The sequence below is a fragment of the Pyrus communis genome, chromosome 16, assembly GCF_041283825.1.
Source record: "Pyrus communis isolate YQ-2024b chromosome 16, ASM4128382v1, whole genome shotgun sequence".
Classification (NCBI taxonomy): Eukaryota; Viridiplantae; Streptophyta; class Magnoliopsida; order Rosales; family Rosaceae; genus Pyrus; species Pyrus communis.
Window position 1 is genome coordinate 3,268,520 of NC_142580.1, and position 60,948 is coordinate 3,329,467.

A 60,948-nucleotide genomic window follows, 5' to 3' on the forward strand; every position below is an offset into this window, starting at 1 on the left:
ACAAACCCCCGGAAACTACGACCCGTGAGCTATAAATTGTGGTGGCGGTTCGTCTGTGACGCTCCATACCTCACGGTTGGTGTAACTTAACAAAACGTTTTAATTTATTTATTATCTAGTTTTTTTTTAAATTTTTTTTTTTCGCCGTTTTCGCCGTTTTCGACTTTTGGTGAATTGGTTTTCGCTCGTCCTTTTCGTGCCAAAACATTTTTGGTTTCAATTTTCAAAACCCTCTCCAAATATTTGACATCGGCAATCCTCCTTGAAAATCTTCCTCTGGAAGCTCTCTCTCTTCACTTCGTTGCCTGCTGTCGTCGTCTTCGTCTACGAAGAGCTAGGGTTTCCCCCTTTTCTTTTCCTTGAAAGGTAAGGTAACTAAGGTTTGATCTTCTGCGTATTTCTGAAATTTTCATTTCTCTATGATTATTACTTCAATTCATCTGTTTTGGTTGCGTTTACTGGTGGATTGATCGATTTCTGCTGATGGGTTTTATTCGATTGGCATCCGAGTGTTTTTAATTCAAGTTAGGGTTCAATCGGTATGCAATTCTCTTCGTCTGTCGTTAAATTGTTGAAATTTGATTTCTTTAGTTCACGTATTTGCTGGAATTTGATATTGCTGTTGTTTTTTTGATTGGGTTTTACGAGAATTCATTGAGTTTGACTGAAAACGAACAGGTTTTTAGGTGCAGGATTTGTGTATTTAGAAACCACGAGTTTAGCATGTGTGGGGTTTAAAGATGAATTCTATGTTTTTGTGACCGGATTCCGTTATAATTATGGGCACAAACACGAACTCACACTAGAAGAAGTTTGTTTCATGAGAATTGGTAATGGCAAAGTGGTCATCGGAGGCTGGTTGTATGTTGTTTGTCTTTAGCTAATTTTTGTTTTCCAACTAAATAAGGTGTAGGGTATGCCAATGATGATATCTAGATACTCTAAAGTAATATTGACATGCGAACGTCTACTCGGGTTATGCTTTTACAGTTCAAGTTCTGTTACAGACATGTATAAGCTGATATATATCTGTGATGACAACTCAACTCTCTGTTATTTTTTGCTCATGTATGCATTCATTTGATGCAGAAGTAGATGAGAAGGAGAGGGCCATCAAGAGAATTTTCTGAACTCAGAAGTTGTTCTGGGAAGAAAACTGTAGAAAGTTGCAGGAATAAAAGGGACGCTGATAAATTTGTGTTCATTGATCTCGAGTGTGAAGATGTCATCGACATCGATTATCTCGAGTCTTTACAGGCGAAGTCACGAGGTTCCAGTACATTGACAAAAGATAGAAAATTTAAGTCAAGTAGTTTCATAAATATAGATGACGATGACGATGGTGATAATGATGAAGATAATTGTGCAAGTCCTGTAATCACCGTTGAGGATGTTGGGGACCTCGATAGTGATGCGACCTCAAGCAAATGTTCTTTTCCTGCTTCTAGCAAGAATTCTGTAACCTCAGATGGTGGTGACTGTCAGGGTGTCCGGGAAAAGGGTTATACGGTAAAAGGGTCAAAGTGCAAGCAAACCCACTCTGGTGAAGCTCCTAGCAGGAATTGTTATGGTTTCGGTTTTGAGTCTGAGAGTTGTTCATCTGATAGTGATTATTCTGATTGCGAGCTAATAGAAGGTTCTTATGGGAAGCTTCACCAATATTGGGAAAAAGTTTCCCAGAAGAGAAAACATGTTGTTCATAATGGCCAGTCTGGTTCAGAAGGTCAAGTAAGTGGTTCTGGATCTCATAGTGATACCCATGCTAATGCTGAAGTAGCAAATAGGACAGCACATGGAGATGTCCCTGTTTGTTCAAGTTCTAAAAATGGAAATTATGAAAAGGAAAACCTTCCAGACTTTACAGGTACTCGTGATGGCCACACTGAGGACAGTTCTTTGGATCCCCAAATGGATGGTTCTTTTGTTGAATCCAATCAGAACGTCACTAAAGAAGATCCTCTTATTTATGAGTGGCAGAGTTTCCAAACTAATGGCATGGCTGGTTTGTGGAATGAAGGAGAACAAAGTCCTGAAGAGCATCCCCTGTGGTCAGAACTAGGCGGTAGACAGTCTAAACATCCAGGGACTTGTTTTATGGATAATGGGCAAAATTTCAGGGATGAAACTAACAACGATCAAAGAAAAGCTACCGTTTTGAAAAAGGACGAATATTTCTGCAAGAATCAACATTCTGGTGAAGGGCCTAGTAACCGTGATAGAGTTGAACTAAGGTGTAAGGATGATGAGTTTCATGATGATCCATCTAGTTCCGAAGAAAAAGACAAAGCAGTTTCTGGTCAACCATTTGACGAAACACAGATGGAAAGTGGGTTTGCTCCTCCTGAAGACAAACTTGGCGCTGTTCATGAAAAAACTTTCTCCCAGGAAAAAGCGAGTGCAACCTTTGAGGAAGTGGCTTTGGGCAACACCTCATGTCATGAAACAAGTAGTAATCAGGGGGGATTTCATTCAGCAAGAGAGAAAGAATTATGTGATCTGAGGGATCAGTTACCTGCTGAAGATGGCTATGTGAGTCCAGTTCGAAGAGATATAGCCATTGTTGAAAGTGATATAATCATTGATCGAGAAAAGCACAAGGAGACTACTGAATACAAGCGAGCAATAGAAGAAGAAATGGCATCCAGGCAGCGAGTCTTACAAATTCAGGTTCTGAACATACCTACATTACCTTTTTTTGTTTTACATTTTTAACAAACTAAATGCTATATCCATTATTTATTTGTTTATTGTGGTCTACGGGAGGCATATTGGGACTATAGGCTACACAACAAGAGTCATCATTATCCCTTCTTCACCACCTGGCTTTTGTGCTATTTTTCTTTTATTTTGTATTTATTGTAGATCATAGTATGATTTGTTACAGGGGTTTTTGAGAAGTTCTGGTAAAAAAATTATATATCTGCCATAATGCAGTATATTTCTACATGTTCATTAATCTCAGTTTGGTGCCCTCCCTTTTATTTGTTTATACCCTTTCTTTCTGAAATTCATATATCTTTATTTCTAGTCCATACACTCTGAAACTTCGAGTCTTTTGTGCATTTCAGTAACTTGGTGTCAGTAGATATTGAACTTGAAAGGTGTTCTGTAGCTTATAGATGGCCACTTGACATGAAATTAGGTATACTTTAATTTTTGCCAGGCAGAAGAAGCACAAAGATTACGCAAGAGGAGAAAGGCGGAAAACATGCGTTTTTTGGATATGCAGAGAAGGCAAAAGCAACGTGTGGAAGAAGTAAGAGAGTCGCAAAAGAAGGTCCGGATTTCGAATATTGAATATTTATCACATTTTATTTTTTACTCCGCATGTTTCTTCTCTTCGTCTTTCGACTCCCCTTTCAAGTTTAAAGGAAACTCTGTCTGGTTTTAAGATCAAGTACAATTGATTGTATATCACTGACTTGTTAATTGTGTCATATACAGGATGAAGAAAATATAAATTTGAAAGACCAACTTCGTGCTGAAGTAAGGAAGGAGCTTAAAAGATTGGAATTGACATGCATAGATATGGCTTCTTTGCTTCGCGGCTTAGGAATACAAGTGGGCGCTGGTTTCCGTCCTTTGCCCAATGAGGTAAGTTAAAATAAGTTACTGAAGATGGTTTAGGATCTTTTGTAGTTTATGGTTTGATGGGTTTCTAATTTGATGCAACAATAACTAATGGAAATGGAAATGGAAATTTCAGGTGCACGCAGCGTATAAACGGGCATTGCTGAAATTTCACCCAGACCGGGCATCAAGAAGTGACATACGCCAGCAAGTTGAAGCCGAGGAAAAGTTTAAGCTTGTATCTCGCATGAAGGAAAAACTTCTACTGACTTCATGTTATTGAATACACAGATAAAAAATTTCATCAAAATTGATCAATTTTCCAATGGCAACAGATGAAGGTTTTTCTTTTGTTTGTTGATGCCTCCACAAAGCTTTCGATTCCTTATTTTGTATCCGTCGTCAATTTTTTCAACTGGATTTTAGTTGGTAACGAAGTTTTATGTTGTAAACCAGTTGTTTTTTAGTAGAAGGTGGCCAGAGAAATTATTGTTTCGAATGTGCAAATGATAACTTGCTTATTCTTCTTGCTCTTGTAATGCCATTTGGTCCTGAATTTTTTCCTTTCTTTGCCCAACCTACGTGAATGGTGAGAAGACGGTTGATTTTCACCTTTTTAATCAAATCGAAATAACAGATATGATTAGACATGAACATGTTGAAAGAGAAAAATAGCGTGTTTATCATTTTCCTACCGATAACTTTTTGAAGGGGCCAACGCCCCGTGGTGATGCGTATAAGCAATCTCTTTCCCATACAAGTCCACCTGGACCTTTTCCTTCCTAAGAATTCTTGGGAAATTGGCAAAACACGATATCATCAAATATCAAGTGTTACAATGATCAGTTTTGCGATATCTTGTTGATATTTGATTGTTATAATTGATGATATTTAGTTGGCGTGTACGATTTTTATTTTAAACTGTTCAATAATTGAAATTTGATTTCTAATCATTTTAGTCAATTATCATCTTCTCGATCCATACCACTTAACAGATTGCTGACTACACATCTCCCTATCACCATGCTCATCTTTCTTCCATCAAAGAATGCTACACGAGAAGCAACATGTGATGTGATATTGTGATTGTGAGATATGAGCAGAATTTTGGAAGGACACGGCTTTCTTTTGTTATTATTGGTGAAACAATGCGGGCTTTCTTAGGTCCCGGTTGGTATCCTTCTTAGATTCAATTTTTTGTTTTTTAAAGTCAACTACTAAGCAATTTTTAGTTAGGTAAGTTACATTTATTATTCATGTACAAATCATTTTCCTCCTTTTTTCTGAAGAAATATCAGCGGTATGAGGAGATTTTTATTAAAGCAAGAAAAGGAAAATTATACTTAGTCCTGACTCAGGGATTTAAATGGGAAATTTAGAAAAATAACCAAATTTTGGACCTTCTATTAAATTATGATCACATTTTTAAGTTTATAATAATTATGACCAATAGTTAATATGAAGTAACTCTTAAAATGAGGTTTTCTAAATAAACAAAAAACCAAAAACAAAATTAAAAGTCACCCGTGAAAATTAAACAAAAGAAAATTCAATATGTTTGGATGAAGTAAATTGACAGAATTTAAATTCACTTCAATTAAAATTCCATCAATTGCAAATTCCATTGTTTGGACATATGTACGTGAGATTATGTATAATATATGATCCAAAAGTAGGTGAAACGAAATAGAAATATGCAAAGCAAGTGGCCCTTAACCACAGTAGTGGAAATATGTTGAGTCTTTGCATGGGGCATGGGACATGGGTTCAAATCCCGTCAATAGCTAATTTAACATCCAATCTAACAAAATCTATCGTTTGACAAAAAAAAATGCAGAAAACTGATTATTTTTTTATTTTTTATTTTTTTTGAACGCCAACGAAAAGCATTACTAGAAGCCTACAGAGAGGCAAACACCAAGAGAACATACAAGTAGTGAAAAGGGTTAGGCCACAAAGACCCCTCCACCAAGTAGAAGTGTCACCCCAAACACCACCACACCCAACTTAATGTGGACATGGCAGACCATCATTATTCAAAACAAAGACCAACGAAGATGGGGGCCGATCGACCCAAACAACATCACTCATCTCCGAAAAACCAACCGACGCAATTTCATGCGCCGCACCATTAGCTGATCTGGGCACCCAAGACCAGCGGCAGAAAACTGATTAATTAAGTTGGACTTCTCATCATCAAGAAAAAAAAGCACTCACTCATTGCAAAGGAGAAGAATAATTGCAGAAAACCCAACAACCCTAACCCAGCTGCTCTTCTCTCTATTTCTCAGCCATGATTCTCCCCATCCATAGTACCCACAACCCCCACCCTGCAGCCCTGAATCTAAAAGCTAGAGGAGCTAAGATGTTGTAGAACATTGCCCCTAGGACCTCTCTAGTCATCAATTTGATTCTCAACTGTTACCATAATTTATTTCGGGTATATTAGTACTTTTCATATCAATTTTTTGTTATAATTGTCAATAATTTAAAATGGTAATTATAATTCTATTTAGCTCCAAAATTTGGTTATTTTTCTAATTTTCCGATATAAACCTTACCGCTCTTAATACAGAAAAGATAAAATACAGAAAATAAGATGGTCTTGAGTATTGAAACTGGGCTTCAAATTATTTTCAGATTGGAATACATAACAATTACAACTAGTCTTAAGTATTAATACTGAGCTTGAAATTAAGCATATTGAATTTTGGAATTTCACATGTTTATTCTTCCGTCTTTGCGCAATCTAAATTCTAAAACACACAATATTACAAGATCAAAGTGAGTGTAGTATAACTTGAACTCCATGCTGTGGGCTAACGGTTAGGCTGTTTATGGGTGAGTGCACATAGCCCGGGGAAAGAGTGAAGGAGTAGCGTTGTAGAATCATAGACAGAGCAATCTTTGCTTCGATGATTGCGAAGTTCATGCCCACACAAGTTCGAGGTCCCATTCCAAAGGGTATGAATGCGACCATGTTATTGTTAGTAGCCTTAGCGACACCTTCTGAGAATCTCTCTGGTTTGAAAAGTTGCGCGTCTTGTCCCCAGAATTCAGGCTCATGGTGAAATGCTAGATTTGGCACCCGCAATTGAACATTAGCGGGAACATTGAGCTGTCCCAGTCTAACTTCCTTTTCCGTTTCCCGTACGAGGTGAATGACAGGAGGATATAACCTTAAAGACTCATTGACGATCATACCCATCTGCAATCATCAAAATGAAGATAAAAATTAAGAAAACTAAAGAAAAAAACTTGAAAACTTTGCGTTTCACCGATAAGGACAAAATGAAGGGTAAAGTGAATAGTACCAGGTTTGATTTTTTAGTGTAAAAATGTGGTTTTTTGTTAAAGTAAATAGTACCGCAGACTTTTCGTTAAAATTTCCTAAAAATTAATCGAGAACAATATTTCTGCTCTACTTTTTTGATAAGTTAGCAATTAACTGTTTGACTTTCTTACTGTTTTAAGCTTGGCAATGCCGTCAGGATTTGGAGTTTGTTTGCCAAACAATTGTAAGACTTCCTTCCTTGCTTCCTCCTGCCAATCTGTATGAAGTGCCAGAAGAAACACAGTCCAAGAAAGCATACCGGTTGCGGTTTCTTGTCCAGCAAAGTAAAAAGTCTTGCACTCGTCAACCAATTCATCCATCGAGATCCTCTCGTTTCCGATGGCATTGTGGTGGGCTTTTAAAAGTAGTCCAAGATAATCACTCCCAAAGCCGTCTCCTTCTCCGGTCATTGCTTTCTTTTCTCTTTTGCTAACCATCCCTGCTATGGAGTCGCGTATTCCTTTCTCAAGCTTATCCGATTTGATCTCATCGCTGGATTTATAAAACTTACTGCAAGTTTGAATGATAGACTAGTCATGAGAAGTGACACATTCATTCCATAATCCTCCATGATTACTGTTAGATGAAGCTAGAGTTCACCCACTCTTTGGGATGTTTTAGTTAGAGGAAGCTACCTGATGCCAGGAAGCCGGAATGTATAAGTATTTTTGAATAATAAGGTCAACTCCGTCAACATTTCAAAAATGTTCTTCCCTTCCAAGTAGCTGCTGCCAAATGCTGTCCTAGAAATCACTTCTGAGGTTAACAACTTAAATTCTTTATTCACCTCAATCTCCTCGCCTTCATGATTTTTCCACCTTTCTAGCATTACCTCAGTGCTGGTTATCATTTCAGGAATCATACTCTACAGTAACACAACATCAGTATGCAAATAGCAAATTTACATTTAATTAAACTAATTTTTCTTATGAACAATCAACACAGCTCCGCTATTATATTAGCATACATTGCAGGAATTATATATAATTAGCTGTAAGAACATAATCATTACTTTTAAGCTCTCTCCATTGAAGGCATGGGTGGCAAGCTTTCTTAATTTTACCCATTTTTCACCTTCTGCCATCGAAACGCCGTCTCCTAACAGTTTTTTCACAAAGTACGGGGGTTTTGGTTTTCGACAAATTCTATCCTTGTTGCTTAGTATTGCTTTGCACGACTCGGGTTCCCCGATGGTCAAGTGAGGTTGAGGACCATACCACTGAAGAAAACTCTTCCCTGTTGCAACAAAATGTTACCAAACTTTTGAACTAATAATTAAGATACTCATATAAATCACCATAGTTTTTTATTTTCCTTACCATAGATGTTAGTCCACAAATGATCATGAGGAAGAACATAAGAAGATATGTCATGAGATGAAGTACTCATGGGCCTGCTCATAGTTTCCTTCGTCATGCTGATAATCTCTTTGCCGTTTCCGTAGATGAGTTTGTACGAAGGACCTTTGATTCCCTGCGAAGCCATCCGCTTCTGTATGCGAGTTGGAGTCCACCATAGTTTGTCAAAGTACTTTACGAGAGCCAAGAGAATTAGAAAGAGCAGAGACAGAAAGCTTGAAACAATGGTTACTCCTACCATACTTTGCCAATTGAGATTACTTACAGACTATCAACTCTTCTACTAAATAACTCAACTGGATAGCACACATCTCTTTATGTAGTCAATTTACAACACCTCCAGTCGTTTCTGAATGCCATTGACAAGAGGCTAGGTTATAATTATAATGCACGAAGCATAACTTATAATGCACGCAGCTCGCATGTTTTGAATAAGGTGTCAACGTATCATATCATTTTTTTCAAGGTTTCAATGTAGCATATCTTTCAAGTCCCAACGATTAATAAAAGGCCTAATTGGATTATTAGTCCTGGTGGTGATAGGGTAGTTGGAAGATAGCCCATACGATAAAAAATAAAATAAAAAAAAAAAAAATTGAAGCCCTTGCGGTGAAGTCTGTTAGAATTTACGCCCAAAATTGAAAATTTCGTTAACTCTCCATTAATTATTAGCATGTGAGCCACACATATTAGGCTAAAACGGAACTCTCCGTTAATTGTTATCACATGGGGCTACATGTGAGGCTAACTTTATCTTTTTAGTCTCACATGTATTTATATGCGAACAATTAACGGAGAGTTGACAAATTTTTTTACCATAAGGGTTATCTTCCAACTACCCTATCACCACAGGGATTAATGATCCAATTAAGTCTAAGTAAAATAAAGGGATTTTACCACTAAAGGTCCCTGAATTTGACCAATCCCATCAAGATGATATCTGAAATTGAAAATCGATCAATATAGTCCTTAAAAACGGGTATCGCAAATTAATGTGATCCTTCCATAACAATTATGTCAAAATTTCCATTACGTGCTGACGTGGCACATAACTGGTTACACAAGTCTAATTATATATTTTAACGAAAAGCTTCGTCGCGAGAAGAATAAAGGTACAAATTTCGTCGCAATATAAAGATTGGGATGAGAAGTCAGTGTTTGAAAAAAAAAAAAAAAACTACTGTGTTGGTGGTGCTTCTCCATAACAGGCCACATCATACTGTCTGTAATGCCTCTTGAATATATCATCCACAAAACTCATCAAATTCGGCTCTGTTTCATCAATAATATACCACTCCTTTTATGCAAAAAAATAATTCAAAATTAAACATTTTAATATATTATATAACAAAAATAATTACTAATGTATTAACACCCACTTACCGCTAAGTCATCCAACATAGACTTATTCAGATCCTTCGGCACCTTCTTCCAAGACGCCCACTTGGCCGTGGGACAGTTGTTCCGCAATACATTCCAAATCTCATGCGCAAGTTTGGCAGGCGACTCCTTCTTCGATCCCCTGAAACTATTCATGTTGATTCACTTGCGCCCGTCATTATTTCCTCTTCTGTCACATATATGTGTAATCTTTACCTTCTTTTACCTAGATCCTTCTTCCTCACACTGAAAAAAGTTGAGGTTCCACCATAAAACCAATTGGTAATATGGGGAGTAGCCCAACCTCTATTATAAGCCATTGCAAGGTTTCTCCTTTCACTAATGTGAGACTCTTTTACCTTCACACTCTTACACGTCCCCTCACGTGTGGTGAATTTTCAAGCCAAACACGTGGACAACACGAATTGGGTGACGTAGAGCACGTGTAGCTGTTGGCCTTCACACGTAGGCCAACTTGCTCTGATACCATGAAGAAAGTTAAGGTTCCATCATAAAACCAATTGGCAATATGGGGAGTAGCCAAACATCTAATAAGCCCTTGCGAGGTTTCTCCTTTCACCAATGTGGGACTTTTACCTTCACATTCTCACACACACCCCTTACTCAGGCCATCAGTGGAATCGGTCATCATACGAACTGGGATATGAGGAGTTTGGGGCAAAAGAAAACGAGGGGAAATAAAGGATTTTGGGAAAAACAATGTGAGTAAAAGGGAGAGAGAACTTGTCAATTTATACAACCATGTGACATTTGCGCGATAAGTATTTCGTTGCGCAAAGGCCACAGTAATTACATTGGTTGAAACGTTCAATTTTTCTTTTCAAAGCACTTTGTGCAATGAAAGGTTCGTTGTGCAAGTTGTCGGCGTCAAAAATTCTTCTTACTCGCCCTTTTCCTTCCCCTTTGCGCAACGTAGGGTTTGTTTCGTCAAGAAAAATTATCTTGCGAGACACAAAATCCTTTGTCACATAAAGTTTTCATCATTTGCACGACGGATTCCTAGTTTTGTTGCGACAGATTCATACTCTCTACACAAACTGATGGCATGGCCGGTTTTTTGAATGAGAACAAAATCCTGAAGATCATCCCTTGTGGTCAGAACTAGGCGGTAAACAGTCTAAACATCCAGAGCCTTGTTTTATGGATAACGGGCAAAATGTCAGGGATGAAACTAACAATGATCAAAGAAAAGCTACTGTTCCGAATAAGGAAGAATCTTTCTGCAAGAACCAACATTCTGGTGAAATGCCTAGTGACCACGATAAAGTTGAACTAAAGGACCAAGATGATGAGTGTCATGATGTGTTGAATCCCACATCAGCTAGAGGGCTAAAAGAAGAAGAGTTTAAATAGAATTATCCCACTGTAACTAACTTTGAAGCGTATTGTGATAGAACTCCACACCTGATAGATTAGGCCGATGGTAATGATTAAGTTGGAGACAGTATAAGTGTTGTTGGAGTGGGACCCTCAGACCGTCAACCTGAAAAATTCATCATGATGATCCGTCAAGTTCTGAGGAAAAAAAGACAAAGCTAGTCAACCATTTGATGAAACATAGATGGATAGCATAGGTGTTTTCCTTCTGAAGAGAAACTTGGCGCTGTTCATGAATAAACTTGCTCCCAGGAAAAAGCAAGTGCAAACTTGGAGGAAGTATCTTTGCGCAACACCTCATGTACATGTGATGGAACGAGTAGTAATCAGGGGGGATTCCATTCAGCAAGAGAGATAATTATGTGATCTGAGGGATTTACCTTCTTAAGATGGCTAAGTGAGTCATGTTCGAAGAGATACAACCATTGTTGAAAATGATATAACCACTAATGGAGAAAAGCACAGGGAAACTGCTGAATACAAGCGAGGAATAGAAGATGGGAAAATTAGAATGCCCTATATCTTTTCTATAATTGTTAGATCAAATATTCATTCTTTTTAAAGATTTGATTAACGTGCTTTGATCAATTGTCACCTCAATAATTTTCTATTTATTTAATTTCCATGTCATTAATTTAAATGCGTTTATATAGAGACATAAGGTAACTTAGCAACTAATTGACACACCCCGACCGAGATCAGGGCGTGCTGGCCGCCACGCGGAGGTGACGTAACCATGTGCACGTGCGGAAGCTAATAAAAAAGTAATATAAAAAGTACGAATAATTAAAAACTAGCATACAAAGTAGTAAAAACAAGTGCTAGCGTAAGTGAGACACAAGTTCAGAGCATAAGCCTACAACAGTCCAAAATAAAGTGATACGACAACAGTACACCCGAAGGTGACCCTACGCTGGTGAGCGTCTGTCAGAAATGCAGGGAAAGCCCTCTGGGAAACCACCAAACCTGCTAGACGACTAGAACCTGGAGGGGCGCAAAACAAAAGCGTGAGTGGGCAAAAACAAAGCTTTTCGAAAACCATTTAGTAAATACATTCTAACCCCTCGCCGTAAAACCTGTATACTTCCCAGAAAGTAAACATATATACGTATGTATAGATATGTCAAACATGCTCAAGAATATGCCATGTCGGAACCTCAGAATGAAATGCAAGTGCTCAGGTATAAATCATAACAATAACATATAACCTGGCAGCCGGAGTCACCTAACGTGACTTGTACGGCTGCATGTAGAGCTCAAATCTCAAACTCAATAACTAAACCTGCCCACGAGTCGGAACCACCTAAAGTGGTCTGTACGACAGGCCTGGGTGTAACATATATATATACGCTCTAGTGCTACGATCACGTGAAGGCTGTGCGAATAATCGCGGGTCACCTACGAGTCGGAACCACCTAATGTGGTCTGTACGACAGGACTGTGCACCTAACTTGGATCCAAGCTGAGCGTGTGGTGCGGGAGGTGAACATCACGTGAAGGACTGTGCCCTACTCTGGGCGGGAGCACTAACACCGGGGGTGCAGGTTATGAGCTCTCTAAGCATCTCAAACCACTACTGAATATAAACATGAATAACACTTACCTGGCACTTACCTGTGCGTCCACAGCACCCAATATGCATATGTATATATAACCAATTGATAATGCAACTAACGATGCATAAACAATGATATTGTAATGCATGGCATATAACTAATAAACATTTAAATCAGTTTTTGGGAAAAATATAGTATATAGGTATATACGGAAAACCAAAAGCCCACTCACTGGTATGTGGAATGGTCGTAGCCCCCCTGCCTCGAGTGACCACGCTCGTCCTCGGGATACGTATCACCTATATGCGAAACAACTACAAAAACGTTAATTTTAAAGCACATAACCAACTTCTCGTAAAAACTTCTCATACATTGCTCAAATTGGACAAATGAATATACCAACGTGCTCTACACAACCTCAGGAACACACCCAAATTTTTAGAAAAATTTTCCACCGCCGCACGCGCCGGCCACGCGCAGGCACGTGCCTGGCACGCTGACGGCGTCAACTGACGCCGTAGGGAATATTCTGTCAGTTCTAATGGATTCCGTCAACGGCGTCAGGAATATTCCGTCTCCTTCCCCGGCGAACCTCCGGCACCGTCGTCGGCGTCGGAAAATCGCGAAAACTTTAAACTTCGATATCTCGTCCGTTTTTCATCCAAATTTCATAATTTTGGCACCAAAATGAAGCCTAGGACTAGGGGAACACAACCAAACAACTTTTAAGGGTTAAAAACCATGGAATCTCACCTGCAAAATCGATCCAACTCCGGCCAACTTCGAACCCAACGATCCCGACGTCCAATTCCTTTAAACGAACTACTCCGAGTCTCCTTGGGACCCCACCAAGCTACCTACAAGCTTCATTTTCCTTAAAACGTGAGAAATCACGTTTGCATGAATAGTACCCAAATCGGACATCGTCGAATCGACGTGAAAACGATGGAGTTCTCACCTGAAAATGGTACGACTGGACTCCCACGAGCTTCACGAGTTCGAATGTGTACTCAGTTCCTTCGATCTGTGGAGATTTAGTGTGCTTGTGTGTGTGTCCGTACGTTTTCGAAGAAAAAGGGAAGGAATGGGGCTCGGGACAATCACAGGGAAAGAGACAGAGGGTTAGGGAGAGTGAAAGTGTGAGTGTGTTGCCCAACACATGCCAACACCACACAAAACAACCAATAAACGTAAAAGAAGCAAACTAGGGGCAAAGTAGTCTTTTCACACGTACGTTTTTGATATTTTCGGGACGGACTGTCACACTAATTGCCTACAACATAGGAATTTAATTTCGTCAATCCCCTTCTACACATTAAATGACATTTTTTTTAATAAAATAAAATAAAAAAATTAATTAACTAATTCCTCATTACCTTATTATCAGTATTTAAAAAAAAAAAAAATCTCTTTCTGTTAAAAATGTCTCAATAAAAAGTCTTCAATACATATTTTTTCACGTATAAATATATAAAAAATATACTTAAAACTTATGGTACATTTGAGAACAAAAGTATTGACTCTTGGTACGTTTAGATTTCAAATGTACCGAGAAACCAAATGTACCAAAAATTCAAATGTACCATAAAATCAAATGTACTCATTGTTATGTAACCCTTTTGGTACGTTTAGATTTCAAATGTACAGATAAACCAAATGTGCCCATTGTCAGGTAACCCTTTTGGTACGTTTAAATTCCAAATGTACCAAAAGACCAAATGAACAAAAAATCACAAATGTACCACAAAACCAAATATCTCTTTCTGATAACCATTTTGGTACATTTACATTCCAAATGTACCGAGAAATACAAAAAATCAAATCCACTATAAAACTAAATCTGTCCATATTATAGGTAACTAGATGTAGCTATATAATCAAACAAATCTTTATTATGTGTTGGGTCTTCTAAATAATAAAATCTGACAATTTTTTATTTATTTATAAATATTCTACTATATTCACAAAAAAAAAAGAAGTAAAATTATAACAAACAATAAAAAAAGAGTGCTGATATTCTCACTCCGGTGTCTTATTTTCCCACCCACCATTTAATGAAAATGTTAATAACATATTTATCCTTTTAAAAGAAGACTCTCAAACCCCTATTTAATTAAGTACTAAAATTTTGAAAAAACAAAAATAATTTAAAATAATAAATAAATAATGGTGGGTGGGGTGTGATATCTTTGGTGGAAAGAGGTTGGGAAAGATTTGGGTTAGAATCGACGCAAAGGTTGGAGGAAGGAATGGGCGTCTGCTAGATGAAGGCGAGAAACTTCAATGGAGGAAAAAGAGACTTAGGTATGAGATCTGCGGTTTTGACAAAAAATGAGGAAGAAGAGTAGTTTAGGGATTCGAGGTCTCTACAGGGCGGCGATAGGTGTGAAGGAGATGATGAATGTCCAAGTCTTAGGTCTTGCATTTTCTTTTATTTCTTTCTATTTTTATTTATTTATAATATTATTTAAAGATATATTAGAGTTATTTAAAAAAATATATTAGGGTTATTTTGGAAATAATGGTGGGTGGAAAAATAACATTTTACTATTTTAATTTTTTTATGGTGGGTGGGATTATCATGTGGGTGGGAAAATAAGACATTGGGGTGGATCTAGTAGCACTCTAAAAAAATGCATAGAGATGGATAATAAATGCATAAATATAGGGATAAGAGGAAAAGAAAAAGAAAAAGAAAACGAAATGTCTAGGAAAAATAGTGAAAAACTAAAATTCTAAACAAAATAAACTTATGTGAAAAACTGAAATTAATAACCAAAATTTTAAGAAAATGCTTGATCAAATTTTCAAAAGGAGTGTATTTTTAATCTAAAAAATTAAAAAATAAGGCACCTATATCAAAACGTCCCATAGAAGAACTGGCATCTAGGCAGCGAGTCTCACAAAGTAAATGCCCTTCTTCACCACTTGGCTTCTGTGCAACTTTTATTTTTTATTTTATGCAGTTCATAGTATGATTTGTTACATGGTTTTTGACAAGTTCTGATCAATAATTAAATATCTGTCATATGCAGTATAATTATATACATGTTCATTAATCTCAGTTTGGTGCCCTACCTTTTATTTGTTTACGCCCTTTCTGTCTAAAATTCATATATCTTTATTTATATTCCACACACTTCTGTAACTTCTAGTCTTTGTTCATTTCAGTAACTTGCTGTTAGTAGAAATTGAACTTGAAAGGTGTTCTGCAGCTTACAGGTGACCACCTGACCGGACATTAGGTATATTTTAATTTTTTTTTCCACGCAGAAGAGGCACAAAGATTAAGCAAGAGGAGAAAGGCGGAAAGCATGCGTTTATTGGACATGCAGAGAAGGCAAAAGCAACGTGTGGAAGAAGTAAGAAAGTCACAAAAGAAGGTACGGATTTCAAATATTCAATAATTGTTCCATTTTATTTTTACTCTGAATGTTGCCTTTCCTCGTCTCTTGACTCCCCTATCAAGTTTAAAGGGCATTCTGTCTGGTTTTAGATCAAGTACAATTGATTGCATATCACTGACTTGTTAAGTGTGTCATATTCAGGATGAAGAAAATATAAATTTGAAAGACCAACTTCGTGCTGAAGTTTGGAAGGAGCTTAGGAGATTGGAATTGACATGCATAGATACGGATCTTTGCTTCGTGTCTTAGGAATATAAATGGGGGCTGGTTTCCCTCCTCTGCCCAATGAGGTAAGCTACAATAAGTTCTTGAAGATGATTTAGGGTCTTTTGTAGTCTATGGTTTGATGGGTTTCTAATTTGATGCAACGCTATCTAATGGAAGTGGAACTGGAAATTTCAGGTGCGCGCAGCATATAAACGGGCATTGCTGAAATTTCACCCAGACCGGGCATCAAGAAGTGACATACGCCAACAAGTTGAAGCCAAGGAAAAGTTTAAGCTTATATCTCGCATAAAGGAAAAACTTCACTTCATGTTACTGATATTAACAGTTGAAGGATTAAGTAAGCTTGAGGAAGATTGAGCTCAAAGAATGGCATAAAGAATGAGATATGAGCTGAGGAGAACGAAGAAAGAAATGAGAGTGTAACTATTGAGATTCAATAGATGGTTTACAGAGTCATTACAATCTGCTATATATAGCAGCATATGTTTTCTTAATGGATAATTGTTGACCCTAAAAATTACAAAGCTTACGTGGTGCACAGGCCGAGTAACTAATGAGCTAACTACATCCTTTAATTGTATGAGGGGTGTGCCAACTCGTCGGCCGAGCTCGACCAAGAAGTAAAATTTGTTGATGTTGTGTTGAGCGCGTTGCTGACTTCTTGATCTTGCGACTACTGCTGAGGAAGAAACATGTCTCGGCCTTCGAGCTCTAGAGCCTGAAGACAAGGCTGCTAGTTCTGAGAAGTTTAATATCAAATTCGGCTTTCAATGTGCCGAATGTAGTAACTTGTAACACCTCACTTTTGCTGAGAAGGCTAATGAGATGACTTCTGCCAATAAGGATTCGAAAATCCTTCTCGATCGAGACTTGGATAGGTAACCAGTTGGCCTCGATGCAGTGCTGTTTATCCAAACTGAAGGTGCTCCTCGGTCGGCTGATTCCACGGCAACAGTGCTGTTTATCCAAACTGAAGATGTTCGCTGGTTGCCTTCACAGTGCTGTTTATCCAAACTGAAGGTGTGTTGGCAGAAACAGAAAACCAAAAATCTCAAGATGTTTGAGAGGTTTGCGCAGGACAGTTATGTGTTGAATTGGAGGTCCCTTGAATGATGCACTCCCTTCTCTGTTTATAAGAGTGACTTCTCAAGCGCGAAAACATTCACCATCCTGATGCAACATCATAACTCATATGAATCACTACGGAATGATTATCACACACTTTCATGATAAACATTCCCCACCCTTAGCCAAGTAATTTTCCACGTGCTATTCGTATAAGAAACTCAATTAGCATCAGTCTAAAATATTTGGCTAGAGATAAGCCAAATGGGAATATTCCAACAACCTATGCAACCACTTTGAAGTCCACGTGTGAGAAACCTCACTGATGCATAGCAAACTAACTTCAAATAGAACTCTCCCACTAGTCACACAGAAGATAAACTTTCCGTTCCTCCTTCGCTAATTACCAAGTGCATGCATTATCTCTATTCCTAAATCCTGATAATTACCCATTTTTTGCATTGATCAAGCCGCAAACAAACCAAGTTGCACAACACGTAACCACAGAGTCCTTATTGCAATGTAACCTCCTTTATTTGTTTGACTCTCAAGATGTAACCGTAAGATAAATTACTATATTAAAATTACTAATAAAATAGTAACATTTAATATAGTTTCCTTCATCCCACGGCTTTAAATATACGGGCCGAATGCGTGCAAAATCACGGCCTCTTAATGTTCGGAGTCATCCAACGGCCTAGAATCTTGCTCATTCAACAGTCTTCATTGCCCAGGCCGATATTGTAAAATTGGGTCCAAACACTAATACCATTTTCAAAGGAGATGTAAAATCTTAAGTGGAATTCTGTGCAATCAATTTTGAAGTTAGAAGCAAACTCCAACCGATATGTCAATCTGATGTGGATTGACATATGAAAAAATGTGATGTCAAATAATTTTTAATTATTTTATTGTGTGGGTACATTAATGCAATAATTATAGATATTGAAAATTTATTTTAATTGAATTCTTTTTAAAATGGGTTCTACATATCACTTATAACAAAATAACATATTGGTTTAAAAAAGAGAAAATCTGACACTGCCACATCAGCCATCAAATTAACATTTGACGTTTAACATTTGATATCTTCTTTAGAGATGCTGTAAGTAGTCGTTACAACAGCTTTTAACAAATTGATATCGATCAAGCCTAACTGCTCTAGGATGACATGGATCTTCACCAGTATAATTCTGCCACTTGTACAACTATATTCCTTCACTTATCAACTGAATATACAGACAAAAAATTCATCAAAATTGATCAATTTTCCAGTGCAACAGATTAGGCTTTTTTTTTTTTTTCGGTTAATGACTCCACAACGCTTCCGATTCCTCATTTTGTATCCGTACGTTGTCATTTTTTTCATCCGGATTTTAGCCGGTAACAAAGATCTATATTGTAAATCAGTTGTAGGTTTTTGTAGTAGGTGGCCGGGAAAATTATTGTTTCAAATGTGCAAATAATAACTTGCTTATTCTGCGCTCTTGTAATGCCATTTGGTCCTGGAGGTTTTTCTGGCACGAAATTGAAGTACCTACCACACAATAATGCTACCCGAGAAGCTGGAGTCTTCTAGGCAATTAAGTTCAATACAATGGAATATTAAAGCAACATGTGATGTGAACTACGAGCAGAATTTTTAAACGTTGGCGGCTTTTTTATATTTTTTATTATTAGTTGAACAATGCGGGCTTTCTTTTTCCATATACTTCTTGGGTCCAATTTTTCGTTTATGAAAACAGTAAGTACTATATAATTTTTAGTTACTTTTCATCCATCCTTTTGTTAGGGAAATCTCCGTGGTACGAGGGAAGTTTTTATAATAAATCATATTGTCTACATTTTAGTACATCTTTTGTAGATCATCTTTGAAAATAATCACTTAAAATGAAAACTATTAAGATAGCCAATTGTAATGAAGAAAATAGACAAATGCGATTTTTAAAGAACCACTAATATGACTACTAATCCAACAGTAAAATAATTTCAAATTTGGGTGATTTTATGATCTTGGAGGAAGAACTAAAAGATAGATTGTTGGTTCGTTGAAATATGATATGAAGTAGGTCCTATAGAGGATCCCTCAAATAAGCTTATTTGAGAAATCCCTCAATGCAAGGTGACTAATACATATATGTATATCAGTATATGTATATATAATAACGAAATTATGAGTCTTGATTATTGAAACCGAGCTTGAAATTTATGTATATTAAATTCTGATATTTAACATTTTTTTTCTTTCGTCTTTGCAAAATGCTAAAACAAACCATTCTCTACCTACGTGTTTATTAACTGACTCTAAACTGTCACCCCATTTTACATCTTGTGCAACATTTATTGGCAATTTCTGGTCTTCAGAATTCAAACTGAGTGTAGTATCACTTGAACACCATGTTGCGGGCGAACTGTCAGAAACTGAATGGGGGAGTGCACGTAACCCGGGGAAAGAGTGAAACTGTAGCGTTGCAGAATCATTGAAAGAGCAATCTTTGCTTCGATGATTGCAAAGTTCATGCCCACACAGGTTCGAGGTCCCATTCCAAAGGGCATGAATGCGACCGCATTGTTGTTAGTAGCTTTAGCAACCCCTTCTGAGAATCTCTCTGGTTTGAAAAGTTGCACGTCTTTTCCCCAATATTTAGGGTCATGGTGAAGTGCCAGATTTGCGACGTGCAATTCAACATTAGCGGGAACAACTATCTGTCCCAGTCTAACTTCCTTGAGAGATTCCCTAGTAAGGGAAACAACAGGAGGATATAACCTTAGAGCCTCATTGATGATCATACCCATCTGCATGCATCAAAATAAAAATGGAGGTCAGACAACACATCGAGAAGCAAGCCTTCAGTAATTTCACGTGCTTTTTCAAGCAACGCTTACACAAGCCATTAGGATTGATTTTCTTACCGTTTTTAATTTGTTGAGGCCATCAGTATTTGGATTTTCTTTACCAAACAATTCTAGGACCTCCTTTCTAGCTTCCTCTTGCCAATCTGTGTGAAGAGCCAGAAGAAAGACGGTCCAAGCAAGCAAAGAGTTAGTGGTTTCTTGTCCAGCAAAGTAAAACGTCTTGCACTCATCAACTAAATCGTCCACCGAAATCCGCTGCTTCTCATTCGCATCATGATGAGCCTTTAAAAGTATTCCAAGATAATCACTTCCAAAACCGCCTGCCTCTCCAGTCATTGCTGTCTTTTCTCTTTTCCTAACAATCTCTGTGATGATGTCGCGAATGCCTTTCTCGAGCTTCTCTGATTTTATCTCATCACTGGTTCTATAAAACATACTGCAAATTTGAATCGTGGAATATTAGACATGTGAAGACAATGACACACCTAATTACGTACATAGAGTCAATTATAAATGTAAGACGTACAACATGAATGTTACATAATTATTTCTGAGTTTGAAAGTACCTGATGCCAGGAAACCTGAGTTTGAAAGTATTTCTAAATATTAAGGAGGTTAACTCCCTCAACATTTCAAAAATGTTCTTTCCTTCTAAGAAGCTGCTGCCAAATGCTGTCCTAGAAATCACTTCTGAGGTGAAAAACCTAAACTCTTCATTCACCTCAATCTCCTTGCCTTCATAAGTTTTCCATCTTTGTACCATCGTCTCAGAACTCTTTATCATTTCAGGAATCATATTCTACAGTAACACACAATACCAGCATGCAATTAACAAATTTCCGTTAAATATTTCTCATAAACAGTTGAAATCCATTGCAAGAATTATGTATAAGGAATTGCCAGGCGTTAGGTACTTTTAAGTTCTCTCCATGGAAGGCATGGTGCGCCAGCTTTCTTAGTTTCACCCACTTTTCACCTTCTGCCATTGAAATGCTGTCTCCTAATAGCTTCTTGACATAGCCTTGGGACCTTTGTTTCCGATAGTTTCTATCTTTGTTGTTTAGTACCTCTTTGCACAGCTCAGGTTCCGTAATGATCATCTGTGGTTGAACACCATACCACTGAAGAAAATTCTTCCCTGTTGCAACAGAATGACCAAACTTAATTATATATTTGAACTAAGATACACATACACACACACACACACATATTACATATGCGCATGCATAGTTAATGAAAAGTTTGTCACCAAATATCTTGCTCCATGCGTGAATATGAGGCTGCACTGCAGAAAATATGTCATGGGTTAAACTTCTAGGCCTTCCCATTGTTTCCCTTTTCATGCTCAATATTTCTTTGGTGCTTCCATGGATAAATTTGTAAGAAGGACCATGGACTCCTTGCGCAGCCATCTGATTCCGTATGTGGTTTGGAGTCCACCATAGTTTCTGAAAGTTCTTGATCAGCAGAGCTAAAAGAATCACTAGCAACAGACACAGAAAGCTTGAAGTAGTAAGTACTGGCATTTCGAACAAGAACCAACTCATTTTTCTGGTTCTCTTTTTCCCTTTTGGTATTCAGTTTACCCCTCTCAACCACTCTCTCGAAGAATAGTGAAGAAGTGAAGTAAGGAATGATGTAAAACGTACAATAAGATGCCTTTATATAGGGATAGTACTCACAAGTCACAACAAAACAGTCTTCATGGTATGTTAGTTTTCATGCATGTTACGTAGGAAGAAAATCAAACAAGGCCGCTGGACAAATCAAGCATACCAGCTGCTGCCATTTGAAAATTATAATTTAAATGGTTTTATAACATTTTAGACCCTCCAAGTTGAAATGTCAGGTCTGATTATATGTATTTGTTTTAGTCCGTTACAGTGTTGCGAGTTGTTCTCGTCTAAATTCAAGGTATTTTGAAGTTAGTCCTTTGTTTATGTAATCTCTACATATATTGAAAGAGCGAGTTTATGTATACCCAGAATACGAGCTGGTACACCTTGAGTCATAATATAAGTGGAGTGGAACTGAAAATTTTATCTTCTCTCCATTTAGTTTACGATGCGTGGTATACTAATTTTTTTATTTTTTTATTTAGGAGAACCTCGGTGGTTCTAGGTGAATTTTATTGAACAGAAAAAAGAAAGTTACTCCTAGTCAGGGGAGACATAAACGTATCCCTCTTAATAGTTAAAATGGAGAAGATGAAAAGACAAAGAATATAAATAAAAGGAGAAACGTAAACTTGACCCCTCTTAAACACAAAATTAAGGAAAGATTACAAGAAAATTAGGGGGACAAAAAACCTAAGCCCTCTAAAACAAAGCCTACAATACAAAAACCTGCTGAACAAGCTTTGAACCACCAAAACACATAATGTTAAAGAAAAAGTAAAATCACACATTATGAATAAATCTCTTCTTCAATCTATTGAAGAACAATACATATTAGAGATCCCGAATACCTTGTTAGCACACAGTTCATCAGTTTCATTGTTAAATGAAGCTGTGGAAAAAAAAAAAATTGTTAAACCTATTCACATTGTTATAATTTCGGACACTACATGATGATTGCACATTTGTCTAGGTTTTTTTTTTGGGTACTAAAAAAATCTGTTGTTATATATCATGGTTTTAAAAAAATAAAAAATAAAAATCAAGACTGTAACAATAAAAAATGCATACACAAAACACGACAATGTCGAACACGTCGATATTTTGGAGGAGTTTTATGGAAACGTGCTATATATTTTGTTTGAGTTAAAAAGTGTCTTTGGCTTAATTAAATTGTGGAGTAATGTTGAATCAAAAAAGTAAAAAATGATGGGAGCAGTGGCCGGATGCCCAAGTGTTTTGAAAAATAAATTGTCTGTTGAAAATAATAGTGGGTAATGAATGCTCACATAGAAACGGAAGATATTGGGTAGATTTTCAATGTTCTTAAAAATTAATCTTGACTTGGGAGATGAAGGAAGATCATATTATCAAAGATGTGTGCTTGGAGTTGCTCTATAAATAGAGCATTCCGTATGCTTTCAATAGAGAGAAAAAAAAAGAAAGAAATGAGAGAATACATAGAGTTATCTTTGTACTCCTATTATTCCAAATTATAATGAAAGCACTACTGCTGCCCGAGGACGTACTCCAGTCACACTAACTGTAGAGGAACCTCGTAAATTTTGTGTCTTATTTTATTTATTCCACTGCACACACACCATCGATTTTACAACACGTTATCAGCACGAGAAGCTCTCATGTCAGTGGAAAGCACAATGCCATAAATCTGGTGAAGCACTATTTACCTCTCACCTCTGTCATCTAAAATCTCACAGAATAAAAAGTATGTCCATTTTTTCGTCTCTCCCACTACGCCAGAAGCGTCACACCGAATTCCGGTGAGAATTGAAATTTACGACCTGAAGTCGTCACGAGATGAGAAAACTCGTACCTGACAACTGGCTTCCAGAGATCCAGAAGAATCTCATCAGACTTGGAAACCCAGATCACGTTGTTTTCGACGGATCTTGAGAACTCCCATGAATACTTGGTTGTTTGAGATGGTGATGGCAAAAATGAATCCACACAAGCCTCTCTCTCTTGTGCCTCCATCAACCCCACTGTCATCTATGTCTCTGTAAGGAGTTTCTTGCTTAAGGATGTCATGTTCCCTGGGTCATGCAAGAACAACGCCAGTCTCTAGTAGCCTTTTTGGATTGAATTGAATTTTGGCAACCTCCACAACTACCCAACTGGCCCTGCGTTTCGAGACTAGCAGAGACAGAGAAGGAAGAAAAATAATAGAAAATAGGGATTGATGGAATGGTAAGGCACATGTGAAGAAGAAAAAAAAAAGGTGTTGACTGCACCCTAAGAAAAAAAATATATAAAGGGATTTGAATGGTGAACGACACCATTTGGTCAAAATATATAAATGGTTTCTGTTAGTGCATGGCACCATGCTGCAGAAATAAGAAAAGTAACAATAATAAGGTTTGAATAAGTGCTGACAAAAAAAAGAAAAATAATAAATAAAAGGAGGTATGATACTTCTTGTTATTTATGTGAATTGGTGTTGGTTTAAAACCCTTTCACAAGTTCTATTTACTTTAAATCAATTTATTTATCATGGACGGTTTACCGCCTACTGCTTTAAGTTTTGATTTATGTGAATGGTGTTGAATTAAAGCCCTTGTCACAAGCTTTATTTACTTAAATGCAATTTATTCATTATGGTTGGAATTACCACCTATTGCTTTAATTTATTTATTGTACTTATCTTTTGTTACGATGAGTATATACAGGACCTGAATTTCTTTGATCAGATCAAAACCTGCAGTTTCTTGATCCTCATCATATAAAAATGATTGGACCTGAAGTTCCATCATGCAAAAAGATTGGGCATGAAGTCCCTAGATCCTCAAGATCAGGACATGAAGTTCCTTGATGAGTACCTTAAATTTGAAGAGCCAAAGTGCCATAACTTAATTGCAATAAAAGCCATAAGAGTCTCAGTCTACAGACTATTAAATAAGGATCAGAAGTTCCTCATGTCCATACTCAAAATGGTTTAGCAGAAGTATTTATTAAGTGGATGAAATTGATTACCCACGCTCTGCTGATGAAAATGAAATTGCCAAGTTTCTACATGGGGACATGTCATTTTACATGATGCATTATTGATTTGGTTGAGACCTATTGATAACCATCAATACTTCTCAGTGCAACTCATGTTTGGGCATTAACCAAACATTACACATTTATGAGTTTTTGGTTGTGTTATCTATGTGCTTATTACACTGACACAATATATTAAAATGAGACATCAACACAAATTGAAAATTTATGTTGTATTTGATTCATCATCTATCATTCAATGTTTAGAACCCTTGACTGGGGATTGCAGACTATGATTTTGATAAGATAGTTTTCTAGCCGTTAAGGAGAGAAAATAACATCGGTCCAGAAGAATGATGAGAAAATATCATTCCAGAAGAATGATAGAAAAAAAAAGAAAAAAAAAAAAAACCCCGTTCCAGAAGAACGAAGAGAATTTGTCTTATTTTGATTTATGAAGCAATCATATACAAACGAAGTGAGAATAATTGAATGATGTAACGATATGCAAATCAAATGCTAGATGCATTTAATGATGCAACGAAAGTGATGAAATCACATATACTTGCTGCAAATGTGCCTACAAGAATTAATGTCCCTGTTGGACAATATAATGAGGTAGCAAATGATTTATCTGTTGCACGCTTGAAGCGTGGCAGACCCTCAAATTCAAAAGGTTCAGTCTTTCAAAAGAAGAAGAATATGACATTACTAAAACTATTGCATTCCCGAAGCATATCGCATGCCAGACGCATGACAGTTGCCGCAAGGATACTTGTCCCGGAAAGGTCAATCCGCGGACATAGGAATGTTGATGTCTCATGCATGAAGCATGATAGACATATAGGTTCCAATGACTCAACTCCCGAAGTGAAGATTAAAATCCAAGCTCTATAATGCTCAAGAGGAGGTTATGATCCGCATTCTCTAAACTATGACTATCCTGGAAGAGATAGTGTAATGCCCTTGATGAGGCAATGGATATCCAAAGAAATGAAGTTTTTATGCATGCGCATGCACATGAGAATATGGGATCACAGATTGATGATAACGAATGGTAATTTTGGTTTTTACAAATAGCTACTAAATTCATCAATGAGCTGTGTTGATATTGAGTCCCGCTCTTTTTCCATCAACAAAATTATTGGCCAAAATGGAGAAAGGCAATTCCATTACAATTTTGTAAGAACGTGAAAAAATAGACCTATATACTTGAATACAATACAAATAGCCAAAAGATGTTGAACCTAGAAGGTTACATATGGGCATTTGTAATATTGTGAAATACACTCACATAATATGACACTAGAGTTCATATAAATGGAGAATTATATATGAAGGGTTATGAGTCGCCCACATCATATCTTCATAAGTAAATCCCTCAAATATACATGGAAACAAATTGTATCATTTTAAAGGATTACCTGTGTGGCTTTGATAACTATAAGAATCAATTGGATATGCCGGAGGATGTGTAAATAATCATGTTTAAATAACATACATTGCTGAATTTAATATGTCAAGGAAATGTATCGTGAGTGGATATGATCTATACTGAAAGACAATGCATATACACTGATTTGAAAGACCAACTTCAATTGAATAAGGAAGGAGCAATATGGCTTATTTGCTACAGGAAGTATTGGTAAGAGTTTGCAGCCTTTGCGATTTTGCCCCCATATTTAGATATGTTAATTTAATTGGCCGTAGAATCCAAACTCAGTGAATTATTTTGCTGATAATTCTATGTTATTACATGTAACAAATAAGAGGTCTTACATTCAATTCTCGTAAAATGCGAACTTGAACTATATTATTATGACAAAATTCATTGTAAGGCGTAGTCCACTCCCCTACTCAGTTAGTATAAATACCATCGTTTGTTCATAAAAAATAAAAAATAAAAGTCATACCATCTGATATGACATTCTAATTATATATTACTCATATACAAATCGATATATTTATCTCCAATCATATAATTTTCTAATTAAGTTCCCTAGAGTTTTGGTACGTATATCTTATTCATCGCGGATTTGAATCTGCTACCAGATTTCTTAGGAACCAAACACGAGTTAGAGGGAGATCATGAAGGCCGAAAGGGGGAAGGGGGGATTAAAGTATCTGGATCCCCATTAAAAAATGTTCTTTAGAATTTTCAAGAACAGGTTTATAAACAATAATAATGATTCAATACAAGTTGTTTACTTGAATCGGAACGAAAATTAATATAATTACTAAAATATTCTTGTTCTAATACAGTACTTATTTTATATATATATATATATGCGCTAATAACTTGAAATTTTAGAAATATCACCTCTCCAAAGTATCCAATTCCTTCAAAATAAAGAGTCGAATTCTTTATTTTTGTGAGCCCACTTCTATTTTAATTCCTCCATAATTAGTAAAAAGAAGAATATTCTGTGATTGAAATCCAATTATCTCAATTTCCATCACAGATACAGAAGTCAAATGTGATGAGGGGTCAAGTGTGCCAAATCTTTGACCGCCGCTTTTTTAACTATTAGGATTAAGAGTCTGGCGTTCTCTGATATTGAGAAAGTCTTGGTAGAGGAGTTTGGCTCTGCTGCCACTATTTAACCATTGATTGTCATATTTAAAACTTAGAAAAGTTGTCAAATAATTCCTCTTTAGTAGTGGCGTCATCTCACTCAATTTTGACCATCGTAGTCGGCCCGGAATTACCATGATTTGATTTTGTTTAAACTAATGCATGGTCATTCCTTCCGGCTTGCTTTGTTCACCTTGGTTTGGCTATATATACGCAGAATATCTGTTTCTGTTGGCTTTTTGATGACGAAAGAGTTTATTACTGTTATTGGTTAGAGTGGAAGGGGCTCTAGTCGCTTAAGCAAGTGGTCTCGATTTCGAGCTCTTGTGGATGCAGAAAACTTCCTTGGAAGAGGTTCTTGCATATGCGCCCGACCGTACCTCAAATGATTAGTCTTGGGCTTTGCCTGGGGACACCTTGGGAAACCTAAAAAAATTTAGAAAAAAACAAAATGGAAAATGATAGTAGAATTGGTAGTATTATGAGGAATTCGAGTCGAAGATCGTTATATAAACACTTAAAAAATGAGTTGTTACTGGGAACTAGGAAGAACTCACGTAACAGTGATAATTGAAAGGAAAACAAAAATTGACTTGGCACCATTAGACTACCTACGGAAAAAGAGAGTTGCATATATTTCACATTGGGGTGTGCAGAAAACTGCATGGGCACACCAAAAATTTTAAAAAGATTTCAAAGGGGTCCGAAATGTTGATTTTGTAAGGTGTCATATTATACTATATATTTTATCCTCATTTTAGTATTAATTTATTGGTTATTTTGTGTGAACTTTGATACTTTATTATGTATTTTCAATGTAGGACATTCGACTTCCTCTGAAGCAAAACGTGATCAAACGGACGAATTTTGGAGTGATTCAAATTGGAGGACATTCATGTGTCTCTCAACTTGACGTTATGAGTCTGATGAGCGGTTTATTTATGACGATGAAATAAAGAAGTAGCGCACAGTGCTGTCAAAATGACGTTTTGAGTTTATTTGGGCTTTTTGGCGTCCAAGATGATGTCTTTTGGGTTCAAGGCCTTCTGCAGTTATGTTCGGGACATCTCAAGCTTTAAATCAAGACATTTTGGATGTGTTTTGGAGCCTGGAAGTCCAAAAACGTGGCTGATTTGTGGCTGGGCAGATTTTCCAAAGTTAGAATAGGAATGTATTTCCTAGTTATTTTATTCTATTATGTTTTCTAATTTTTAAAAGATATTTTCTAGTAAGGATTTTAATTATGTAGTAGTATAAATAAGGTTTTTTAGCCATTAGGGTTTTTTAGGACAAAAAGAAAGGAGAATAACACATAATATTTTGGAGAACTTTGCTAGGCTCTGACGATTTTTATTTTAAGGTGTTTTCTATCCTTGTTTTTAATAATATTTTGTTTTATGATTGTTAGTAACTAATTTCCATTTGCTAAGGCGAGGCCACGAGCCTTAATAATAAGAATATGTAGTTTTTTCAATTTACTTATGATATTTTGCATGCAGGTTTGAATTATTAATCACCGGTTTAAACTATCTAATTGTCTTAATGCTTAGCTACTATTAAGATATTTAGAAAAGTAAATTGATGCAATATTGGTCGGAGGTCAGTTCCTAAAATTGACGAAGGCTTCTTGTGGTTAATATGTGCAAGTTCACTTAGGATGAATACCATGCCTTCAGGGTTGTATGGTTTTTCAAAAGGTTTCACAAAGCTTAATGAGTCATGCATGTTTAGATTTGATATGAATACCACAGACGGATTGCATGTTTGATATACGTTCTATGTTGGGGGTCCAAGTAGGCATACTTTAGGAAAACCTAACCTTCAAAATATGCATGTGTAATTCATAAGTAATTGGAAGAACTACATGAGATTGTTAATTAAGGTGACGGCGGAACCCTAGGCTTTTACATTTTAATTTTCAAAAACTGTTTTTTTTTAGTTTATTTTATTTTGTCACTTTATTTAATTATTTTCTATTAAATTCGTTTTTATTATTTGAAATCCAAAAAATTAATTTTTTCCAAAACTTTGTTTTAAGTAATTAATTAAGATTTGGTTTGATACAAATTATTCATTCAATCCCTATGGAGAATAACCTTATTAGAGTCATGTTATTTTCTCACACTTTATTTATTTTTATTTTTTTATAAAATAATAATAAATATGTTGATTTAAAAATATTATTCTTATAAAAATATAAAGCCTCGTTGTATTTTTGTCCCACATGCCCCCACACAGTTCGTTTTATGTGAGAACCCAGTCCAACTAATTATCTTCTCCACCGCTTTGGTGCCCTAAAATTGTACTTTCAAAAGGCAGTCCAAGTCACCAATGATTATCCGCTAATGTTTTAGATTCTTAGAGCAACTCGATATAGAGAAACTAGAGAGAGGAGGAGATAGAGGAAGAGAAAGGAAAAGCGAGTCTGATTTTCATTACAAAAATGATTAACTTACATGGTATTTATAGGAGTTGAGATCTTTTTCGTAACTCATTGTTCAAAGTTCCAAATTAAAAAATCCATCTTCCAAGGGAGAGAAAAATTCAAGCAGTTGTTTTGTGTGAGATTGATCAACGAAATGGGTTAATAAAGATGACATGATTCAATTGAGTGATCTGAATTTTTTAATTCTTGAATCTTGACAATGAGGTTTAGAAAAAATCTTAACTTGTATTTATTGGTACAAATATAAAAAATCAACAGAAAGAATAGTAACTTTCCTAACTAACTTTTGGGTGTTTACATTTACTAGTACCACTTGTTGCATCTGCAATAAAATTACTCTCATTACTCTAAAGAGTAATTCTAGGAAGACTCAATTTTTAAACCTAATGATGGGTCACCCCTACTCTAAAAGTACCTAAAATTGAAGACTTTATGTTAAACGGCCTAAATTTGAGGCGTGCATGATATTTTTTTTTTATACAATAATATATGGATGAAAGAAATAATTAACTTGATATCGAACTAGTTATTTACGAGCTTTAATTTAAGAATTTTCATTTATAAATAATAATAAAAAATCAGTAACCCATATATATATATTATATTATATATATTAATGTTTTGATAAGGTGATCAACATTTAACAGGTGTTATTTTTTTCAATTATGTATTATAAAATACATTTACGAACATATCTTTCAAAGAAAATTTATCTTCCGACAACAATTTGTTTTTTTTTTAATTTGTGATTAGAAACAGTCAAATACGTTTGATAATTATTTTACCGTAACATGAGTAAAGCTTATTAGTAGAATAATCAAATGTATATTTTGGTCGATAATCTACTTCTATTACAATTCAACAATATTTGCCTATGGAATTTTTTTGTTTGTAATCTATCTCTTTGAGAAATAGTTGTATTCGTTTTTATTTTAAATATATTTATTTTGGAACATTTTGTATCTGACCATGTCACATCCGAATCTAGCGTTGGTAGAAAATCCCTTAAAAAATTGGAAAGTGTCGAAGAATGATATGAATGTTTTGTGTTTGTTTTCTTTTTTTATCCTCTTCGTAACTGATCAGTCATCGAGAATAAAAAAGAAAATTATGGGACTGATCTGAGTGATCTCCCCAAGCCTCTGCCGCCCCTGCCGCCCCACCTCTTCAATTCTGAGGTTCTACGGCAGCTTCCCATGTGTCAAGTAAGAAGAGAACAGCTTATATCTTGTGGCAGCTTGCATGTGTTCCACGTGCTCTGTAAATAAGACGTCTCCCTTCTTCCCTACTATAAAAATTGAATAATGTCAGGAAGAATAAATTTTGTAAACAAAGTTTCGAAAACTAAAAGACATGAAAGTTAATAATTGGTTTATTACTTACACGTTGATAAACGTGCTTATTCTTATTAATAACACATAATTTAATTTACAAATTTAATCTTCCTAACCTTAGCCATAAAAATTTCATCCTCGAAATTAATCATGGATTCACGAAGAGGTCCCGGGTAAGATGATGACAATAACATCCCGTGTTTTTTTACACTTAATCAAGTGTTGGTTTCACTTGTCCAAAAAGAAAAACAAACATCAAGTCTTGGTTTCAAACCACCGTGGATAGATTCAATTTCATGTTCGTGAGTAATCAACGGCCATGGCAGCCGCCTCGGATTAAGGTTCCTGAGAACACCCCACCGGTGCTTTAATCAACGGTCACGATAACCGCCTCGAATTAAGGGCACGGAGTACACCTCACTGTTTATGAGCTTTAATCAACGGTCACAGCCACCGCCTCGGATTAAGGGCCCGAGTTCGCCCTCCCCACACATGCAGATTTCGTTTGGGGTCTTTCACCCTAGGGAGACACAATCCCTTCTTAATGTATCCTTCCGAACCTAGCTAACCATTGGATTTTTTTTCTTCATCGTAAATTATGGCGAATTTGTAAGCTCATCTCCTGGAAACACTCAAAAGTTAAATTCATTAGATAATACAAGTTCTATGTAATTCATTAAATAAAAGTAAGTGTCCCAATCAGGTTTGATCAAATGCCAAGTCCATTTTATTTATACTCTTATTTACTAAATTAGAATTTAAATACAAAATTCAATCGCTCAAATCTTTTATATATTTTTTTATTTTCTAAAACATTAAAGAGAATCCTTAGCATACAATTATATTTGCAGCAAGACTCGGAATTGTTGTCGAAATTACAAGATTCCTAAAACCATCAATTCACATTTGCATGATATGACTATGCAAATGAATCCTTCTTTCCGTGTAACAGAAAACAAAAAATATACGATATAAACAAATGAATTCGGTCCCTGCATATATTCAAGGCAAATCTTCAGTTATTAGAGCACTTTGCACCAACACATATTCCATTCCAATTTCCAAATTTTTGTTTTCGAATTTCAAAAGTAAATTCTACTCACCTTGGCCTACACTCTGATATCATTTTATCACATCCCAAAGTTAGGGTTGGTAGAAAATCCCTTAAAAAAAATTGGAAAGTATCGATCGAAGAGCGGTATGAATGTTTTATGTTTGTTCGTTTGTATTTTTTTCTCCTCTTCGTAACTGATCAGTCTGTTGAATAAGAAGAGTATCCAAGATAACTCTAATGATCCCAAGAAGAAGAAAATAGAGCACACTATTAAAGAAAGCTCACAAAACAAACTAATTAGCAAAGCTTTTCTTATTTAGCTCTAGGCTTTGTTTTTCCTTGGATGATCTACAATGCTTGGGGACTTGGGTATTTATAGCAAACCAAATGAAAGCTACACCACACACTTACTTCACCTACAACATCCACCTACTTCACCTACAACATCCACCTACTTCACCTACCTCACACACTTACTTCACCTACAACATTGCCTAACTTTCCACTCAACCATACCTAATTTTGACATTGATTCTTAACACTCCCCCTCAATGTCAGCTCTCATTCTTTGCACTGTGCTGAGCAGACAGCGAAAATTTTCGAGCTTGCCTGTACTCAAACTTTTTGTGAACAAGTCCGCAACTTGATCATTCGTCTTGACCTGTCTCATCTCAATCTCTTCTTGCAGAGCCTTTTGACAAAATGGCACGCGTTTTCTGAAAAGCCGGGAGCTTTCGGCTTTGTCTCCCACGCTTGTCGGCAAAAGTGTGCAGCTGATTTCTCGCCTTCCACGCGTCTTCTGAAAAGCTGGGAGCTTTTGACAAAGTTACACACGCTTTCTGAAAAGCCGGGATTGCGTCTGACGAGATGGCGATCTTTACGCCGGAAATTCCGGTTTTGAAGAGTGGTGTCTCTTCATTTCTGAATCGGTGAACGCCTCTCCTTTAATAGAGGTGATCGATCACCTCTAGCATGCACACTTGAAAATTGCCCAGAAATCGTCTCCGGCCCGTCGAGATTTCACTCCATCCAACCCTTCTCTTTTAACTTCTTGAAAAATGGCTAGCTCATCTAACCCATCGAACATTTGCTTAGATTTGAGTCTAAGCAATGATCCTGTTGCGCCGCGTCAGGATAAGGTATGGTGCCCGTCTTTCTTATCTTCTCATGGCCCTCTTACAGATGAGGACTCTGTGATGACGGATGCAACAACGGCTACGATAGTAGCTCGGAACCTCCTCACTCCCAAAGATAGTCAGCTGCTTTCAGGACGGTCCGATGAGTTGGCCGTTCAAGAGTCCCTGGCTCTCAGTGTTCAGTGCGCTGGCTCTGTGTCAAACATGGGCCAACGCCTACTTGCTCGCTCCCGTCAGGTTGAATCATTGATGGCGGAGGTGGAGAGTCTTAAGCAAGAGATCAAACAGCTTAAGTACGAGAACCGAAGTTTGCACTTGCTTGCCAACAATTATTCGACAGGCATGAAGAGGAAGCTTGATGAGCTTGATGACCGTCAAAGGTTTGCAGCTTTCTTCCAGAGGCACCTCTTTCCTGGATCATCTAGCGTTCCACCAAGGATTGGGGCCTTGAATGATCTATCTTCGGTGCCTCCCGTTCCTATGCCTCTTGCTCCGATGCCTTCTGCTCCGATGCCTCCTGCTCCGATGCCTCCTGCTCCGAGAGTGATGCCACGTAGTGGGGCCTCACGTACACAACCCTTGTGAAGGCTCCACCTTTCTCTTTCTTTGTTAGATACATTTGTAATTTCTCGAAAATTAATGAACAAGCTTTGTTTTATTCAGTGCATTGGGTTGCCTCCCAAGTAGCGCTTTCTTTTACGTCTTGCAGCCGGACGAAGCCTTCTTAGGCTCAATTAGAACCCACGGCATGGAATTTATCTTTGAATGGGGGTTGGATAGTATGCTCCCCCATTTTCTGTTGCAGCTTTTCTCCAAATTCTCTAAACTCTTCATCACCGGTTATGATTAAGTCATCCACATACACTAGCACAATAGCTAGCTTTCCTTCATTGGCTTTGACAAACAAGCTGGAATCTGCAGGTGTTACTGAATAACCACTTTGTGTTAGAAATTCAGCAATCTTACCATACCACGCCCTTGGTGCTTGTTTTAGACCGTAGAGTGCTTTCCTCAACTTGCACACGTACTCGGGATGAACTTTACTTTCAAAGCCCATTGGCTGCATCATGTAGATCTCCCGATCTAACTCTCCATGCAAGAAAGCATTCTTCACATCCATTTGGTATAGATTCCAATTTTTGTTAGCTGCAAGTGCAAGTAGGACTCGTACGGTTGTAAGCTTTGCTACTGGACTAAACGTTTCATCATAGTCTAGTCCGTATTGCTGAGAGAAGCCTCGAGCCACCAACCGAGCCTTGTACCTTTTAACTGAACCATCAGGACGACGTTTTATCTTGTACACCCATTTGCAGGATATGGGTTTCATATCCCTTGGCTTTGGCACCAAATCCCGAGTCTGATTTTGCTTAAGCGCAGTGATTTCTTCTTCCATAGCTCTTATCCATTCAGAACTCTGTGATGCTTCTTCAAACACCTCAGGTTCTTTTGGTGCTCCATCAGTTATGGCAGCATTGGCATATTTAGGATTTGGCTTTCGTACTCTTGTTGACCTTCTTAGTTGTGCTTGTGGAGTTGATACTTCCACTTCACTAGGTCTAACTTCTTGTGGTTGTTGGTACACACCTGTTTGCCAAGGACTCTTAGGTACTTCTTGCTCGACATCGTCTCCAGCAAGCAAATCTTCAGGCTCATCTGGACTTGATTGGATTTGGGCAGCTCGGTCTCCCAGTTTCCCTTGCAATGTATCTTCTAAATCTTTTGGGTCGGGCAACGCCTCATTTTCTGAGCACCACCAAGAAGATGCTTCAGCATCCCATTCTTCATCCATAGCTAGATATGCTACGGCGTCCCAATCATCTTCACTTTTCTTCTCTAAGTTGGCGACGTTACTCTCTGCAGGCCTTTTGAACCAGCAATCCTTCGCCATATGACCATTCTTTCCACAATTGTAACATTTTCCCTCAAATCTTTTATTATTCTGGGACTGACCACGGTTGCCGTGATACTTCGGAGCTCCCTCTCGCCAAGAACTCCCTCCTCCTTGATGACCTTTTTCCTTGTCACCATTTCTTTTAGATCCACCACCAGCACGCTGCTTAAAGATGCCTTTACTTTTGGTGTAGAGCGCTTCCTCCTCACCTTTTAACGAAACCCCTCCCATTTGCTTTGCCAAAGCTTCTTGATCGGCAAGCAAATTCTCAAACTCAACAAGCGATGGTTGTGTCGGCCATCCTTGTATAGCGGCAATGAACCCTCGATATTCGGGTCTCAAACCATGGATAATTATTCTCTTCATCCTGGTTTCCCCAATAGGAGCTGTTGGATCTAATTCTGAAATTTCGCGGCATATCGACTTCACCTTGTGAAAGTACTGGGCAATCGTCATGTTGCGTTGTACCATCGATAGCAGCTCATTCTCGAGAAGTTGCAATTTTGTATCGTTCCTCTTCGAAAAGAGTGTAACAAAAGTGTCCCATGCTTCCTTTGGCGTTTTAGCATCCCGAATGTGCTCCAACATTTCTTCTTCTATTGTGGTCTTTAAGGCAAACATTGATTTGCCTGCTTTAATTTTCCACTTCCGCAAGACGCCGTTTGCATCTTCCGCTGCCGGTTGTGTAACTTCACTACCACCGACAACCTCCCACAAGTCTTGACCTTGAAGGTAAGACTCTATACACGTTGCCCACGTGTTATAGTTTTGGTTGTTGAGCTTCTTGATTCCTCCAACAATTTGAAGATCACCCATCGTATCGGCAAGACTTTGACTACACCGAACAAGCTTGAGTGACTACCGTGCAGAGTAATACACTACTCTCGACACAAAGAAGCTCCCTCTCAAGGTTTGTGATAACCCCAGCAATAATCTCAAGAAATTTTTTCTGATGTGGAAGATCAGTCAAAATTGCAACCACAGAGCATACTCGGAATTTCAAGAGACTTTACAACCAATGCTCTACCAAGAACGATCCCTGACCGACTTGGCTCTGATACCAATTGTTGAATAAGAAGAGTATCCAAGATAACTCTAATGATCCCAAGAAGAAGAAAATAGAGCACACTATTAAAGAAAGCTCACAAAACAAACTAATTAGCAAAGCTTTTCTTATTTAGCTCTAGGCTTTGTTTTTCCTTGGATGATCTACAATGCTTGGGGACTTGGGTATTTATAGCAAACCAAATGAAAGCTACACCACACACTTACTTCACCTACAACATCCACCTACTTCACCTACAACATCCACCTACTTCACCTACCTCACACACTTACTTCACCTACAACATTGCCTAACTTTCCACTCAACCATACCTAATTTTGACATTGATTCTTAACACAGTCCTCCTCACGAAAAGAAGAAAATCATGGGACTAATCTCCCCAAGCCTTTGCCGCCCCACGTCTTCAATTCTGAGGTTTTATGGCAGCTTGACATGTGCCAAGTAAGAAGAGAACTTCTTTTCTCTTGTGGCAGCTTGATGTTAACCATAGTGCAGAAGGCTTCAACATAGTACAGAAGAAAGGAAGTTTTAGACAGAAGAAGAAAGAGATACTTAGAGAGGAAGAAAGCATGAGGTTGGAGCAATGAGTACTGAAAGGAAGAGAACTGAGTCCTTTGTTGAGTATATCAGCAAACTTCTCAAAGGAAGACACAAATTGAACGAACAATTTCTTGCTAGCCACTCTTTCTCGAACAAAGTGATATATACTAGACAATGATGTATAATAAAAGCAAATCCTAGGAAAATTTGAAATTGAAAGGCAACTTCGATGGTCCTCAAATAAGGAAGTCCATACTCCATAGTACATTGGGAATTTCATTGCATGATACGAGTTGTTTGCCATAGCCCGCAGGATGTACATTGGTAAGATGTTGCATCCTTTAACACATCCCCCACCCCACACACACACACACACACACACTTAGAAGCTACTAATTGCTAGGTAGAGTCTCAAATCCATTCTACTTTGTATACACCCATTTAGAAGCTACTACTTGAACTATTCTCAAATCAGTTCTACTCTGTACATGCACAGATTTTATAAGTCATACATTCTCTGATACGACACTAACATATTATTCAGTACTCCTGTCCTGCATGTACATTCTCTTTGGTAGCATAATTTTCATTATTTCATATAGTTTTTTTAAGGGTAATACTTGTATATCTAAATATATCAAATAATTCAACCGCAAGTATTAGTAAATTTTTATTCCTGGCCGTGGAATTGGCGCTGCTAATGATTGTCGTATTACAAAATTTTAAAGTCCAAGAAAAGTCGATCGTCTTGCTCATCGTAGTCGGCCCAGAGATGAACAATATATTGACTTTGTTTAAAGTATTGGTCTTTACCGTTAGCCTTCTGTTTAGTTTGGGTATAATATTATTTATAGGGAGAATTATCTGTTTCTGTTGGCTGGTTTTGATGATGAAAGAGTTTACTAATGGTAATAATTTAGAAGAACAAAATGGAAAATTATAGTAAACCAGCTGGTAGTTTTTTTTTTTTGGTCAAATGGTTGATTTTGTTAAATTAGTCACCGATGGAATTCAAACTCATGCCGTGATGCAAGAGCTCAACTTCTTTCCACTACTGTGATAAATGGCCAATTGCAGCTAGTAGTCGTATGAGGACTGACTGAATGAGAGTTGAACAGGAATTCGAAGTTGGAAAAACGTTATATAAAAACTCCAACACAAATAATTATTAATTAGTAGGAAATTGACTCTCGTTAACAGTAATTAATTGAAAGGAAAAAATATATATCGAGAGAAAGAGTTGCATATTTGACACTCCAAATCGAACCAGTCGTATTGTGTTGGCAAAGGTAGCAGCTAATACTGGTCATATTGCAGCCATATATCTATTATTTTACAGTTACTCACACTAACTTTTTGGCCGAATGGAGAGGTTTTCTTTGTGCTTACATCCAATGATTGATTATGAACAAACTCATAGACCAATTTTATCGATTTCAAATCTCAGGAATCAAAATAAAGAGGTATGCAAATCTTAGAGACCATTTTTGCTAAAAAACCAATTTTTTTTTTTTTTGAAACAAACAATATTATCTACACTAAATGGGAGGGGATAAGCTTAGCCTCATAATAGGCTAGCAATAATGTGGTTCAAATTTGCCTTTGGTGAGATTGGCATTTCGGTTGGAGCTTTTCTCTATCTTTAAATTTTGGAAACTTTAACGAAAAGCTCTGGTACTGTTCACTTTAACGAAAAACCACATTTTTACACTAAAAAGTCAACCCTGTACTATTTATTTTACCGTTTATTTTGTCTTTATCGTTAAAACTCAAAATTTTTAAACCATTTTCATTAGTTTTCTTTTAAATTTTATTACGTGACATTCTTTTTAGGATTTGACATCTCATTTAGAAGGTCAATAAACAATAAATGAAAGAATATGCAGATCACATGGCTTTTTAAAATTTTCTTAGCAATTTTCAAACTTAAGACATTTCAGATTAAGTGACAACCAATAAGAATGTTAGCTATTTTCTTTAGTAAAAGAAACTAGTTTTAGAGAGGTACAATTCTGGTTTAATAGGTTGACCCTTTGCCTCTTATGGTTATAATAATTTGTACTTTCCTATAGGCCTGAGCTCGAAGTCATAAGTCGATGTTTGGTACAATTAAAAATATAGATAAGTAACCCCCATAATGGTTGACCAGAGATAAAATTACCACTTACGGTCTGTAGATTGAGCCAATTTTGGGTCATTACCAATAGATTAGGGTACTTCAGACCAATTTCGATACGATAATTTCTTTTTATACAATAACATTGGAGGGTGGGGTTCAAGCTAATTCTCGCCATTACCAATAGAATAGGGTATTTCGGATCAATTTCGATACAACTTCTTTTTATACAATAACATTGGAGGGTGGGGTTCAAGTTAAATCTCGCAATCAAATAGCAAAAATTGTATACCAAACTTGTCATTTATGCAAATCAATTTAAAATTTCTCACGTATAATAAAAATAAATATTATAAATTGTAGTATTAATATTATCCTTTTTTTATTGTTTAAACATACATTTTTTTACAGACACGAGTTTAGCGAAGTTGACGAGATATGAGTTTAACAAAAGTTTGGTCCGAACCCAAATTTTGGGTTGTGTGGTGGTGAAGAGGAGGAGAAGAGATTTGGTTTCTTCTGCCGATTTCATCCCTAAAATATAATAATTAAGCTGCAAACTATATAGTATAAAATTCTCTTATTTGTATGTTAACGTATAATAAATTTTGTTGGTCACTCGAAATGGCTGTTATATTTTATTAAACGTGCACTGCATATAGCAAGAAAAGAACTAAAACTAGACGAATTCAAATAAAGTAATTAAGCAAGAAAAAAACAAAAACAAAAAAATAAAAAAAATAAAAAACAAAGGGAAAAAAAAAGAAACAAAAAAAAAATTAAAAAAAAGTTAAAAACTAAAGTAGGTGAGGATCGGTATGAATTCTAATCCCCAAATTCATTCCTTGTAATCATGTAAGTTTTGTCGACGGTTTATCCGATGGAGTCGGCAACCGTTGTTTTGTGTTATTTATTTATTTATTTTTCTTTTTTTAAGAAATATAAAATGCATAGCAATTAAACAAAACCATGAACAAGCCAAATGTCTAAATTCATAAACCAAAACTATGAAGCAAGCCAGGTAAACGTATCAAATAGCGAAATCCTACAACCCAATAAATCAAAAAATTGCGGGAAAATGAAGAAATTAACTCTAGATTTCCAATTTACAAACATGAGATTTCTTTTTTAAAGGGGATTAGTTGGTTGTTTTGTCGCGACAATCCACTATTCATGTGATTCACACGTGCCAGAAGTCGAAATCAGAACGTGTTGTGTGATAAATAAAATCACTTATGATCACATAAAGGAGCTTTGTTGTCTATTAGCACTTATGTCCGGTGAGTCGGCCCCCATTGTTTTATAATTTTTCTTTAGTTGCAATTGACAGTATATCCGATGAGTGATTTTCTCTTCCCCTGTTGGGCAATTTTTCATGTCATATTTGGGCATATCTTGGTTGTAGTCCGTGGCCTCTACGATAACTATTCCTTCGCAATTTGGTCTTACAATGCAATTTGGTCTTACAATGCATATTTGGTCTTACAAGGCATATCATGTTTTAAACAATATATTATGAGTAATACTAAGTCGACCAAATTTTTTAGAGCAATGCTAGGGAGATTAAATTTTTAAACCAAATTTGCAAACTAAATGATGTGATTATAGATGTTTGGATTATTAATTAATTATCGATTAACGTGCTTGTTTCTTACTGGTGACACATCATTTGATTTAAAAAAAAAATTGATTTCATTAACATTACCCGTATGTTATAAGCTCACATTGGACACTGGGGAAGCGGACCTCCAACTTCAGAAATCGCAGAACATATTTTTCTTGAACTTCCTATTGAACTGATGTATAATCTGATCCGCAAACTATATATACCGATGCGAACTTTCGTCACACAAAACAAAGTGGTAGGTGTTCTCCATGACATCCAAAACGTTTTAATATGTACAACTGGTAACCATATACTACTATACAGCAAGCGCAAGATTAAGGACAGGCGATTTTAATCTTTGCGGTTAAGTCGGTGTAGAATTACTTTAACTCCATGTTGTGGCCTAACTGTAAGAAAATGAAAGGGCGAGTGGACGTAGGTAGGGGAAAGTGTGATGGAGTAGCGCTGTAGAATCATCGAGAGAGCAATCTTTACCTCAATAGTCGCAAAGTTGAATCCGACACACGTCCTAGGTCCCATTCCGAAGGGTAAGAATGCGACAATGTTGTCCCTTGTAGCTTTAGCAACCCCTTCTGAGAATCTCTCCGGTTTGAAAATGTCCACGTCTTGTCCCCAATACTGAGCATCATGATGAAACGCTAGATTTGGGATTTGCAGTTCGACATTAGCAGGAACAATGAGCCTTCCCAGTCTAACTTCCCTCTCGGCTCTCCTTTCGAAAGAAAGAACCGGAGGATATAGCCTCAGAGACTCATTGATGATCATACTCATCTGCATGCAACAAATTCAATACTTAAAACGTGTTTGATATCTGTTCACGTCAGTAGAAAGTACTCGAAAAACATTTCCCTCACTCAGCAACTGTTAATGTCGTGCAATAATAATAAGGTGCGACAACGGTTGGGTCCAAAGATTTTTTTCTTCTTTAAAATGGTGCTTTTAAGTGGTTTTACTCTGAAAGGAAGTTGTAAAGGGATTATATTCACAGGATTTCAGAATTAAAACAAAGAAATTAATTTATTGACTTTCTTACTGTTTTAAGTTTGGCGATGCCATCGGGATTTGGAGTTTGTTTACCAAATAATTGCAGGACCTCCTGTCTTGCTTCATCTTGCCAATCTGTATGAAGAGCCAGAAGAAAAACAGTCCAAGCAAGCAAACTATTTGTGGTTTCTTGTCCAGCAAAGTAAAACGTCTTGCACTCGTCGACCAAATCGTCCACTGAGATCCTCTGTTTCTCATTGGTATCATGATGTGCCTTCAAAAGTAGTCCAAGAAAATCGCTCCCGAACCCGTCTTCTTCTCCATTCACTGCTTTCTGTTCTCGTTTCTTAATAACTTTCACTATGTTGTCGCGAATTCCTTTCTCGAGCTTTGCTGATTCAACCTCATCTCTTGTTTTAATGAACTTACTGAAGTGTTTAATGAAAGAATAAACATGAGAAGTCCAAGAATATTGTGGATAGTTATGATCATCACAAAGTTACCTGATACCAGGAAACCTGGGTTTGAGAGCATTTTTGAATGTTAAAAATGATAACTTCATCAACATCTCGAAAATGTTCTTCCCTTCCAAGTAGCTGCTGCCAAACGCGGTTCTGGAAATCACTTCCGAGGTGAAAAACCGAAATTCGTCATACACTTCAATCTCTTTGCCTTCATGATTTTTCAACCGTTGCATCATCGTCTCACCGCTTGCTATCATTGCTGGAATCATGCCCTGATCAAACAATACAAATCATACAACTGAAAGATTTTACTTTTACTGCTTGGAAGAAATTATCAAAAAATAGTAAGAACTAGTACTTACTTTTAAGCTCTCCCCATGGAAGGCATGGTTGGCCAGCTTCCGCAATTTTGCCCATTTTTCACCTGAGGATCTCGTGAGCCCGTTTCCTAAAAGCCTTTTAACATAACCTCGAGTCTCCGTTTTTTGAAAAGCTCCGTCTTTGTTAGTCAGTATCTCTCTGCACAACTCAGCTTCCGTAATAACCAACTGCGCTTTTGAACCATGCCATTGAAGATAATTCTTACCTGTTTCCATATATTACCAAAATTTATTGTCCAACTCTATCCCGAATTAAAAACCATATATAATGAAGAAGAGTTTCGTAAATACCATATATCTTTGTCCACGATTGAATATGGGGTTGAACATGAGAAAATATATCATGTGACAAACTCTTCGGCCTGGTCATAGCTTCCATTTTCATTTCCGAGATTTGTTTCGTGTTTCCGTGGACAAGTCTGTAGGACGGGCCTTTGATCCCCTGCGTAGCCATCAACTTCTGTATGCGTGTCGGCGTCCACCATAGTTTGTGCATAACTTTGATCACAGCTACGAAAGCGAACAGAATCAGCTGCAAACACAGATATCTTGGTAAAGCGATTACCGAGTCTCCGAACCAACTCGTCATTTTTTTCGTGCTGTTCTTGATCTCTCTCTCCTTGGCTCTAGCTCTTAGCCGACTCTATGTTTTACAAGTTTTCTGCTCGTTGATGTCGATAAATACGAATTTGGATACATGTTGCCACCGTTGACAAGACATCTCTTTGCTTCTAGTTGTTCACGTTCAATGTTTCTGCTACAGTGAAAGGGACTATTATATATATAACGTATATATTTCTGCAAATGCCGTCACTGCCCACGGTGAATTTATTAAAAACTTAAGCAGGCATTGTCTATAAACTAATAAAACCCAGAAAAGACCTATAAACTAATAAAAAGCCCAGAAAAGACAAAATCGTCAAGTATCTGTAAACTAATAAAAATTTAGAAAAATTAACAAAAAAATATTTGAAAACTTTGAATTTTAAAGATAAAAATAAAATAAAAAGTAAAATAAATAGTATCATGATTAATTTTTTTAGTATAAAATATAAATTTTTACCGAAAACTTTTTCTTAAAAATTTTGAACAAAAAGTTCTAGGGTACTGAGAAGATGACAGTATCAGAAAATTTTGAGATTTTTTTTTCTGTCTGACGGTACCTTTTCAGTTATCGAGGCCCACTGTTTCGAAGTCACAGAATTTTTTAATAAAAAATAAAGCGGACCACATGTCAGTCTATTATTAGCTCGGTATTCCAGGTCAGCTGGGTACGGTCCTCTGAAAATTTTCCCGTGTGCATGCAATGTATTCACAAAAGTATAACCAATCATAAAGTTTGGGACGGGAGGGCAGCCGTGACAGCTAAGTTATGTGTTGGCTAGGTTAATTAAATAAAGATTAATCCCCTATCGGAGAACATATTTGTTCTCTTACTTTATGCTTCACCGTGTTTTTATTGTATTTGCATAAAAGATAATAATAGGAGGACTCAAATTTGAAATCAAATTTTCAACCAAATGATATGTCATCAACATAAAATAAGCACATTAATTAACATTTAAGTAATAATCCAATCATCAACATCCACATCATTCTGTTTACAAAATTTGGTCTATAAATTTGATCTCCTTAGCGTAACCATGCAGAAAATCATTTGTTTTGGATATCGTTTAGTCATTTATGCGTGTCAAATCAATCAATGGTTTTGATAACAAGTAAAATCATCATGATGAACTGTATATTTGTTTGATGCATATGAATAGTTAAACGATCTTTAAATTGAATTATTTTTTATGCATATATAATTTTTAAATAATGATAAAGAAAATAAATGGTTCCAATTAAAATGTTCACATTGTAAAAATATGTTAATTACAAGAGGAAAACAAGTAGGTTTCCCCATATAAGGACCACAAGAAATATTTTAGGTAAACTTTCCTTTAATTATTGCATATTTTAGGGAATCCAGTGACCACACCACACAAGAAATGGAAGATGTATGATTGAGAGCAAGACTTAATGGGAGTCAATTTTAATTTGAATGTACACATGCTACGCATGCTAAGTCTCTATCATATCAATAATATTCGTTGAGATTGACAAAAGCTTTTCCTAAACAATATGCAATTTTTTGATTTCGGGAGATTGACCTTTTCTTTTACAAATGTATTACCGGAATTGAATCCCCTCCGCACCTTAGTGTCTAGAGCCCAAGAATCAAATCATCTGGACCGTTAATTGGTATGTAAAAAAAATCAGAGTCATTGTTTTTGTATGATGGGCCAGAAAAATGAGTTAATGGAGACCGTTGGATTAAGTTTGTGCGACTCAGATGAATTGATTCCTAGATTCCGAACACTAAGATCCGGAGCAGATCTAATTCCTGTATTACCCACCATTCTGTATATTTTTATCTATGATTTGATCGTCAATTTATGCGAGCTTGATAAGATATGTTGTATTTGAAGAAATTTATTTAAGGTCCAGCAAGGTAAAACGTCTTGCACTCGTCGACCAAATCGTCCACGGAATCCTCTGTTTCTCATTGTTATCATGACGTGCCTTCAAAAGTGGAACGAGGATCGTTTCCGGATCTTCTTTGTAAAGATTTTGGAGGTCAAGAATTTTGTAATCATATTCATTCATCGTATATTGTGCAGTTAGTTTTCGTCAAGTAATATTTGTATTCAATTTTAAATAAAAAAATTAAAATAATTTATAACCACATAATGTAAGATGAACGAACACGATTAAAGAATTTTCGGGATCCCTATAGAAAAGATCCGAAAAGAACCCTTATAGAGAGGATCTGGAAAGGATCCTATTGGTCAAAAGTGGTCCAAGAAAATCACTCTTGAACTCGTCTTCTTCTCCATTCACTACTTTCTGTTCTGTTTCTTAATAACTTTCATTACTTTAGAACCTGCAACATAAGCTACAAAATAAAAAAATCCAAAAGAATTACGTATAAAAAAAAAATCACACATCAAGAAGGGGTAATAAACATGTAGATCGCCTTTCTCAAGAAATCTGAATACAGAAAAGGAATAATCTTTCTAGAAGGAGCGGCATGCCAAATTGTTAACTACATTGTGAAAGATGAAAGATTGATACATTCTACAGAAGAAGAAGATGATAGAGAGAGAAACAAGAGAGATTGTAGAGGAAAATGAAAGCTATTGAATTGATTAAACTTTCTGATACAATAGTTCTAGCTATATATACGCACACTTAACAACCTAACAAACTTCTAACAAAGCTAACAACTCAATACATCAAATGATGTCATTTGTCCATTGCATCCAACATATCGGATTAGACACATGTCACTTAATATAAATAAGTGAAGACGAGATAAATCCTAATTTGACAATAACTGCATTCCCTTTTCGAAATGCATGCTAGCAACAGAAAACCAAGAGCTGCAACCAGGAAATATAGTTTTTCCAACTAATCTAGAGTGATCAAGTAGGAGAAAAAGAATCAAAAATAAAATAAGATATCATACTAAAAATGTCACTTTCAAACCATCAAATTTGTCAACTCAGCCAACTCGACAGTAAAGATGATTGCTCTTAAACTTTCTCTTTGCTTCTAATTGTTCACGTGCAATGTGTCTGCTACAATGAAAGGGACTATTATATTATAATCTATATATTTATGCATATGCTGTCACGAGAGGATTCTCGTCGGATTTTTTTTGTAAGGATCCTAAGAATCTTCTAATTATATCTATTCATTATACATCGTGCGATCAATTGTGTTAAATATTATTTGTATTTAACTTTAAATAAATAAATTTATAATGATTTCTGACCGCACAATATACGATAAACGAATGTGGTTAAATCTTCACTCGGCCGTCACTGCCCATGAGGACTTACTAAAACCTTTTGTCTGCTTTTAACAGTATGACGTTTATATACCCATTTCTATATGTATAGCTATACTATATATAAGTATATATGTACGTACATATCCATTGGTAAAGGGGTTCGATTCCAGTTTATAACTACATATATATGGACCACTAAATAGATCCGAATCATAAAGTTTGGGACGGGACGGCGGCCCTGAAAGCTAAGTTCTGTGTTGGCAAGGTGAATTAAATCAAGAATAATGCTTGTGTTCTCTTTACCAGGGAAGATACTTGTTCTTCTACTTTATGATTAACGTGACCATACAAATGTTATAATTGAAATCGTTTATTTTTTTATTTATTATTATCTAAAGATTATATTTGCAAAAAATTATTAATTTTATTTGGAGATCATTTAGATCCATGCGTGTTAAACCTATCGACGGTTTTGGTAACAAGTAACATGCTCATGATGAACCATTCATTTATTTGATACATATGAATGGCTAAAAGTTCTTCAAATTGAATGATTTTTTGCTCATATATGATTTTTAGATGATAAAGAGAATGAATGACTTTAATTATAATGTTCATATGATGAAATGTTTATCATAAGTGAAGAAATAAGTAGGTTTCTATAAGAATAACACAAGAAATATTTTAGGTAAACTTTCATTTAATTATTCCATAGTTTATAGATAACCAAGTAACTACACAACACAAGAAATGGAAGATGTATGATTGACAGCAACAATCAATATAGTCAATTTTAATTTGAATGTACACATGCTAAGTCTCTATCATGTCAATAGTGTTCGTTGATATTGACAGATGCATTTCTTCAAACATATGCATCTTTTTTTTTTTTTTTTTGGGATTGACTCTTTCTTATACAAATTTTATTACCTACCATTCTCTGACATTTTCATCCACGATTTGACGGTCACATATTTATGTGCGCCCTCAATAAGATATGCCACATTTGAAGAAATTTATTTCTGGGGAAATCTTTTCTGCGCACCAAGTGCGAACATTGTCGATAATCCTGGTGTTTACAGTTCACAATGAGTGAAGAATTACTTCAACTCCGTGTTGTGGACGAACTGTAATATACTGCACGGGTGAGTGGACATAACCCGGGGAAAGGGTGAAGGAGTAGCGCTGTAGAATCATCGACAAAGCAATCTTTGCTTCTGTGGTTGCGTAGTCCATTCCCACACAATTTCGAAGTCCCAATCCGAAGGGTAAGAATGCAGCTATGTTGTTCTTAGTGGCCTTGGCAATCCCTTCAGAGAACCGCTCCGGTTTGAAAAGGTGCGAGTCGTGTCCCCAGAGTTGAGGCTCATGGTGAATTGCTACTTGGGATGAACAGTTCAACATTGGCCGGAACAATGAGATTTCCGAGTCTAACTTCCCTTCCAACTTTCCTTGCAATCGAAACAATAGGAGGATATAACCTTAGAGACTCATTGATGATCATACTCATCTGCATGCATCAAAATGGAAACGGAAAGTTAGTCAACAAATTAAATCAATACTCCAAGCTGAAGTAAGTTGAGGTTTCACCATAAAACCAATTAGTAATATGAAAAGTAGTCTAATTACATTCACACTCTCAACACGCCCCCTCACTTGTAACGGATTTTTAAACCTAATGTGGGCAACACAAATCGGGTGATGTGGAACACGTGTAGCCGCTGGGCTTTACACATGAGACAACCTGCTTTGGTACCATGAAGAAAGTTGAGGTTTCACCATAAAACCAATTAACATTATGATGAGTAGCTTAAATTACTTATAAACGCATGAAAAGTCACTTCTTTTCTTGATGTAAGATTCATACTCCCAAAACAAACTTAACTGAACATTTTTGTCACTTGGACAAGCAATAAATTGTGTGACTTCTTACTGTTTTCAGTTTGGCAAATCCATCGGCATTTGGAGTTTGTTTGCCAAATACTCGCAGAACCTCCTTTTGTGCTTCAAACTGCCAATCCGTATGGAAAGCCAGAAGAAAGACGGTCCAAGCCAGCAAAGTATTAGTGGTTTCTTGTCCAGCAAAATAAAATGTCTTGCATTCATCAACCAAATCGTCAACCGAAATCCTTTGCTTGTCATTGGCATCATGGCGAGCCTTTACAAGTAATCCAAGAAAATCACTCCCAAAGCCGTCTTCTCCTCCACTCGTTGCCTTCTTCTCTCTTTTCTTAACAATTTCTAATATGCTATCTCGTATTCCTTTCTCGATCTTCTTTGATTCGACCTCATCGCTGGTTTTAAAAACCTTGCTGCAGTATAAAATGAAACATTAAACTCGAGAAGGATACATAATCTTCCTATATGCTGAATTTAGTTAAAAGGAAAATACCTGATGCAAGGAAACCTGAGTTTGAAATTATGTTTAAATATAAGAAAAATAACTTCATCAACATCTCGAAAACATTCTTCCCTTCTAAGTAGCTGCTACCAAATGCTGTCCTCGAAACAACTTCTGAAGTCAACAACCTAAATTCCTCAAACACTTCGATTTCTTTTCCTTCATGATCTTTCCACCTTTCTAGCATTGTCTCAACACTAGTTGTCATCGTTGGAATCATACTCTAGTAAAAACAACACCATATTGCAAAATTATATAATTCGCTTTGAATTTATGCTTTTTCCTAGTACTGTTTGCAAGAATTACCAAGTCTGCATAACTTACTCTTAAGCTATCTCCATGGAAGGCATGGTTGGCGAGCTTTCGCAGTTTCCCCCATTTTTCACCTTCAGTTGATGCAAGGCCATCTCCCAATAATTTCTTTACATAAGGTGGAGGCTCCCTTTTCGGATAAGCTCGCTCTTTGTTATTTAGTATCTCTTTGCACAACTCAGGTTCCCCAATAACTAGTTGAGCTTGGGTAACATACCACTGCAGAAAGTTCCTCCCCGTCGTAGAAAACAGAAATTGCCAAATTATTTCTTTCAAACTACGGTTAATTATAAACTAAACTAGGCAAGAGTTTATTACCATATATCTTGGTCCAGGAGTGAATATGAGGTTGAACTGTGGACAGTATGTCATGAGATAAATTCAAGGGCCTTCCCATTGCTTCGTTTTTCATGCTCGCGATTTCTTTGGTGCTTCCGTGGACAAGCCTGTAAGAAGGGCCTTTGATTCCCTGCAAAGCGAGCGAATTTTGAATGCGATTTGGAGTCCACCATAGTTTGTGAAAGATCTTGATGAGAGCTAAGAGAATGAACAAACACGGAAAGCTCGAAAGAGTGATCACCGGATCTCCAAACCAAATCATTTCCTTACTGTTTTTCTCTTTTGCTATGCCTCTGAACCTAATGATCGTTCCCTCCCCAAGTGAAATTTCCCTGCTCCTTATTTATAATTTGATTAATTGGATACTTTTGGTAAACGATTGTGACACATTCAAGATGCAACTTCCGTTTCTAGCTGTCTTCTGACCCTAAAAATTATTATTTGGTGGGGAAGAAAGGAGATCGGCTAATTTGTTAAATATAAATACTCCATGATTGTTCACGTCTGCAATTTTGGTTGGTCAGCAGAATAAAATTGATAACACACAAAAGACAAATGATAGTGTACAAACAAGGCGCCAAAGTAACAGGCAATCAAGATCAGAGAGAGCTTCACCTAAGCCAGCATGGCTACCAACCAAATGCCTTATCATTTATGGGCTCATTTGAAAAGTGCTTTTAAAATGACTAATTCATCCATCAACGAGGTTGAGAGAGGCGTTAATGTCGAAGACATGATATGGTATCTTTGGTCTTTTCAACAATTGAATATAGATTGAAGTCCCCAACGAAAGTTCCAGTTCACCAACAAACACAATAAGAGTTCCAAGAAAACAGAACACACAACATCGTCCTTATAATCTCAAGAAATCAAGAAAAACAATCAAAATTCAATCCCAGCAACATTACTCTTACAATCTCAAGGTCCCTAATTGGAACTTCTCTTTATATCTATTTCACTCAAGACGAATGCAAAAATGGCATTTAACACTCAACCAATCTGCATGTCAGTTTCTCATATCAAATTTCTGTACAATCAGTAATTTAACTAGAGATTCTCTCCTGCAACCAAAACATAGAATTAGTGACATCACTCGTCCAATAAATGCTTGTCATATAGTGTCTTTTGTTACACGAGAGTTTTTCTCCAACTTACACGACTCTTTGGACGTTCAATATGACAAAATATTATGATGCTAATATACAAACCAACCCCAACTCTCACTCATATTTTTGATTCTTTACTATCAACTTGACCTATAATTTCTCTATATACTTAGAGAGTAGTATTATCTTGGTCCAGACAGCTCCATTGCTTGTGCAAGCAATGAAGAGTCATCGGTAAGATCAGAGTACCGTTCCGAGGAGGAAAACTCATTGGTTCTGCACCTATTCGATTCAGCTCTCTGAGAAGCCTCCCATTTCTCCGCGAGTCCATCTCCTTCAAGCATTCGAACCACTTCAGACATCTTTGGTCTCTGGCTAGGAAGATTTTGGGTGCACAAGAGAGCTACTTGAATCATTTCTTCGACCTCTATTGGATCATAGTCATTTTTCAGTTCCTTGCCAACCAGCACATCAAACTTCTTTTCCTGTTGGATTTTCTTCACCTGGAGGAAAAATTTTGAGTTAGGTGACATATGGAATCATTTATTTTGGTGAAAAAATGCAGGGAAAACATCTTTGCTTGGCTCACCCAGTCAAGTATTGCCCCTTTCTGGTTTGCTGCTTTTCCAAACTCAAGAGCTCTTTGTCCAGATATTAGTTCAAGTATGAGGATACCAAACCCGAAAACATCAGTCTTCTCAGAGGACTGGCCTGTTGAGAGGTACTCCGGGGCAATGTGCCCCACGGTGCCCCTAACAGCGGTTGTAATGTGTGAATCATGGTGATCCAACAGCTTTGCCAACCCAAAATCTCCAACAACAGCCTCGCAGTAATCATCTAGCAGAATATTCGCAGCCTTCACATCGCGGTGAATGATCTTGGGGTCACACTGCTCATGCAAGTACAATAGTCCCCTTCCAGCTCCCAATGCAATCCTTTTCCTTGTACTCCAATCCAGGGGTGGCTTGGCTGCGATGTTGGAAGTAAATTATGAATGTTAATCTTAATTTAAACTCAATCAGGTATGACAGCGTAATAATTTCAGAATGGAGGAAAGGTTTGTTACCTTTGAGACGCGAAGCAACACTTCCGTTAGCCATGTAAGGATAAACCAAAAGCCTCTCTTTGGCTGTCATGCAAAAACCATAAAGCCGCAGGAGGTTCCTGTGCACAGCGAGGCTGATCATCTCAAGTTCGGTCTGAAATTGGATTTCCCCACCTATGGTATTCGTGTCCTTGAGCCTTTTGACTGCTATTACTGTACCATCACGGAGATATCCTTTGTAGACATTCCCGAAACCACCCTTACCAACCAAGTTTTTGCTGCTGAAGTTGTGAGTTGCTGCTTGAAGTTCTCTGAAGTGAAACGACCGCAAGTTTCCAAGGCAAACTTCTTCGTGATGTTGTTCTGAAATTTATAATTCGTGTCAGTAAAGACAGCTTGTTTCACTTTATTTGATTAAATCAGTTACTTTTATATACTAACCGGTAACATCTAAGAATATTTGCTTGTTGTGTTTCTGCCTCCACCAAAGAAGGAAACCAAAACCAAGAATTAGAAGGCAGATGCAGCCAAGGCTCGAGGCAAATGCTAAGGCGATTTTGTGGCTCCTAGGTCTCCCGGCGGCTTGAGAATCTAGACACGTTAAGAAAAACAAATTATGGTTTCTACAGAAAGTTTTTGAATCACGAAGATAAGAGAAGAACATGAAAAAAAGTAGATTTTGAAATTCAAAAATTTTATTTTATTTGGTCAAAAAAGTCATTGGCACGAAGTTGTTGAATCATGAGGATAATAATTTGCAGGAGAACAACATGAACAAAGCAGATTTTGAAATTCAAAAACATTAATATTGGCACCTCACAAATTGTTGAATGCACCCCGTATAAAAAATTAGTATTAAATAACAGCTAAGAACTTCTGAGGAAATGTTCATGATAAACCATTTCACATCCAAAAACTAAAACGCCAACTAAACTGACAGAAACAAGCAGTAAGTATGATTACTTGTTGAATTATTCAAGGGCAAAGATAGCGGCGGTCGTATCGTGCCGGAGCAGTCTTGCTCCTTTCCTGTGGCACATATCAGAGGGTTTGCCACAACGCTGTCAATTCAGAAACTAATTACATGAGTTTTAGCTTTATATCTTCTGTTTTCAACTTTTCAGAAACCAAAAACTTGGAAGGAGGAAGAAAAGCAACATTGAAATAACTCACTTGAATGTTTTAGCGGGAAACCTTGGGACCGGACCACTCAAATTATTATAAGACATGTCCCTAAACGATTACAGAAAATCCAAAGAAACCTTATTCAGATCATATTTCAACAGGATTAATAGAAAATATCAAAAGTATGAAGTTGGGAGAGAATTACAGAAATGCCAGCTGGGTCATATCAGCAAATGATGAAGGAATTGCCCCAGAGAGAGTGTTATTGTTTAGCCGCCTGCTTGCAACACAAATTCCAAACTATGTGACTAATGTTTTGTTTTTTGAGACACGTTTGATAACTATTTCGTGACAATAATTTGAATTTTGGAAAAATAAGAAATTCTGAGGTCCACTCACAGGTATTGTAGGCTTTTCAGGTGTGATAGAGTGCTGGGAATTTCTCCATTGAACAAGTTGCTGGAGAGATCAAGTGTTTGAAGCTTTTGGAGCCTCCCGAGCTCGGCGGGGATCGATCCTGTTATATGATTATCCTGAAATGTACTGCAAAACACCTCATTTAATTAGTAAAACATGATTACCATTTTGTATTACTTCAATAATTATTGGTCACTCAATACTCACACAAGCTGGAGATTTGTCAAGTTTCCAATGCTTGGTGACAAAGTGCCTGATAAATTCTGGCTTGGAGTTCCCCTGTACAAAAACAATTTCTACAGCTTAAAATTTTATTCTTTTTTTATTAAAAAAATATTGCATGGTGCATTTTTCAAATTTCCCTATTCAATTAGTATTTTTGGTGGTTTTTGAGCAATACTACTTACAGGCCAATGACTAAGCCATCAGGAGAACAAGTAACCATGTTCCAGATGCAGGGATCAACAGAAGTTCCATCCCAATTTCGAAGAACGCCGCGAGGATCCTTGAGAGCTTCTCTAATGCTCACCAATGCTTGCACTGCAAAAAATTGTTTGAAAATAGTAAGAGACTACTCTGTGTCATGGTTTCTCAATATGGCTGAAGCAAACATAATTAAAACTATGACATCATAGACTAAAGTAGTTTAAAATATCGTTATGTCTTTGGTTACCTTCATAGTTAACACCCTTTGGAGAAAGCAAACCAGTTGCAGAAGTCCAAAAGCAGAAAAACGCCACAAAGCACAAGGCTTTACCTTCCGTCCTAATTTCCATTGATTTGAATCTCCAAAAACAACCAAAACCCAATAGGAAGAAGCAAAAATGGAGCTGGAAAAGGCAGTGTGAAAACTTGCACAAAACCAAAATCTCGAAGTTGGGTTTTTAGCTTTCTATCCAAAAAACTTGAAAGTTTCAAGCTTTTGTTTTGTTTGCAAGGTGTATGATGATTTTGTCTCAGAGGAAAAACCAGAGAATTGCACTCACTCACTTACTCAGAGCGTACTGACAGGCCCAAGAGCCAAGAAAGAAGCAGGGTTTTGTTTGGCTTGAAAAAGCACTTAAAGGAGAAGAAGCATGCCTGGCCTGCTGCCACTGGCTCAGTAAAGAAAAAAAGTAAAGGGCAGAGAGAGAGGAGTGAGAGAAGGAGTATATAAAATGTAAAAGCAACTCACTCACTAGATAATTGCAAAAGATGATTGCAAAAGAAAATTCCTTCAACCATGTATTGGGTTAAAGAACAGCTACATGCATTTTTATATATTTATTAGTTATTCCTTGATTATAATATGTAAAGCAAGTGAATTATTACCTGTTAAGCACTGTAAAAGTTATAATTAAGACACCTTAATCAAAAAATAACACTCACTATGGTCAGCTTTGAGAGAGAGAGAGAGAGAGGGGGGGAGAGAGCGAGAGAGAAAGAGGGAAAATCTGTATAGCACTTGGCTCTGATGATCTGCTGAGCTTCCAAAGTGGCTGCCTGGGAATCAAACATTCCATTAAGTTGGCCATTTATTGATTCTCAAATTCGATCTCATATTTTTCCAATGAATTATACTAGAAGAAATTCGAGCGTGTAGTGAAGAAATTCCAAACTTCTACATTTAGTGGATATCATTTTTCAACTGATTGTTTTTAGTTTTTAAGTTTTCAATTTTACCAAAATGAAACCAAATTGTTTATTGTGAAAAAGACTAACATCAAATCAAATTTTGACTTTTTAGTTTTTATCAATAAACGATCAAATTTGTAAGTTATATGTGACAAATCCAAACCAATAAAAATTCTATAAAAATCATATTTAATAGGTTTTTATGATGCCAAACTTCATTTTGAAAATATGAATCCGTTAATCAACCAGTTATCAAATTATTCACAATATTAAAATCGATTGCTCACACATGTCAACTGATATTAACGGATGCATATAAAACTTCCGTCAATAAATTAGAAATGTAAAATTCTTCTAACAAGAAAATCTCACTCCTCACAAAGTTTTGATTGTGCAAAGATCATATAGATGAGATCGGTCGATACTTACCACGCTGGGCTCTGTCTCCTCATTCAACAGATATCCCTCCAAATAAACAATCAAAAGCACCAACTTTTAAAAGCAAAAGCTGCTTTTTCTTTTTCTCTCTACTAAAAATAAAAACTATGCAATATTTATGGGTCCGCATATCTGCTGAGATAATGCCAACTGATGAAGAATCAACGGTCCTGGTCGGGTTACCAAACACTGGTTTACCTGTGCCTGCACTGCACCAGAATGGCCACTGCTACAGCATATCTTACACGATGTTCATGGCTGCACGTGCAATGTGGACCCCCGGATTGCACGTTGACTTGATGTTCAAATGTTTCTTTGGACTAAATGCCTGTTGCTTTCATGATTATCAATCTTGAGATTCTCTAGTAAGACCGATCCAACGGTTATCATTTGCGTTCAAACATAAAAGATTATTAAGATTGGAATAGCACCTAATAATGGTGTATACAACTTGACAAAGCAATTAACTAAACATCAAGAGGTTTCTTTTCTAGAGTGCTGAAAACACAATCTAATACATCATGTGTTATAATATAAGTGATTAAATTTTTTTTCCAAGTATCTAATCACTTGTATTATGACACTTTGGTGGACACACTAATAATTCTATCCTCAACATCGTTAGACTAGTACATTAATCTTTTCGAGTTATGGGTTATTTTTTCATAATAGTACGTTACGAAAGAAAGCTTCACTATGGTACATTATCACTTCAAGCATAGCACTACCATTGTTTACATTTTATCCCTACGAGGACTCTAAAGCACTGATGAGTACTCAATTTTTACTTAAATCATATCTTAATAATAATTAAGATAGTAAGCATTACGATCATTTGATGATGGTGAACAAAAATACGTCATATTTATAGATAATAAAGAAGTAGATCTCAAACAATTATAACTCTGCAGTCTAAGTTTTGTGCTCGAATTCATCGTTCTAACCGTTAATATGCAGTGCATGGCTCTTGAATTTCTCTAATGAAAAAATAAAGGAAATATATTGCATGGCAATGATGAATGATAAAATGGAAATGTTTCTATCAAGTAGGGATCCTAATACGACCTGTCGTCCGTGGCCCCTTCATGTCCACTGACAGGCGCGCACTTATCTCCCTCGTGATTGGAACATGCCGACCAGTACGCTACAACAAGCTTCACTGATGAATTACGATCACACAACTACTTGCTTGCACCTTAGACACAGAGGCATGGTATCTATATATGTTCCTGTTAGTTAGGTGATCTCCTATATTATATATCTTTCTTTGGCTCCATACCCAGTTCATGTTTGTCGTTGATCTGAAATTGTCGAACTCACTTTATCAATGGTTGATAATTACACATGAACGTACGATTGTAAACTTAACACAACTTGAATTTTTAATCACTTCGTTTCCACCATTTTCCAACTATAATTTAGTCACTTTCATCAATGGTTGACAGACGCACATAAACGATTGTCCCTAACACAACTATAAGTTTTCAATCACCTCACTCCAAACCCTTTCCCACCATTTACTCCACCTTCCCTGATTAGCAGAATCATGTCGAATTAACAAATGAAGGAGAGCTTCCCATCAAGGTCATGGTCCTCTCTGGAGCCAAAAAGGGAGTCAAACAAATGAGTTTAAAGAGATCGTTGACCACAAACCCTAATCAAGACATGCAGCACTACTAAAAGAAGCTCTCTCTCCCCAAATCAGTAAGAAATTATTGTTCTTTTTTACCACTTGACTAAGCTGGCTTGGGTTGTTCAAGTGCATGGCCACTGTTTTTTGAAAAATTTATACCAAAAGCCACATGCATTTGATTATGTTCTCGGTTCTATATCTCAAAAAAAGGACAATTATGAACTGGTAGAGAAGACTCCCTAACCCTACATTGTGTCATCTACCCCACTCCCTCTCTTCCATCTCTCTATAAAACCATAGTTTAAGAAAATAGCACTTTGCTTGTTTCTGAATGTATTCCCCACCCACTAGGGTATTGTACCTAATTTAAAGAAATCTGTATATGATGTTACTGTCCATCTTGTTCCACCACCATGTATATGATTCTCTCACGAGGGGCCAATCTTCCTTTTCATCTATGTAGGTACCTTCATCTATTATCTAAAAGTCATTTATGGGGAAGATTCGAATTCGGTACAAGAAAAAAGCACACTATCTTAGCCAACTGGTTTAATTAACCAATCTGCAATGTAAAATAAGTTTTACCTGAACTGATTAATAGTATTTACCTTTATACTCGATGTATTGTATTCGAATATTCTTCTTAATATCGCTTGTATAAGGAAAAAATGAATGAAAATTATAATTTTGTGGATTTTAAGTGCTTCAAAATGGATGCCACAGATTGATTGCCAATTTCAATCTTTTGTTGAATCCCACTTTTTCTTCTTTTTTTTTTGGGAAACTGGAATAACATTTCCAGGGCAAAGATGCCACAACAGTACAAGGAAGCCTACACCGAAGCAAGCAACAGCAGACCAACAAAAAAATAAAGCAACAAAGGGGGTTAAAGAGTGAAGATGCTAGAACCGAGTTTGAGCATCGCCCCCTCCCCTGCCATAAAAGATTAAGGGGGACAAGGTAATCCATTCTTATTTAAAACAAAAACCAATGAAGATGGAGGTCAATTGACCCAAGTGACATTACACATCTCCGTATTACTACGCGATACTAACCTGTTCGCTGCCAATTTGACCGATCTTGGGACCCAAGACCAACAACAGCCCTGGAAAGAGTTCCCTAGCCTCAAAACTTTTGCCAAGGTAGGAAATGCTTCCCATTGGTGATGGCAAACATGGAATAAGCTCCTTTACAAATGGTGCCATCTAAAGCTTAGGATATCCCATACACGCCATAAACCAGCTCTTCTTTCCTTTAGTACTGCAGAGAAGACCAAATAAATCTCTCTACATTCTTTATACCACCCAAAAAAAGGGTGGTAAAAATTGAAAGTTTCTTTGTATATTTTGAAAGGATTATGGTACTGCTATTTATATAGTCCACTTTTTTATTTCTTTTTAATTAATTTCACACAAAATTTGTTTGAACTAATTAATTGGACTTCGACCTATATATTTTTGAGACGATCGTTACTGACATATGGGCTACTGTCGCTAACAAAACCTAACACCTTACTTAACGTAGTCCAAACAATTAACAATACTATAAAGATATTACTATTCGATTCAATCAGTGACTAGCTGAAGAAACGAATGCAGTATGTGATTTGCACAAGTAGATCGAATCTTGGCCTCTCAAAATAAGATGACAAAGTAGAGGCTCCCTCTTTGCCAGCCATCCAATCTGTCTGGTTCACAAAGTAGAGGATCTCAAAATAAAGATAATGCTGTGCGTATGATCCACTTATTCTCAATAATTTGGTTTTGATGTAACACGTTTTAGGACTAATTAAATTAAAAATAAAAATTAGACAATACTGTAGCTACTAAAAACAAACCCAACAAAGATTTAACCTTAAGAAAACGTTAAAATTAACTAAAGGTTAAATCACTTTTTTGCGAAGGGATAAAATGCATCAACCTTGCTTAGCTGGCCTCCATAACTCACAAACAAGCCAAAAGCCAACAACGTATCTATATATTTGACAAAAACAAACAATTATCCATTTATGCAAAACAAAACAACGTCGTCGTCTTTGGATGTGTTGTTTCAGAAATGGCTGACTACCAGTACATAATAACCAATCAGGTATATATAGTAGAGTAGGAGAGATCTTTCAGTTTGTCTGGCGCATGGTCCGGTAAGTTATGTGTAATAATACAATTGATAAAAAATGTCAAAAAGAAAAATTATAACTAGTTGTATTAGGATAGTTAGTGTACTCGATGGTATTCCCGACATGCTAAAAGATTTCTCGAAGAGTAGGAGTATATATGGTATTAGTACTACCAGCAGCAGCTTTGATTTGTAAAATTGGGTTGGAAGCAACCCAAATTATGTTGTCTTTAAGAATAGCTGCGACCGAGGAGGTGAGTTCATTGTCACACACATCAGTCCCACGAACATTTACATCTCTCAAAACTAAAAATAGTATGTAAATGTGATTTTTTATAAATTAAAATAATATAAAGATTGGGATTTATTCCAGACTAGCTAGTTGGTTCTAGAATTAGTCATTAACCAAGTTCCCAACTAGGTTCTACAACAGCTAAACAAACTTTAGATTGAGAAAGTTTTTTAGTTTGACAATCACACAATTAAGTGATGTTAGTAATTTATATGTTATAATATTAGTGGATAACATAGTTAACATACCATAAATATAAAATATAGTATTAGTATAAATAAATTCAAATATTACAATATAAAATAATTGATCAAACTACGTGGCGGTGTGGTGTAATAGTAACTAAAAAAAACCTTAGCTCTTAAGAGCAACTCCACTCTTGAAAAATGAGCTGGCCTAAAATCCATTTAATCCACCCAAATAAATAGTAATTGGCCAAATACATTTTCACCACTAAAACTAAATAGCCTAGTCCATTTTATTAAAATATTTTTTTATTTTATTATAAAATAATAAAAAAATTACTATTTTATTTTTAATTTCTGACATTTTCTTTATTTATAAACAAAAATATCATTAATTTATGACATTTTATCTATTTTATTGAAGTTTTTTTGCCGAAAAATCTGGATCGTTGATATGAAAATCGAACAGTCCAAATTGTGACATGTCACTAGCCGTTGGGTTTGAATTTCAAATTTGTTTTACCGTTGGAAATCCAACAGTCGAAGACAAGTCACATGGCCATATCCCGCGCCCCTTTAGTGCGCACGAGGCCCGCCGTCTGTATCATTGTCAGGAACGCGCGCCTGACGCAAAAAAAAAAAAATAATAATAATTTGTGGCCTTTGCTGACGTCATGACGACTTTAGCATGATGCCAGATAGGCTGGTTTCTCCCTCAGTTAATTTACAATGAATATTGAACGGATGAAAATAGTTAAGAATAAGTGACTTATGATTATGTCACATGTCCATGTCTATCAAAAATCTTATTTAGATTTTTGAGTAGATTTTGGTTGCTCTCTTCATGTCAATGGGTAACGGCAACCCAATGCTCACACAAGAAAACTTCTTCGGCGGTCGATCATGCGGTTCCAGCTTTGATTCTACCCTTCAACAGGAGATGTCAATTTTTTAAAGCACAAACAAAATAGGAAATAAGAAAGTAGAAAATGAAACATTGTATAGAGTTTTGGTGTGGGAAAGGGAAAATGAATTAGTATTTATAGAAAAAGTTTACAAACCGTGGAAATTTTCTTTTATTTGATTTTTTTTTCTTATTTTTCTGATTTTTTTCTTAAATTTTTAGATTTTCAAAAGTACTTGTTACGAAAAATAATAAGAACCGTTGACTTAAAGAAGAATCTAAAATGGATGTATGAGGTTTGGCCATGTGCTAAGCAACCGCTGTGGTGGGCCCTAGACAACATAATTGATCACGCCACTCTTTTAGTTGGTCGTGTGTAGAGCACGCGCCTAATGCAAAAAATGATTAAAAGGACTTACTGATGTTAGTCTAACATCAGTGCCAAGGATTTGGGCTTTGGTCTCAAAATCGACATGGCACCAGCCATAGCTAATGAGCCTCGGCGACCCAAAAATGAAAGGAGGTGTGTTTTTGGTTGGATTTGAGATCTAATCATATCAATTTTTACCATGGACAGAATTCATAGACGTGCTCTTAAGGATCCTTAATAGATCCAATGGGAAGCTTTCACAGAAATCTTAGAATGGTTCAAATGTCCCTTTGGGTCTAGGGCCTCCGGTCTACTATTCACAAAATTTAAAAATAAAGTCAGGCATTCAACAGGGCAACTAGAACCCTAAACCATTGGTTGAGCGTGGCGCCTCTACTAAACCTTAAAACCCTAAGCTCTAAATTATGATTAA

At 36.5% G+C, this 60,948-nt stretch overlaps 5 protein-coding genes and 1 pseudogene across 9 annotated transcripts in view; 1 reads left to right on the top strand and 5 right to left on the bottom strand.

The window, feature by feature from the left end:
* LOC137731696 (uncharacterized) overlaps positions 1 to 4,077 on the top strand; it is a 4,101-nt gene extending 24 nt beyond the window's left edge. Inside the window, exons 1-5 of one of the 4 annotated variants that reach the window (XM_068470881.2) lie at positions 1 to 366; positions 1,090 to 2,667; positions 3,164 to 3,277; positions 3,445 to 3,594; positions 3,707 to 4,077. The exon at positions 1 to 366 is cut by the window's left edge and continues 24 nt beyond it. In XM_068470881.2, coding sequence (XP_068326982.1) covers positions 1,096 to 2,667; positions 3,164 to 3,277; positions 3,445 to 3,594; positions 3,707 to 3,853 — 1,983 coding nt within the window. In that variant the 5' untranslated portion in view covers positions 1 to 366; positions 1,090 to 1,095 and the 3' untranslated portion in view covers positions 3,854 to 4,077. Of the gene's footprint in view, positions 372 to 1,089; positions 2,668 to 3,142; positions 3,278 to 3,444; positions 3,595 to 3,706 lie in introns of all 4 variants that reach the window. The other 3 variants (XM_088687860.1, XM_088687862.1, XM_088687861.1) reach the window with 3 other exon arrangements.
* Positions 4,078 to 6,180: 2,103 nt separating this feature from the next.
* On the bottom strand, positions 6,181 to 8,617 carry LOC137730507 (cytochrome P450 CYP749A22). Its single transcript, XM_068469496.2, has 5 exons — positions 8,224 to 8,617; positions 7,917 to 8,140; positions 7,540 to 7,769; positions 7,036 to 7,414; positions 6,181 to 6,778 (listed from the first exon to the last, which is right to left on the bottom strand). Exons 1-5 carry the CDS (start codon positions 8,501 to 8,503, stop codon positions 6,350 to 6,352), a joined length of 1,542 nt encoding a protein of 513 aa, XP_068325597.1. The 5' UTR covers positions 8,504 to 8,617; the 3' UTR covers positions 6,181 to 6,349.
* Positions 8,618 to 19,588: 10,971 nt separating this feature from the next.
* On the bottom strand, positions 19,589 to 21,770 carry LOC137733023 (cytochrome P450 CYP749A22-like). Its single transcript, XM_068472251.2, has 5 exons — positions 21,402 to 21,770; positions 21,067 to 21,290; positions 20,719 to 20,951; positions 20,210 to 20,588; positions 19,589 to 20,092 (listed from the first exon to the last, which is right to left on the bottom strand). Exons 1-5 carry the CDS (start codon positions 21,697 to 21,699, stop codon positions 19,664 to 19,666), a joined length of 1,563 nt encoding a protein of 520 aa, XP_068328352.1. The 5' UTR covers positions 21,700 to 21,770; the 3' UTR covers positions 19,589 to 19,663.
* Positions 21,771 to 40,683: 18,913 nt separating this feature from the next.
* LOC137730719 (cytochrome P450 CYP749A22) lies at positions 40,684 to 43,309 on the bottom strand. Its single transcript, XM_068469678.2, has 5 exons — positions 42,673 to 43,309; positions 42,364 to 42,587; positions 42,041 to 42,273; positions 41,587 to 41,965; positions 40,684 to 41,324 (listed from the first exon to the last, which is right to left on the bottom strand). Exons 1-5 carry the CDS (start codon positions 42,968 to 42,970, stop codon positions 40,884 to 40,886), a joined length of 1,575 nt encoding a protein of 524 aa, XP_068325779.1. The 5' UTR covers positions 42,971 to 43,309; the 3' UTR covers positions 40,684 to 40,883.
* Positions 43,310 to 47,179: 3,870 nt separating this feature from the next.
* Positions 47,180 to 49,660, bottom strand: LOC137732521 (cytochrome P450 CYP749A22-like; annotated as a pseudogene). The gene is made up of 5 exons (XR_015957548.1): positions 49,238 to 49,660; positions 48,945 to 49,164; positions 48,612 to 48,843; positions 48,153 to 48,531; positions 47,180 to 47,729 (listed from the first exon to the last, which is right to left on the bottom strand). The product of XR_015957548.1 is annotated as a cytochrome P450 CYP749A22-like (transcript).
* Positions 49,661 to 50,351: 691 nt separating this feature from the next.
* On the bottom strand, positions 50,352 to 55,122 carry LOC137731031 (protein CLAVATA3 INSENSITIVE RECEPTOR KINASE 6). Its single transcript, XM_088687555.1, has 13 exons — positions 55,008 to 55,122; positions 54,333 to 54,446; positions 53,638 to 54,058; positions 53,372 to 53,504; positions 53,172 to 53,243; positions 52,947 to 53,090; positions 52,753 to 52,824; positions 52,596 to 52,655; positions 52,386 to 52,483; positions 51,864 to 52,013; positions 51,444 to 51,785; positions 50,967 to 51,346; positions 50,352 to 50,880 (listed from the first exon to the last, which is right to left on the bottom strand). The coding sequence occupies exons 3-13, from the start codon at positions 53,738 to 53,740 to the stop codon at positions 50,560 to 50,562; spliced, it is 1,875 nt and encodes a 624-aa protein (XP_088543681.1). The 5' UTR covers positions 53,741 to 54,058; positions 54,333 to 54,446; positions 55,008 to 55,122; the 3' UTR covers positions 50,352 to 50,559.
* Between the last annotated feature and the right edge of the window lie 5,826 nt (positions 55,123 to 60,948).

Coding starts and splice junctions, on each gene's coding strand:
- LOC137730507 (XM_068469496.2), bottom strand. CDS start 8,503: ATGGTAGGAGTAACCATTGTTTCAAGCTTTCTGTCTCTGCTCTTTCTA. Junction 7,770..7,916: donor TCAATGGAGAGAGCTTAAAA/GTAATGATTATG, acceptor GTGTTACTGTAG/AGTATGATTCCTGAAATGAT. Junction 7,415..7,539: donor TTCCGGCTTCCTGGCATCAG/GTAGCTTCCTCT, acceptor TCAAACTTGCAG/TAAGTTTTATAAATCCAGCG.
- LOC137733023 (XM_068472251.2), bottom strand. CDS start 21,699: ATGAGTTGGTTCTTGTTCGAAATGCCAGTACTTACTACTTCAAGCTTT. Junction 21,291..21,401: donor CGCATGGAGCAAGATATTTG/GTGACAAACTTT, acceptor CTGTTGCAACAG/GGAAGAATTTTCTTCAGTGG. Junction 20,952..21,066: donor TCCATGGAGAGAACTTAAAA/GTACCTAACGCC, acceptor GTGTTACTGTAG/AATATGATTCCTGAAATGAT.
- LOC137730719 (XM_068469678.2), bottom strand. CDS start 42,970: ATGACGAGTTGGTTCGGAGACTCGGTAATCGCTTTACCAAGATATCTG. Junction 42,274..42,363: donor TCCATGGGGAGAGCTTAAAA/GTAAGTACTAGT, acceptor TTGTTTGATCAG/GGCATGATTCCAGCAATGAT. Junction 41,966..42,040: donor CCCAGGTTTCCTGGTATCAG/GTAACTTTGTGA, acceptor TAAACACTTCAG/TAAGTTCATTAAAACAAGAG.
- LOC137731031 (XM_088687555.1), bottom strand. CDS start 53,740: ATGGAAATTAGGACGGAAGGTAAAGCCTTGTGCTTTGTGGCGTTTTTC. Junction 53,091..53,171: donor TTGACAAATCTCCAGCTTGT/GTGAGTATTGAG, acceptor GGTGTTTTGCAG/TACATTTCAGGATAATCATA. Junction 52,484..52,595: donor TTTCCCGCTAAAACATTCAA/GTGAGTTATTTC, acceptor CTGAATTGACAG/CGTTGTGGCAAACCCTCTGA.